The sequence below is a fragment of the Carya illinoinensis genome, chromosome 5, assembly GCF_018687715.1.
Source record: "Carya illinoinensis cultivar Pawnee chromosome 5, C.illinoinensisPawnee_v1, whole genome shotgun sequence".
NCBI classification, from domain to species: Eukaryota; Viridiplantae; Streptophyta; class Magnoliopsida; order Fagales; family Juglandaceae; genus Carya; species Carya illinoinensis.
Window position 1 is genome coordinate 22,441,590 of NC_056756.1, and position 72,089 is coordinate 22,513,678.

Below are 72,089 nucleotides of genomic sequence, written 5' to 3' on the forward strand. Positions count from 1 at the left end.
CAAGAGTCTGTGTATGTTTGTGCGTGTATGTATGTATGTATGTGTTCATCTGTGTATGTGTGTGTATGCATATATGTATGGATGTATGTATGCACAGATGTATGCATGTATGTTGTATGTATGTATGTACGTATGTATGTGTATGTGTGTGTGCGCGCGTGTTTGTATGTCTATATGTGTATGTATGTGTTTATGTATTTGTGTGTGTATCGTTTATGGAATACAAAAGTTTAAGAGAGTGATTAATTTACTAACCTTGGATGATTCATTCATTCCGCTGCAATCCTCTTTCTGTTGTAAACGACATTCGTTTCATTCATTTTAAAATATCGTTAGTATGAAACCTATGAATTGAATTAGATGAGTGTACCAAAATATGTGTAGCAAAACAGAAAAAAGTAAAAAAAACGTAGATAACAACTCACCTTACAATGCATAGTTGAGTTGATTAAAATACATATAGATACCGTCTTTCGTTCTGCTATCCAAAGCATTTGGGATTAAATTGCCTCGACGCCTTGAAAACATAACATCTATTAATATTAAATACTTGTTAATAAGATAATATCTACTAATTCTAAGAGAATATATAATATAAAAAAGTGCTTCTTTTGTATGTGAAACAATTAAATTTAATGTTTCAGATTAATTGATAATATAAATCTCAATAAAGTTTTAATCATTTGATTTATTATAAAAAATTTAAAGCATTAAAATTGTTAACTATGGTAAAAAAATTTGAAATGAACTATATTAAACTACTAAGGTAAATTTGTCTGGGACGGAAGATATACCTGAAATAGTAATAGTGCACAAGAGATGATAACATGAGACGGCAAAAGAACCGATTGAAGAAGACAAAGAAACCAAAAAAGCCTCGACTATTTGTCTGAAACTCAAAAAAAAAAAAAAAAAAAAACCCAAGTCATCTTTTCCATAAAGAGTGAACCAAAAAAATATAACAATAACTCAAATATTTTTAAGATCATTACCTTTACTCCAATTTCCTCTTCTTCAAACTCTATCACGCATCCATATGCGTATATGCACATGTATTTATGTATGTTTGTGTTTGTGTGTGTATGTGTATGCAAGAGTCTGTGTATGTTTGTGCGTGTATGTATGTATGTATGTGTTCATCTGTGTATGTGTGTGTATGCATATATGTATGGATGTATGTATGCACAGATGTATGCATGTATGTTGTATGTATGTATGTACGTATGTATGTGTATGTGTGTGTGCGCGCGTGTTTGTATGTCTATATGTGTATGTATGTGTTTATGTATTTGTGTGTGTATCGTTTATGGAATACAAAAGTTTAAGAGAGTGATTAATTTACTAACCTTGGATGATTCATTCATTCCGCTGCAATCCTCTTTCTGTTGTAAACGACATTCGTTTCATTCATTTTAAAATATCGTTAGTATGAAACCTATGAATTGAATTAGATGAGTGTACCAAAATATGTGTAGCAAAACAGAAAAAAGTAAAAAAAACGTAGATAACAACTCACCTTACAATGCATAGTTGAGTTGATTAAAATACATATAGATACCGTCTTTCGTTCTGCTATCCAAAGCATTTGGGATTAAATTGCCTCGACGCCTTGAAAACATAACATCTATTAATATTAAATACTTGTTAATAAGATAATATCTACTAATTCTAAGAGAATATATAATATAAAAAAGTGCTTCTTTTGTATGTGAAACAATTAAATTTAATGTTTCAGATTAATTGATAATATAAATCTCAATAAAGTTTTAATCATTTGATTTATTATAAAAAATTTAAAGCATTAAAATTGTTAACTATGGTAAAAAAATTTGAAATGAACTATATTAAACTACTAAGGTAAATTTGTCTGGGACGGAAGATATACCTGAAATAGTAATAGTGCACAAGAGATGATAACATGAGACGGCAAAAGAACCGATTGAAGAAGACAAAGAAACCAAAAAGGCCTCGACTATTTGTCTGAAACTCAAAAAAAAAAAAAAAAAAAAAACCCAAGTCATCTTTTCCATAAAGAGTGAACCAAAAAAATATAACAATAACTCAAATATTTTTAAGATCATTACCTTTACTCCAATTTCCTCTTCTTCAAACTCTATCACGCATCCATATGCGTATATGCACATGTATTTATGTATGTTTGTGTTTGTGTGTGTATGTGTATGCAAGAGTATGTGTATGTTTGTGCGTGTATGTATGTATGTATGTGTTCATCTGTGTATGTGTGTGTATGCATATATGTATGGATGTATGTATGCACAGATGTATGCATGTATGTTGTATGTATGTATGTACGTATGTATGTGTATGTGTGTGTGCGCTCGTGTTTGTATGTCTATATGTGTATGTATGTGTTTATGTATTTGTGTGTGTATCGTTTATGGAATACAAAAGTTTAAGAGAGTGATTAATTTACTAACCTTGGATGATTCATTCATTCCGCTGCAATCCTCTTTCTGTTGTAAACGACATTCGTTTCATTCATTTTAAAATATCGTTAGTATGAAACCTATGAATTGAATTAGATGAGTGTACCAAAATATGTGTAGCAAAACAGAAAAAAGTAAAAAAAACGTAGATAACAACTCACCTTACAATGCATAGTTGAGTTGATTAAAATACATATAGATACCGTCTTTCGTTCTGCTATCCAAAGCATTTGGGATTAAATTGCCTCGACGCCTTGAAAACATAACATCTATTAATATTAAATACTTGTTAATAAGATAATATCTACTAATTCTAAGAGAATATATAATATAAAAAAGTGCTTCTTTTGTATGTGAAACAATTAAATTTAATGTTTCAGATTAATTGATAATATAAATCTCAATAAAGTTTTAATCATTTGATTTATTATAAAAAATTTAAAGCATTAAAATTGTTAACTATGGTAAAAAAATTTGAAATGAACTATATTAAACTACTAAGGTAAATTTGTCTGGGACGGAAGATATACCTGAAATAGTAATAGTGCACAAGAGATGATAACATGAGACGGCAAAAGAACCGATTGAAGAAGACAAAGAAACCAAAAAAGCCTCGACTATTTGTCTGAAACTCAAAAAAAAAAAAAAAAAAAAACCCAAGTCATCTTTTCCATAAAGAGTGAACCAAAAAAATATAACAATAACTCAAATATTTTTAAGATCATTACCTTTACTCCAATTTCCTCTTCTTCAAACTCTATCACGCATCCATATGCGTATATGCACATGTATTTATGTATGTTTGTGTTTGTGTGTGTATGTGTATGCAAGAGTCTGTGTATGTTTGTGCGTGTATGTATGTATGTATGTGTTCATCTGTGTATGTGTGTGTATGCATATATGTATGGATGTATGTATGCACAGATGTATGCATGTATGTTGTATGTATGTATGTACGTATGTATGTGTATGTGTGTGTGCGCGCGTGTTTGTATGTCTATATGTGTATGTATGTGTTTATGTATTTGTGTGTGTATCGTTTATGGAATACAAAAGTTTAAGAGAGTGATTAATTTACTAACCTTGGATGATTCATTCATTCCGCTGCAATCTTCTTTCTGTTGTAAACGACATTCGTTTCATTCATTTTAAAATATCGTTAGTATGAAACCTATGAATTGAATTAGATGAGTGTACCAAAATATGTGTAGCAAAACAGAAAAAAGTAAAAAAAACGTAGATAACAACTCACCTTACAATGCATAGTTGAGTTGATTAAAATACATATAGATACCGTCTTTCGTTCTGCTATCCAAAGCATTTGGGATTAAATTGCCTCGACGCCTTGAAAACATAACATCTATTAATATTAAATACTTGTTAATAAGATAATATCTACTAATTCTAAGAGAATATATAATATAAAAAAGTGCTTCTTTTGTATGTGAAACAATTAAATTTAATGTTTCAGATTAATTGATAATATAAATCTCAATAAAGTTTTAATCATTTGATTTATTATAAAAAATTTAAAGCATTAAAATTGTTAACTATGGTAAAAAAATTTGAAATGAACTATATTAAACTACTAAGGTAAATTTGTCTGGGACGGAAGATATACCTGAAATAGTAATAGTGCACAAGAGATGATAACATGAGACGGCAAAAGAACCGATTGAAGAAGACAAAGAAACCAAAAAAGCCTCGACTATTTGTCTGAAACTCAAAAAAAAAAAAAAAAAAAAACCCAAGTCATCTTTTCCATAAAGAGTGAACCAAAAAAATATAACAATAACTCAAATATTTTTAAGATCATTACCTTTACTCCAATTTCCTCTTCTTCAAACTCTATCACGCATCCATATGCGTATAAGCACATGTATTTATGTATGTTTGTGTTTGTGTGTGTATGTGTATGCAAGAGTCTGTGTATGTTTGTGCGTGTATGTATGTATGTATGTGTTCATCTGTGTATGTGTGTGTATGCATATATGTATGGATGTATGTATGCACAGATGTATGCATGTATGTTGTATGTATGTATGTACGTATGTATGTGTATGTGTGTGTGCGCGCGTGTTTGTATGTCTATATGTGTATGTATGTGTTTATGTATTTGTGTGTGTATCGTTTATGGAATACAAAAGTTTAAGAGAGTGATTAATTTACTAACCTTGGATGATTCATTCATTCCGCTGCAATCCTCTTTCTGTTGTAAACGACATTCGTTTCATTCATTTTAAAATATCGTTAGTATGAAACCTATGAATTGAATTAGATGAGTGTACCAAAATATGTGTAGCAAAACAGAAAAAAGTAAAAAAAACGTAGATAACAACTCACCTTACAATGCATAGTTGAGTTGATTAAAATACATATAGATACCGTCTTTCGTTCTGCTATCCAAAGCATTTGGGATTAAATTGCCTCGACGCCTTGAAAACATAACATCTATTAATATTAAATACTTGTTAATAAGATAATATCTACTAATTCTAAGAGAATATATAATATAAAAAAGTGCTTCTTTTGTATGTGAAACAATTAAATTTAATGTTTCAGATTAATTGATAATATAAATCTCAATAAAGTTTTAATCATTTGATTTATTATAAAAAATTTAAAGCATTAAAATTGTTAACTATGGTAAAAAAATTTGAAATGAACTATATTAAACTACTAAGGTAAATTTGTCTGGGACGGAAGATATACCTGAAATAGTAATAGTGCACAAGAGATGATAACATGAGACGGCAAAAGAACCGATTGAAGAAGACAAAGAAACCAAAAAAGCCTCGACTATTTGTCTGAAACTCAAAAAAAAAAAAAAAAAAAAACCCAAGTCATCTTTTCCATAAAGAGTGAACCAAAAAAATATAACAATAACTCAAATATTTTTAAGATCATTACCTTTACTCCAATTTCCTCTTCTTCAAACTCTATCACGCATCCATATGCGTATATGCACATGTATTTATGTATGTTTGTGTTTGTGTGTGTATGTGTATGCAAGAGTCTGTGTATGTTTGTGCGTGTATGTATGTATGTATGTGTTCATCTGTGTATGTGTGTGTATGCATATATGTATGGATGTATGTATGCACAGATGTATGCATGTATGTTGTATGTATGTATGTACGTATGTATGTGTATGTGTGTGTGCGCGCGTGTTTGTATGTCTATATGTGTATGTATGTGTTTATGTATTTGTGTGTGTATCGTTTATGGAATACAAAAGTTTAAGAGAGTGATTAATTTACTAACCTTGGATGATTCATTCATTCCGCTGCAATCCTCTTTCTGTTGTAAACGACATTCGTTTCATTCATTTTAAAATATCGTTAGTATGAAACCTATGAATTGAATTAGATGAGTGTACCAAAATATGTGTAGCAAAACAGAAAAAAGTAAAAAAAACGTAGATAACAACTCACCTTACAATGCATAGTTGAGTTGATTAAAATACATATAGATACCGTCTTTCGTTCTGCTATCCAAAGCATTTGGGATTAAATTGCCTCGACGCCTTGAAAACATAACATCTATTAATATTAAATACTTGTTAATAAGATAATATCTACTAATTCTAAGAGAATATATAATATAAAAAAGTGCTTCTTTTGTATGTGAAACAATTAAATTTAATGTTTCAGATTAATTGATAATATAAATCTCAATAAAGTTTTAATCATTTGATTTATTATAAAAAATTTAAAGCATTAAAATTGTTAACTATGGTAAAAAAATTTGAAATGAACTATATTAAACTACTAAGGTAAATTTGTCTGGGACGGAAGATATACCTGAAATAGTAATAGTGCACAAGAGATGATAACATGAGACGGCAAACGAACCGATTGAAGAAGACAAAGAAACCAAAAAAGCCTCGACTATTTGTCTGAAACTCAAAAAAAAAAAAAAAAAAAAAAAACCCAAGTCATCTTTTCCATAAAGAGTGAACCAAAAAAATATAACAATAACTCAAATATTTTTAAGATCATTACCTTTACTCCAATTTCCTCTTCTTCAAACTCTATCACGCATCCATATGCGTATAAGCACATGTATTTATGTATGTTTGTGTTTGTGTGTGTATGTGTATGCAAGAGTCTGTGTATGTTTGTGCGTGTATGTATGTATGTATGTGTTCATCTGTGTATGTGTGTGTATGCATATATGTATGGATGTATGTATGCACAGATGTATGCATGTATGTTGTATGTATGTATGTACGTATGTATGTGTATGTGTGTGTGCGCGCGTGTTTGTATGTCTATATGTGTATGTATGTGTTTATGTATTTGTGTGTGTATCGTTTATGGAATACAAAAGTTTAAGAGAGTGATTAATTTACTAACCTTGGATGATTCATTCATTCCGCTGCAATCCTCTTTCTGTTGTAAACGACATTCGTTTCATTCATTTTAAAATATCGTTAGTATGAAACCTATGAATTGAATTAGATGAGTGTACCAAAATATGTGTAGCAAAACAGAAAAAAGTAAAAAAAACGTAGATAACAACTCACCTTACAATGCATAGTTGAGTTGATTAAAATATATATAGATACCGTCTTTCGTTCTGCTATCCAAAGCATTTGGGATTAAATTGCCTCGACGCCTTGAAAACATAACATCTATTAATATTAAATACTTGTTAATAAGATAATATCTACTAATTCTAAGAGAATATATAATATAAAAAAGTGCTTCTTTTGTATGTGAAACAATTAAATTTAATGTTTCAGATTAATTGATAATATAAATCTCAATAAAGTTTTAATCATTTGATTTATTATAAAAAATTTAAAGCATTAAAATTGTTAACTATGGTAAAAAAATTTGAAATGAACTATATTAAACTACTAAGGTAAATTTGTCTGGGACGGAAGATATACCTGAAATAGTAATAGTGCACAAGAGATGATAACATGAGACGGCAAAAGAACCGATTGAAGAAGACAAAGAAACCAAAAAGGCCTCGACTATTTGTCTGAAACTCAAAAAAAAAAAAAAAAAAAAACCCAAGTCATCTTTTCCATAAAGAGTGAACCAAAAAAATATAACAATAACTCAAATATTTTTAAGATCATTACCTTTACTCCAATTTCCTCTTCTTCAAACTCTATCACGCATCCATATGCGTATAAGCACATGTATTTATGTATGTTTGTGTTTGTGTGTGTATGTGTATGCAAGAGTCTGTGTATGTTTGTGCGTGTATGTATGTATGTATGTGTTCATCTGTGTATGTGTGTGTATGCATATATGTATGGATGTATGTATGCACAGATGTATGCATGTATGTTGTATGTATGTATGTACGTATGTATGTGTATGTGTGTGTGCGCGCGTGTTTGTATGTCTATATGTGTATGTATGTGTTTATGTATTTGTGTGTGTATCGTTTATGGAATACAAAAGTTTAAGAGAGTGATTAATTTACTAACCTTGGATAATTCATTCATTCCGCTGCAATCCTCTTTCTGTTGTAAACGACATTCGTTTCATTCATTTTAAAATATCGTTAGTATGAAACCTATGAATTGAATTAGATGAGTGTACCAAAATATGTGTAGCAAAACAGAAAAAAGTAAAAAAAACGTAGATAACAACTCACCTTACAATGCATAGTTGAGTTGATTAAAATACATATAGATACCATCTTTCGTTCTGCTATCCAAAGCATTTGCGATTAAATTCCCTCGACGCCTTGAAAAGATAACATGTATTAATATTAAATACTTGTTAATAAGATAATATCTACTAATTCTAAGAGAATATATAATATAAAAAAGTGCTTCTTTTGAATGTGAAACAATTAAATTTAATATTTCAGATTAATTGATAATATAAATCTCAATAAAGTTTTAATCATTTGATTTATTATAAAAAATTTAAAGCATTAAAATTGTTAACTATGGTAAAAAAATTTGAAATGAACTATATTAAACTACTAAGGTAAATTTGTCTGGGACAGAAGATATACCTGAAATAGTAATCGTGCACAAGAGATGATAACATGAGACGGCAAAAGAACCGATTGAAGAAGACAAAGAAACCAAAAAAGCCTCGACTATTTGTCTGAAACTCAAAAAAAAAAAAAAAAAAAAAAACCCAAGTCATCTTTTCCACAAAGAGTGAACCAAAAAAATATAACAATAACTCAAATATTTTTAAGATCATTACCTTTACTCCAATTTCCTCTTCTTCAAACTCTAGCACGCATCCATATGCGTATATGCACATGTATTTATGTATGTTTGTGTTTGTGTGTGTATGTGTATGCAAGAGTCTGTGTATGTTTGTGCGTGTATGTATGTGTGTATGTGTTCATCTGTGTATGTGTGTGTATGCATATATGTATGGATGTATGTATGCACAGATGTATGGATGTATGTTGTATGTATGTATGTATGTATTTATGTGTATGTGTGTGTGCGCACTTGTTTGTATGTCTATATGTGTATGTATGTGTTTATGTATTTGTGTGTGTATCGTTTATGGAATACAAAAGTTTAAGAGAGTGATTAATTTACTAACCTTGGATGAGTCATTCATTCCGCTGCAATCGTCTTTCTGTTGTAAACGACATTCGTTTCATTCATTTTAAAATACCGTTAGTATGAAACCTAAGAATTGAATTAGATGAGAGTACCAAAATATGTGTAGCAAAACAGAAAAAAGTAAAAAAATCGTAGATAACTACTCACCTTACAATGCATAGTTGAGTTGATTAAAATACATATAGATACCGTCTTTCGTTCTGCTATCGAAAGCATTTGCGATTAAATTGCCTCGACGCCTTGAAAAAATAACATCTATTAATATTAAATACTTGGTAATAAGATAATATCTACTAATTCTAATAGAATATACAATATAAAAAAGTGCCTCTTTTGTATGTTAAACAATTAAATTTAATGTTTCAGATTAATTGATAATATAAATCTCATTAAAGTTTCAATCATTTGAATTATTGTAAAAAATTTAAAGGATTAAAATAGTTAACTATGGTAAAAAAATTTGAAATGAACTAGATTAAATTACTAAGGTAAGTTTGTCTGGGACGGGGGATATACCTGAAATAGTAATAGTGCACAAAAGATGATAACATGAGATGGCAAAAGAACCAATTGAAGAAGACAGAGAAACCAAAAAAGCCTCGACTATTTGTCTGAAACTCAAAAAAAAAAAAAAAATCAAGTCATGTTTTTGATAAAAAGTGAACCAAAAAAATATAACAATAACTCAAATATTTTTAAGATCATTACCTTTACTCCAATTTCCTCTTCTTCAAACTCTATCACACGTCCATATGTATATGTTTGTGTATGTTTGTGCGTGTATGTATGTATGTATGTGTTCATCTGTGTATGTGTGTGTATGCATATATGTATGGATGTATGTATGCACAGATGTATGGATGTATGTTGTATGTATGTATGTATGTGTATGTGTGTGTGCGCGCGTGTTTGTATGTCTATATGTATGTATGTGTTTATGTATTTGTGTGTGTATCGTTTATGGAATACAAAAGTTTAAGAGAGTGATTAATTTACTAACCTTGAATGAGTCATTCATTCTGCAGCAATCGTCTTTCTGTTGTAAATATGAGAGCAATTGGTCCTTGAGCTGGAACCTATTCGTTAACCATGCTGCAGCCCCCGTATCACAAGCTGGAATCTCATCAATTGGGATACGCAGAACATGAATGTGAACTTCTGAAGGATCCACGCCAAACACATTGTCCATAAAGGAAGGGCATTGGTGCTTGTATGCGATGCTCACATCATAAACTGCAGGTAATTAATATATGAAGCTGTATCAAGTTTCAAAAAAGGTAGTAGAGAAACATGAGGAACAAGTGCAGCTTATGTCATCAGAATTATTTCATGAGCAAACAGCTATTTGAAGAAATAATTTGACTAAAGTGGCAGACCAACCGCAGCTTCAATTATCAAGATGTCGTACAAATGATTTTATGAGCAAACGGTCATTTTAACTATTCATTTGACGAGTTACAAATCACCAACAGAGTTCCAATGGTAATGTGAAAGGAACAGGAACCATGATTTTAGAATAAAACAGTCCATGATTACTACCAATAGCAGTCATTTTCCTTCCATTCCTCCGATAAGTTACAAATCACTAACCTACTACAATCCCAATGGTAATGCATAAGGAATCAGGAACCACGATTTTTATATAAAACAGAAAAGGCCGCAAAAGTGCCATCTACAGGCAAAGAATTGGCATTACCACTGGCAGAGCATAAGGACAGACAACTTTTGTGTTACAGAAATATACCATTAACCTAGAAAGAAGTGCCAATGGAAACCCTCCATTGAACACAGAAATTTTGCAGGATGGAATAGAGGAGGACAATTTTGTAATAGAACCTGCATTCAAGGAGCCCCGCAGTGCTTCCAAGCAAAAGCAGAAGCCCTTTGTTTTTGGGAGCAAGACATTGAACATCATAGGCAGTTTAGCTTCAGCTGCAAATTTTCGACTCTTCTTGCATTTCTCTTCACTGTAAAAAGAAAAGCTTAGATGTCTTAAAACGGCATAAACATAAATCTTACAGACAAGTAAAGTTTAACAAGTTCAATGTGTTCTAGAACAGAATGAAATGCGGGCAGCACAAAAGCAGAGATGCATGGATTAAAGGACCCACGGATTACTTATATTAGAGATCTATAATTACCTGACAAAATAAGATAACCTAAGATCCATACGATCACACTAGCCATATACTGAACCTAAAACCATATGTTCGTTTCTTATAAGATGATTGCACATGGAATTTAACAGAATATAAAAGGTAATAATGAGGTAATACGTAAAATTAGTTCCTTCAGGAAACAGAACGAGCCATAATGGATCCTGAGGATTCTTAAATGTGGAAAGCATATTGCACAAAACTGATTCATCAATTTCCCACTTCCTCTCCACAGCAATGAACTCCAAGATGTGAAATCCCCAACCTAAGACAGGCAGTTTCATCAAGCTGCTTTTAAGAATATATTTCATGTGGCCCAGACACCCTTTCCTCAATGCAAGATCCCACAAGTACATCCAGTCAACCTCAGTTCTGTGATTGGCAATAAGCAAAACACGCTCCCCTTCTGGAACCATATCTCCAGAAAAAACCACTTTGGTCCCGTTTATTTTTTCAAACAGAAAAGGCCACAGAGCCAGCCACAGGCCAAAGAGGAAGGATGATGCTTTCCTACTGTAATGCAGGCTGAAAAGCCGTAACATGACAGCACTCACAGGTGCAAAATACACCAAAAACATGAAGGCGGTGGAAAGAAACACCACTAGACATAGAAGACCCCTTAAAACCCAAATAGGAGTCAAAGGGCGGTGCTTTAATCTATTATTATCAGATTTGAGCGGCTTGCAAGCTTCCATATCCTTTGGTGACTGTTCAAAAACTTCCCTTCTTAAGACAGCTGCGATACCCCAACGTTATTTGAGATGTTCCTAAAATTTGAGCGAAAAGAAATAAAAGACAAGATCAGGGCAATAAAACAGACATGTCTATCTGAAAGCAAAAACAGTCCATACCCATGTTTAAAAGGAAGGAGGGAAGTATAAAGTTGAATTCATGATCGAACAACCAGATGGAATATGTAAACCAATTGCAAGAGAGCATCAAAAGTTATCTGCCCAAATAGCAAACAAACGTATTGTTAAAGGCTGAGAGCTGGTATAATGCTAAACGAACCTACATGCAGCTCATCCCTAATGAAGAAGCAGGCCACTAAACTTTGAATTGATCGAGACTTTCATGTGATAAGTTTGTCACTGACTACAACCGTGAAAACAACATCTAGTTGGCCTAGATGCTCAACCCAAATGATTAGATCCAGCCAAATACTAATTAGATTATGAAAGCTTAATGCAAAGTTACTCTCTTCTTATGCTATAGTTTAGACAGAGATGTAACCTAACACTATATGGTAACCTAACAATCTGGGCCATGCAACCATCTCTCCATACAATAAAATACATCAGATATCTTCAAACCATGCCACCATTATGATACCGAATCTTAACTTTAAAGAAAGGTCACAAGAAGAGTTATCAATAAGGAAAAAGAAAAAGATCACGACCCGAAGTGGAGAAGAAATTACACAGCGTCTTTAGAAGGTGCAATATCCTTTTTCTTCTCAACAACTGCGTGTGCCGGAGAGCTAAAATAAATCCATTCCAATAAGGGGAGACCGGGGAGGAAGCGGAATAATTGCAAATACGTTCAAGCACAAATATAAAATAAGACATGCTCCCTCCAAAAACAATTTAATAATAACACATGCGGTAGTTATGAACCTTGACGGTAGGGAAAACTTCTCAATCTGCACTACACTCCACCAAATCATTTACGGAAACCAACCCCATCATTAAACTCAAATATTTTTAAGATCATTACCTTTACTCCAATTTCCTCTTCTTCACGGATGTTTGGCAATCCTCCGAGGCTACAACCGGTCCCTGAAATGGATTGGATTTACTGAAATGGAAAAAGAATAAGAGAGAAAACGGAAGGATATTTCTCTCTGTTTCTCTCGCTCTCCAAGTAGCAACATGCAGCACTACAACACAGAATGTATTATTAAGAGTCGACATTTTACCTGAAGCTAGCCACGGAGAAACCCACACAACACAAATTTGGACGAGACACCGACAGAGATGAAAGAAACACCCACACGAAGCTACTTATTCAGAGACACCCACAGAGATGGACGACACCCACGGAGACAGCCACACTAGATACAGCGTCCCAAACCCAACAATGCCCAGACGGAGACAGCCACACGAGACGCATCGCAGACCCCAGTTCTGGTTTCGTCTGAGAAAATGACAAATCTGAAATTTTCCCTCCCTCCGTTTCATTTCATCTTTTTCTTTTTTTTTTTTTTTTCTTTTCTTTTTAATAAATATATTGACTTACGTGACAAGTCGGTTCCCCCACGTTTACCTCCAACGGTTGCCTGTAGCAGTTTTAAAAAATAAATCGCTAGTGATTCATACCTTGAAGAAGATAGGAGAAACAGAGGGAGACACGGGTTCAGAGTCTTCCGACGTTCTTTTCAAAACTTTGTAAACTCAAAAGGGCTTATACTTCCTGGAATTACAAAGGGCACCCATGAATCTCACTGAGCGTGTCGGTCGGGCTCGAACTTGGCAAAGAATTTGTCTATGTGATTTGTGTTTTTTCTAAGGATTAAATAAAATTCTTTTAAATATATAAAATTCATTCATTTCCAGTTAAATTAAATTATTTATATGGTTAGATAATTCAAGTGAAATAAAATAAAATATTTTATTAAAAAATTAAATAAAAAATTTTTATTATAATATAATTTTTATTTTTAAATTTAAAAAAATTAAATTATTTATTATATTTTATATAAGAATTTAAAAAAATTATAATAATTATATGAAATGAAATGTGGTGAGATAATTTAATTTTATATAATCAAACCAGCTCATATTCTTTCAGTTTTTATTGGTTTTTTAGTCTATTAAAGGTGAGAATCATTAAATTAACTATTCCTTCAAAATTTCACTAATAATCAATAAGAAATAATAATAATTTCTCAAAAATAATAATAATAATAATTTACATGCGTTATTTGACCGATTATGGAGAAAGAAAAAATAAATAGTATAAAAATTTTTTAAAAAGTCATAAGCAGATTAAAAATTCAGACAAAAAATAAAAGAAAATTTCAAATCACAAAAGGGGGAGACAAAATGTATAAAAACTTTGGAATCTAAAAATGGTAATATAAAAACAAATAAACATTTAGGGGAGGATTGAATAGTGAAGTGAGATAAAATGAATTGAGTTTAGATAAAAATTAAAAGTTAAATAAAATATTATTATTAATTTTTAATTTAAAAAAATTAAATTATTTATTATATTTTGTATAAAAATTAATAATAATTATAATAATTATATAAAATAAGTTGAAAATGATTTGAAAATGATTTTAAAGAACCTTTTGTATTCAAACTGGACATAATGCTGCAAAAATTCTCGGGGACAAGGATGAATATTGTGGGATCCACTTGAAATCAATATTGTGGACACACTTAAGGAACTAGCTTTGTGGCTAACCTTACCTTCTAGAAAGTGGATAGTCGTGGCCGAGCCACCTATTTTAAAGATCCACTTCATCGATAAATGGGTTCCGAATCATGGTCTTGATTTTATTTATTTAATTATTTAATAATTAAAAAATAATTTTTAGTGAAGTTATGAAATTTTTTAAAAATATTTAAAAAAAATAAAAAAATTGTACTTACGAGTCTCGTCCACCATGGCTCTTAGCCTCTTACATCAAAGGGTAAGGGGTGTCGTACACCCACCCTGAAATCTGCCAGGGTGGTTGGAGAATTTTAGGTTCGGTTTGGTAGTAAGGTGAAAATTTTGAGTTTTAAAATAAAATATTATAATTTAATATTATTATTGTTTTGGGATTTGAAAAAGTTAAGAAAAAGTTGAATTATTTATTATATTTTATATGAAGATTTGAGAAAATTGTAATGATGAGACGAGAATTTTGAGTTTGAGATGAAAAATGAACAGCCAAACCGAACCTTAATGTCCTTGTAGATTTTATGAAATGGCAGGAATCAATTTAACCTTCCATGGCAAACTCTTTTTAAAAAGAGAAATACTTTAGGAAAAATGATGGATTCAACCGGCATGTGTAACCCCGCGGCATTGCGTCTAATGTGGCATTAATAAAAAACGACGTTGTTTCGATTTTTGGTCAAACACAAGTGCAGAGCCTCCATCCCACCCCATCTCCACGAGTATTCTTCTATGTATCTTCTGAAATCTCCAAAGTCTTCTCCATCGACGCCATTGACAATAAGAACTCCCCCACGGTTGACGCAGACGACATTTGCGGCTTCTCTAGTTCCTATCGTTTTGGGCCTTTTTCCATCTGTGCATCATCTGCATAGAAATTTCAAGAATTTCATCTCTTTTTTACTCCGTTTCAACTGCAAAATCACCTAACAGCACCCTTCTAGATCCTTCATGAATCAAATAGAAAATCAGATGATAAGTGCCACACAAAAACATGCCAAATGGAGGCGCTGGAAACCTCCCTTTATCTCCTTTATTTTACTCCTCTTTGACATTCTCCCTTGAAACTAAAATCAAACAAAACTTTATTATGCAGATCTACCAGTTCTTCTAGCACTATTCGTCGGTTTCGTGTCTCCATGGCTAGCTTCAAAACTTGAAGCGAACCCAAAATACAAATCTGGTAAGTCGATTGGCGTTTTGCTTTGTGAGTTTGGTGAATTTACGTCATGTGGGCCTGAGTAGTTCTGGGAATGACAGAGAGATGGGTTATGCCATCCATTAGTGTTTTGCCGTCCATAGGATTGAAGATTTTTTTTTTTTTTTTTTTTGTGTGTGTTTTCTCTTATTGTATTTTTCTCTGAAAGAGGCTGATGTGGCATTGCAAAAAGTTGTCGGTTGCCCCTCGATTTTGCACACCGGTTGTCCCTAGCAAAGTTGATACTTTAAAGCATGAATACAACTAATGTCTCTTTTGGTTACATAACATAGATGAGATAAGATGAAATATTTTTGTTAAAAGTTAAATAAAATATTATTATAATATTATTTTTATTTTAAAATTTGAAAAAATTGAATTGTTTATTATATTTTATATAAAAATTTAAAAAAATTATAATGATTATATGAGATGAGATGAGATAGTTTAACTTTTTGTTAACCAAACCAGCCCTAAGTTGATGGTTGTACAAGTCTATGCATAAATTTTCTATTATGCATTCAGTTTTAGTTCAAATCAACCCATTTTCATCTCTATCTTCAATTTCATCTTTCACTCAACTAAAGTTATTTATTTATGTATGAACTACTAAAAGACAAGGGCAAAACCATCCATCAAGTAAGTCTTAGTTCTTCAGTTTCTTGGTTCCAACAAGGTTACCAAAAGCCGTCAAATATCTATTTTGGTGAAATTTCTACATTTTGATGCTTTCTTGTTCCCTTCAATTCCTTACAAATTCCTATCATCTATATAGTCTCAATACATGATTTTCACCTATCTTTCATGTAGAAAAATCAATAGCCCTTATTGGACAACAAGCATGTTATTAAACATGTCTATGAATTTATTTATAATGCATGAAATGAGGAGTTTGAAATGGCTTGACTTAGTGCTAAGTATGGAAGTATAACATGAAATTGTTATATATTAAAGAAATGGATGGTGAGAAGGAAATAATAAAATTGGATTGACTTGGTTTCTTGTTGAGCTTGTTTGATATGGAAGTAAGTTGAAAGGACGGAGATTGTGCCTTATAGTTGACTTTCCCTAAGTGAAGAGGAAGTTAAGGAAAATGCTTTACTTCCGTCTTGGATTAAAGTAAAAAATTAGCTAAGAGTATGTTTAGGGAAGTTTAGTATGAAGTGGATATTGATATGTTCATTCCATTTCATTGAATAGGATTTATTGAAGTGCAAAAGCAAACAAAGGTTGAGTTTGGAGGTAAGTAGGTATGACTATGCTTCTTACACAATATTCTCTTCTACTAAATGTTCTATTTTTCTTCAAGTGCTTCTTTGTAATGCAAAAGTAAATGTATATAATGTATAAGTCTTTCTTGGTAGCCCATGTTAAAGTATCCTATTAGTTATCAACATGTGTATAAGCATGAGGCAAAGCATTCACATTCAAGCTTGAGATCATGAAATTTATCATGCATATTTCCTTAAAATTAGTGATTTTCTTAATATAAAGTATAGCATGAAATGCACACTTTTATGAAAGAAAATGCATACTGCATTGGACTAAGAAATATAACAAAAATGTTTTAAAAGAAATAAGAAATGAAGATTTTATGTATAAAAATACGTAATGACCAATAACAGAATAATGATGGGACCAAAGAGGGGCAGATTGCAACGCCAGATCGGTTCCATTGGTAGTGCACCCAGTGGCACTATCCTCACTGAGGGATTCCCAACCTGTGGCCAGAGGTAGAATTGAGTGTAAAAGACTGCTACCCTAACACACACAGCGTAATAGTGTGTAGTGGCCAAAGGAAAGTAAAATTTGATTCAGAATGCTTAATTGTAATATTTTAAACTTGTATGACTTTTCAAAAGAAATGAATAGCTGATGTATGATATTTTAACTGTATGGTGTAACTACTTACTAAGTATTAAACTCTCTTCTATAATGTTTTAAACGTCCAAGAAATAACAAAGATGAAACTACAAAGTAAGACACTATTCAGGAAGGAGAGACGGATGCTTAGTAGCCTTGGGTTAGGTCTTGTTCATGAAGATTTAGTTTTGGTTGGTTTTGTAAAATTGTTTGGATTATGTATTTTGCGAAAGCATGCATTTTGTAAACATGGTAGATGTGCATACTATGAAATTAGTTATGGTTTTTAGTATATAACTAATGGAACAATCTTATATTTTGACAAACATATTATTTTGAGTTTTGAAGTTACGAGAAAGGAAAGAAAAACAGAGAGAGTCCCTTTTATAAATTGTTAATATATTATTTACATATAAAAAGAAAGTACGGCAAAATGTAGTAGCTCTTTCCATCTCTATGGAGGGGTTGTTACATAGAAGCATCACGTTCTGCTGTTACTAAGATCTCTAAACATATATTAATCTCCAAATTATCCACGCTTTTTTTTAAACGAATATATATTGTTGCTCGCTCATATTTTTCTATAATTTAAGAAAAATTTATAGATAAAAAATAAACCTGAAAAATACCTAATGATATAAAAGTTGTTAGTTTGTTTTTGTGTAGTTTGTACTACTATTAATAAGTAAGTGAACAAAAAAAGAACATGTGAATAACAAAATATTTCTTCACAAAATAATCATTTCATGTTAATAGATTCTTTTTACTTTTGAGTCTTTTGTTCCAGTTCAATTAAATACTACAAATTTGATATGGTTCTCATGAACTCATACAATTCCTAAGCAAACAAGCTAGCCTAGTTCTTTCAACGTAGTTACATAATGCTCTGCATTTTTATCACCTCATTTTTTTCGCCATATGAGTACATTTAACATTATATCTTATTATGACAATTGGAAGTCTAAGCTTCTCAACAAGGTGTAGGACCAGACAACAATAATCAGTAAGCCAATGATTCTACAATTTTCCTACTCTAGTCTCCATGTCCTGAAAAACAGAAAAAAGTAAAAGCCTGCAGTGATAAGAGAAGAAGAAAAAAAGTGGAAGACAGTGATAAGAGAGAGTTATTTTATTATTCAGTCAGTCAAGGGGGAAATAAACTCAATTTATATTACTTTCTATCACTAGGTGAGAGTGGAGATGGCGTGTTTCAATGTGTGAACAATAATATTCTACAGTGTGTGAGTGTTACACGGTGTGTTCATAGAGTTAGACTTTTAGTATATCAAATCAAGGCTACTATGTCAAATGAGTCTACGGGTATTTGAGTGTTGCTGGTGTTTGAGTGTTGGACTATAATTATACAATATATAATATTAATTGTTAAAACTAATTTGCAAAATGGTACAAATACTCTTAAAGTGGAGTATATATTGTTGGTTAAAATAATATGGATATTAAGAGATACATGTGCATACGACTTTATAAACTAGAGAATAAATGAAATAATAGAAACAATTTAGAAAGAGAGAGCCCAATGTTGAGGCATGTTGTGATGGATATTTTCCTTAAGAGTAGATTCCACCGCTTCCAAATCTTAACATGCACTAGGCTTCTTACAATTTACTCCCAAGATTCAACAATGCCAGTTCCTGTTGGGTATTTAAATTCGTGGGTTGGGTTCTTTATTTAAAGACAAATAAATGACATTTTTGAAAAGTCACAACTTTTCAATTCGTAGGGAATACATTTAAAATGTTTCTAATTCACCTAAGGGCACAACCCCTCATTCGGTGGTCTACTGGTTAAGGTTCCTACTCCCAAGAGGTATACATTGGTTCAAGTTACCATGAAATTTTTTTATTTAAAGTCCTAACTACCAAACCAACACATTGAACCATGACGATGGTTTACATTATTTCTTGACTTAATGGTAGAACATTTTAATCATCATAACTCTAAAAACTAACAATATCCCACCTAATTAAAATATTTTAAAGCACAAAATAGAAGAAATTTCGCACTAAGTACTATGCATCAATAGAAGTAGCTTGTGGCTTTAAATGTCTAGCTAGTGTTAGCGTGTTTCCATTTAAAAGATCATAGTGAACCAAGTCTTGAAATATAAGCTTTCACCAACACACATATAGTATGGCATATATTAGGTTCTTATCAAGGTGGTGTATAAAGGTCATGTATCATATCTTGGATTCATGAGCGCTCTAAGGAGTAGACCAATTACCATAGGCTAGGGCCCCACAGTCACACTCACATAAATGAGTCATCCAAGAATACATGCAATTCAATACTTCCTCTTAGTCTTGAGCTCATTCAAAGCATTTAACATTTCCTTTCCCATTGCATTTTGCTGAACCAATAGTAATATTTTAATAATGCTCTCCAATCACTCAAGTAAATTGTTCTTCCCAATGAATCTTCTTCTTGGGATATCCAGTTCGGAAGGTTGGGTTGCCATTATAGATGACCTAATTTATGGGCTTCTGTCCCATCCCCTTAATGTACATATAACCTTTGACTTTGTTAATCCTTTTGTGATATCCTCAAATTCCGCTTGGGATCGAATAGACTCTAAAGTGTCATATCATGCAACACAAAGTTACCTGCCCCGTTCATGATAATAAAAAAATATAATGCACCTAGTATGCATCTAAACATAATGCAATATTTGCAGCAGATTTTTTTTATTCTTTTAAGCAATACTATACACCAAATACGATATATCCCAAACATAAAAAATATTTCATTAACTGAAGATCATAGATGTTTAAGTTGCAACGTAAGTCCAAAAGATTTGCAGCCATAAGAGTAATGGAGACAAAGCTCTCTAAGTATATGCAAAAACTAAGGTAACTACTATACTAATCCATCCAGTAGCTTGTGTAACTCGATCAAGAACGCCATAATATTATCGATAAAATGGAACATTGAAGTGATAAGCTCTGCGTCATGTCATCACTATCCATTCGACTGCCTCTAGTCGATCATTTGCCGTATCTCCTGATCCTGACACATAATCTATCATTATGGAAGAAATTGTAGTTATGACTACCAAGTGAGATTTGATTACAAATCTCAGCAAGTTAACAAATAACTTAAACCGATAGTATAAATATGCATGCATGACAGTAAAACCATGAATGCAAAACGTGAACATGAATAACTTGACATGACTTGACAAATAGCATGACAACATGACTTGAATTGACATAAAATAAACTGAATTGACGTGAACCTAAAACTGAACATGACATAACATGACTTGCCTTGAACATAAAATAACATGAATTGAACATGAACCAAACATGACTTGCCTTGAACATAAAATAACATGAATTGAACATGAACCAAACATGAATTGAGCTGAAATTGAGCATGAACTAAACTGAACCTGAACATGAACTTGGAATCTTGTTCAACAATTAAACTGGTTAATTAAAAGTGAAATGTGGATGCTACACAGGTCTCCTTGAGTCATGTGCTCATGCCGATACCGCATCACATCACAGGTATCTACACCAGCTTTGAGTATATTAACATACGTATCAATTCATAGATATCTGCACCTGCTATAAAAAATATAATGTAAATATCCCATGATAGGTATCTATACCTCACGAGTATGTAAAACCCATGAAATTGAAATGTGAGTAGCACTATCGACGTTGGTGCCTAAATTTGCTTTGGTGACTAGTTATTTAGGCCATATTCGAAGCCTGTTGATTTTTTATGTTGTCAACTTAGAGAATTTCATAGTAGTTTAAACACTCAACCGTGAACAAATGAGTTCTACTAAAATATTATCTCATCCTAGCACTTGGAGTTGTGACAAACGTAAAATGAATTGACTGACGTGAAAATATTGTTTTTGAGACATACTCTGTACTCGAGACATGATCTAACAACTTGATAGAAATTCAATAGTGGAGTTTCTATTTTAGGAATCTCGTGAAAACCCGTAAGTTTTCATGAATCGACGAATCGAGTAGGTTTTAGTTTGTCAGCATAGTCAGTATTACCACTCACTCACAAACGCAATTTTTTTTAGTTGAGATAGTTAGAAATGTTAGAATGCTATGTGGTCTACGTTATTAGACTTAGTTGATTATTTAGAATTTTGTGACAATAACCTATTTTCAATTTTTGGTCGAAACACTTGTTCGAAAACGTGTTTTTATTTATTTCAAGACACTTCGGAATTGAATTTTGATAAATGAATTGCATAGTTAGGTTAGTGTGAATATTTAGAATTTTATCGCGCAAAGTTTATTTTCACTTTTCCCAAAGTGAGTAGCAATCTCAATAGTAGCACCAAGTCCAGTGTTTTCAAAAATCATAGTGTAGAATATCCAAATTAGGTTAGAAAAGTTTTATTTGAATACTTGGCAAGATCTTAGCCATACTTGGTGAATATTATTAGACATTTGGCACCAATAGGAATCATGAGATGTAAATGTGAAGAAAATCAAGTTGTAAGATCATGCCACCTAAGTAAAATCCTATTCCATCCAACCATCCAAATTGTGCCAAACTAAAGAGGGTTTCATAAAATTCTAAATAGTTGAGATCCAATTGAAACTCCAAAAACTTGATTAAAACATAAGGGTAGTGATAGGGTTACTAACCTATTATTAGCATTTACTACCCAAGTTCATTTCAATTTTTTTTTTTATAATTTTTTTATAATTTTCTTTTAAGTATTTTTTTAACATCCTTAATCACTAAGAAAAAATTAAAAAAAAATATAACTTTATTAATACTCACTTCCTTAATCATTAAGTAAAATTAAAAATTAAAAAAAATCAAATATAGAAAGAGTAGTAGATGGGTGATGGTAGGGTAGCAACCTTATCATTATTCAAAACAGAAACCCTAAATGGTTTCTTTAAACACAAAAGTTGGCCTCTAAACCCTATTTGATCCTATTTTTAGTATTGTGTTTAATCGCTTGATTAATTCACTTCCACATGCTATTAATTCCTCAATTTCATGTTACAACATCAATATCCAACCCTTTAAACCTTGAAAATTTGATTGGGCAAAAATAAATTAGATTTAGACTTGATAGCATCTCCCCCTAACCAAACCCTCTTTAAACTCCAAATGAAGCTCACTTGTTTAAGGCCCATGAATTTTAGCCACCTTCACAAAGCTTCTTGAGGAAATTTGGCCCCACCCATGACTGATCATTCATTGCTCATGACTACCCCAATGTTGTGCATGATGTGAGAGGAAAAGGCCACCTCACCACCACCCATCTCTTGGAAGTTTCCTTGGCTCAAAACCACTCACTATTTGAACCTTTTTGTGACCTAATCACCATCCATCAATGTGTCATTTAAGCCCATACTTCAGTTTTCAAAAGTGTATTAGGAGTACAAGTCACCCTTTCACCCACTTCACCCATTTTCATTTCCGTTCTTAGAGTGAACACTTTGAAGCTCTCTTGGGCCGTTTTCTAAGCCTTTTTGTGTGCCCTTTTTGAAACCTTTGTAAGCATTTTCTCACAATGATTCCTTTATGAAAGTTGTTCATATTTGAGTCATTTGACTTTATGGTGATTCGTCAAAAGTTGTTTTAACTATGAAAATGTCAATCTGGGTGATAATTTGGATAGAGTGTTGCATTTTGGAGTTTTTGACTAACTAATGAAAAAATTTTGGTCCAAAATTTTTATGGAGTGTTGTCAACATGTTTATATGAATGTTTTTGGGAGATTATTTGTATGATTAAAGATTTTGATAAAAGATCTTCTTAGATCTAAAACGTTAGAAATTGGAAGAGGAAAAACAATTTATATTTTAAGAAAGTTTGGATCTTTTTCTTATCCCAATGGTTTTGATATTTTTATTTGATGATACTAAGCCTTTTATCTACATGTTAGGATGTTGTTTTAAAGATTTTAGATGCTACTTTGTGAAGATGTGAATTTTTATGCAAGAGAATACTCGATTAGGTAAAAAGTTTGAAGTTTTCGGCTAAATTCATGTTTTGGTTTATTTTTTAGTCATGTGATGACATGAACCTGTAAACTGGGTCCTTGCAAACTAGGTCTGCCTTGGTGCCCATCATGTGATTTTAAGTCTAATACTTGGATTTACGTTATGACACATTTTTTAAACCATATGACGTTTTGTTTTAAGATCTCATCATGGCATGCCTCGAATTAAGTGTATGATCAAAGCAAAGTTTAGAAAAAAAATCTATTTTTGACTAAAAAGAGTTGGTGCTGAGTACTTCAAGTCAGATTTTATGATTTTTGGTGACTTTGATGTATTGATTCAAAGCATGTTAGTTCTTAGGAATGTGTTATGAACATGCTAGAAGAAAGTTTTAGATTTTTAGAAGTTCTTGGATATGTTTTGAAAAAAGGTCAAAACCTTGAGATTTAAGGGTTTGTGTTGTGGTTAAAAGTTTGGATCTTTTGCTTAAAACATTTAGTATTTTTGAGAAGTAGATCTTATTGAATGTTTTCAGCATGTTTTTAAACTTAAGTCATAAGGATCTTTGTTGCAATATTTCGGTTCAATATTGAGTTTTGAAGTTGGATGAAGCTGGAACAAAATCAAGAGATATGGCCTTTGGAAGTTTTGGCTTTATGGTGTTTTTCATAATTGTAATTGGTTTTAAATTTTTCTAAATTGATATTTAAGTTTAGAATAAAATTTATATTAAGAATGTAGAGGGTAAAATGGTAATTTTACTCTAAATTAGCATTTTTCACATTTCTAAGTTATTAGTGATAAATTTTCTAACATTTAGACCTCTTACTTATAGTTTCTTATGTTTCGTACTTTACCTCGTAAAACACAATGATCACTTTAAATTAACTTCTAACTTAAGGTTAGATTATTGTGCACGTGTGTTGATAAGGGAACTATCGGTTATGTACTTATGTTATCATCTATGACATGTTATTCCATGACATTGCAAGTTTATTTGTTACATATTATATTCTATCACAAAATAGTTATATGTTACATATTATGCCATGTCACGTAATACTATTTGTTACACATTATGTCATTTCACATAATATTATCTATTATACATTATGCCATGTCATATAATATTATATGTTACATGTTATGCCAAGATTTGTATTGTTTCTCTATTTCATGTTACGTCAAATCATGCATCTCACGTATATATCACGTTATGTATGTCATGTCAACAGTCATTTCGTTTCACGTCACATCATGTTTCGAGTACAAAGTATGTATCTAAAATAGTATTTTCTCAGTCGGTCATGCTTATGATACTCATGATGTAATCTTTATGATTATCCGAATATCTCCATTTATAATTCATGCGAGGTACTTTTGGCATAATCATTTTGATTGTTAGAATACCTAGACTCAAATACTCATTGCGTAATCATTTTGATTATCAGAGTAATATTAATTACTCCTAGCGTAATTATTTTAATTGTCAGAGTATTACTAGGTATTCCTAGCGTAAACATTCTGATTGTTAATATATCTTATTTAAAATACTCATAGTGTAACCATTCTAATCGTTTGAGTATCTTTAACGGAATATGTTAGGTGGAATCATTCTAATTGTTCACTATTCGTGATGAAACAACTGGAAAAATCATTTTGACTGTTAGAATTCAGGTTCACGTTCAATTCATGTTTTACATTCAGTCATGTTACAAGTTTAGGTTCAATCATGTTTCAAGTTCACATTCAGTTCATGTTTCATATTCACGTTCATGTTTAAGTTCATGTTCAAGTTTAGTTTATTGAATATGATTCCAAGTTTATGTATTTCACGTATAAGCTTGTTTTATTCAAGTTCAAGTTCATGTTACGTTAAGTTCAACTTCATGTTATTCAAGCTCAAGTACATGTTCAGTTTATGTTTCAATTCTTGTTAAGTTCATATTTAGTTTCAGCTCAAGTTCAGTTTATGTTTATGTTCATGTTCATGTTTAAGTTTATGTCAAGTCAGTTCACGTTCAAGTTCATATCATGTCAAGTTTAGTTTCAATTCAGTCTATGATAAAGTTCAAGTCATGTCAGTTCATGCCATGTTAAATGTCAAAGTTTATTAGTGATGATGTATGTATTCATTTTTTATTGCCATGCATGCATCTTTGACAAGCATTTTAAGTTATATGTTAACTTGCTGAGAGTTGTAATCAAATCTTACCATAGTAGTCTCAACTACCATTTCTCCTGAAATGGTAGACCATGTGCCAGGTTTAGGAGGGGCACTAGAGGTTGACCAACTAGAGACAGTTGATTAGATGGCGATGGCACAGCATAGAGCTCATAGCCTCAATGCTCCAATTTATTGTTAGTATTATAGCATCTTTGATTGAGTTGTACGAGCTACTCAATAAATTAGTTTAGTTGTTGTTTTAGTTTCTGCTTGTACTTAAGGAGCTCGATCTCCAGTATTCTTATGATTACAGACCTTTTAGACTCGTGCTGTAATCATAGATGTTTAGTATTTCAATATATATGGATTATGTTTCAAGTGTTTGGTATATCTTTAGTTTGGTGCAGAGTGTTGCTCAAGAAAAAAAAAACTATCTATTGCGAATATTGCATATTGCTCAATACATGCTAGGTGTACTGCATTTTTAATTGTCATGAACCGAGCCAGGTAACCTTGTGTTGCATGTTCCAACATTTTAGATGTCCATCTGATCTGAAGAGAAAATATAGGGGTGTCATACATGACATGAAGTGAAACGGAAAGATAGATGACATGACATAATGTAATGTGACATGTATGTGATATAAATGACATGGCATAATATGAAACAGATAACATTTTATGATCTATCATAATGTATGACACAACTTTAAGAACTTCAAACGTTTGATAACAAACTCTCGATATGTTCACAAAACATTCCTAAGGACTATCATGTTTTGAATAATTAAGCTAAAATCACAAAAAGTCACAAAATTAAACTCAACACAATCGGTTTGTACCTATTCTCCAAAACCGAGCATTATGAGATTTGGTTGTGATCAAACCATGAGATCCGAAACATCCATGAATTAAATCATCAATAAATAACATCATATGCTTTATATTCAAGTCTTAAAATAGATCTAAGCATCAAACCTAAGATCACATGGTAAAAATTTCATAAAAGCATAGATCCATCTATGAGCCTCACATGCAAGACCTAATTGGACCTAATTGGATCTAATTTGGAAAAAGTTTATTTAGGCCTTTGCATCATCTTCTCTCCCCCCCTCCCGAATAGATGTTTTCTCTGCAATCCTTGTCACAACAAGGGTGCAAGGTGCACTAAAAAAACAATGGCGAAGAGCTCCTGAGGCTTGAACGAAGTGCTCAATAGAATTCTTCCACAATTGGAGATGATGCGGAAAATGAAATCTGAGAGAAGAAATCAATTCCTAGAAGTCCAAGATAAGATAAAAAAAGATCTCAAACGAGATCTATGGATCCCCAGAGTATACTTATTTCATCCATGTTGGTAGTGGATGAACGTGATTTGTCTTTGAGAAAGCTTAAGGAGTTGCACAGAGAGCTGCATGAACTTCAAAAGGTGAAGGTTGAATTATATTTCAATATTTTCTCATTCCCGTTTCATTTATGGTTTTGCCTATCATTGCGCTAGTGGATGGTTCTGCCTAGCATGTTCAATATTATTTTGACATACAAAATTCCCTCTGCCGCGTGCTATTTGTTTCGTGCATTCCACTTGAAGCACAATTTAATTTCTTCTCAAAAGCAAAAGCACGATTTCATCTTCTTTAGAAGCAAATTCACAATTTCAGAAACCAACAACGCCACACCAAAAAGCTAACTAGAAGCATGATTTTCATTTTCTTAGAAGCATTACCAGCAGCCTAAATCCCAAATTTCTACGCCGTCGTCTCAGATCTCATCCTCTGGTGAGCATTCTCAGATCTCATCTTCTTACTAGTTTGGCGAACCAGTTTGACGAAACATTTTCTGGTAAGCATTCTCATATCTCATCTTCAGGTTTGCATTATTAAATGGGGAAGAATCTGGTAATTTTTTAGATGTCATATATATGAATGTTTGGGCGTTGTTGGTTTGTGAGGTTTGCATTATCTGAATATAGTAATTCTAGTTTGAATTATGAGAACACAATGCAAAAAATTGCCTCATAGAACTTGGGAATTTATATGACATCTTGCTTTGAAGCCAAAAATAGTTTGAAAAGGAACGTTTTTCTCTTCGCCAGTTTGGAGGAATTTACCCCAAATTGCTAAGTTGTGTTATCTAAAAAATCCACTTAATTTTCTGTCGTCACTTTCAGATGACACTTCTCATCAAATGTGATGAAGAGAAAAATTAATGGTGCAGCTTCGATTACAGTCAGATTTTCATACATGCTGCTGTGAAGAAACTTCCTTCAAACTACTAGATGGCAATGTTTTAAACGTGCTACTTTTTTTTAACACAATAATCAGGCATCATGCTAGAAACTTGTGACTTTTTTGCTAGAAACTTGCTACTTTTTTAACAGAATCTTTTCAACATGCTACTTTGTTGAACATGCTAGAAACTTCCTTCAGAAACCAACAATGCCACACCAAAAAGCTAACTAGAAGCATGATTTTCATTTTCTCAGAAGCAATACCAGCAGCCTAAATCTCAAATTTCTACTCTGTTGTCTCAGATATCATCCTCTGGTGAGCATTCTTAGATCTTATCTTCTTACCAGTTTGGCGAACCAGTTTGACGAACCATCTTCTGATAAGCATTCTCATATCTCGTCTTCAGGTTTGCATTATTAAATGGGGAAGAATCTGGTAATTTTTCAGATGTCATATATATGAATGTTTGGGCATTGTTGGTTTGTGAGGTTTGCATTATCTGAATATAGTAATTCTAGTTTGAATTATGAGAACACAATGAAAAAAATTGCCTCACAGAACTTGGGAATTTATATGACATCTTGCTTTGAAGCCAAAAATAGTTTGAAAAGGAACGTTTTTCTCTTCGCCAGTTTGGAGGAATTTACCCCAAATTGCCAAGTTGTGTTATCTAAAAAATCCACTTAATTTTCTGTCGTCACTTTCAGATGACACTTCTCATCAAATGTGATGAAAAGAAAAATTAATGGTGCAGCTTCGATTACAGTCAGATTTTCATACATGCTGCTGTGAAGAAACTTCCTTCAAACTACTAGATGGCAATTTTTTGAACATGCTACTTTTTTTTAACACAATAATCAGGCATCATGTTAGAAACTTGCAACTTTTTTGCTAGAAACTTGCTACTTTTTTAACAGAATCTTTTAAACATGCTACTTTTTTCAACATGCTAGAAACTTCCTTCAGAAACCAACAACACCACACCAAAAAGCTAACTAGAAGCATGATTTTCATTTTCTCAGAAGCATTATCAACAGCCTAAATCCCGAATTTCTATGCCGTCGTCTCAGATCTCATCCTCTAGTAAGCATTCTCAGATCTCATCTTCTTACCAGTTTGGCGAACCAGTTTGATGAACAATCTCCTGGTAAGTATTCTCATATCTCGTCTTCAGGTTTGATTATTAAATGGGGAAGAATCTGGTAATTTTTCATATGTCATATATATGAATGTTTGGGCGTTGTTGGTTTGTGAGGTTTGCATTATCTGAATATAGTAATTCTAGTTGGAATTATGAGAACACAATGAAAAAAATTGCCTCACAGAACTTGGAAATTTATATGACATCTTGCTTTGAAGCCAAAAATAGTTTGGAAAGGAACGTTTTTCTCTTCGCCAGTTTGGAGGAATTTATCCCAAATTGCTAAGTTGTGTTATCTAAAAAATCCACTTAATATTATGTCATCACTTTAAGATGACACTTCTCATCAAATGTGATGAAGAGAAAAATTAATGGTGCTTGCTTCGATTGCAGTCAGATTTTCATACATGCTGTTGTGAAGAAACTTCCTTCAAACTACTAGATGGTAATTTTTTGAACATGCTACTTTTTTTTTAACACAATAATCAGGCATCATGCTAGAAACTTGCGACCTTTTTTCTAGAAACTTGCTACTTTTTTAACAGAATCTTTTAAACATGCTACTTTTTTGAACATGCTAGAAACTTCCTTCAAACTGCTGATGGCAAAATCGGGCATCATGATTCTGTGATTTGTGCCTCCTATATTGTTAACACAATAATCACACACACACAGAGGATTTCCTACACACACAGAGGATTTCCTTCTAATGATTAGTAAAACACTTGCCTAATAACTGAACATAGGAGGTGGATATTACATGTTAACTTGCAAACTAGAATGTCTATGGCATGATTTATTTATTTATGTATTTTTGATAATTGTCTAAGGAATAATTTATAGAAGCAAAAGTCTTAGGAGTTCCACTAGGTTGTTGGGTCTTCTAGGTTTCAGACCTCAGAAAAATGATTGAGGGAAAGTAACAGTCGAAATAATGGAACTTAAGTTTGATTGAGCTTGAAAGATCTGCACATAATTTTTATGATCACTTGCCTAATTATTATGATGAGGTTGATAGCCTTTCATAGAACAGAAATGCTGCTGTGCCGCCCCATGTGTACCGCTGCCTTTTTTTTTTTTTTTTTTTTCCCTTTCACTTAGTGATTTTAAGTGTATTGGTGTATTTTTTTTATTTAGTGATTAAGAAAGTGATTAAAAAAATGTAAAAAGAAAATTGAGAAAAAAAAAACTACTGAGCGGTACACCCAACTGTATAGTGGAGACGGCATAGTGGCCGCTCCCTTGAGAGAATAGGAGTAACATGAATGTTAGAAAATTAATGTGTAATTTTTTAATAATGGAAAAAAAAAAACTCCAAGGCCACAACACTTAGAAAAGCATGATGGTACAAAACGAGTTTTCTATGATAAAGAGGTCCTTCTAGATTGATTAGCCATTGAAATAATTTATTAAAGAACTATGCGCGCATGACATAAATCATGCTGGAAGTACGATCTATAACTCAACTAGAAATATATATACACGAAATATTTTCTTTCTTCAATTATATTCGAAAACGACTTGTAAACCATCTTATGATAGTCCGGCCTCCTTGGTTGTCTGTGGGAAATTCAAAATGTCAGAAATCACGACTTTTCGTTTGATCCGCTTGATTTATTTTCATCATTGCATCATTTTCTCTTTCAATCTACCTATTTGACAATATGTACATATTGATCGAAGTGAGATGGATGACATATTCATATAGAACATGTTTATATGAGAACAAAAATAATATATATATATATATATATAAAAGGAAAATGACAAATTAGAAAGTAATTATAAAATAATTATGTCTACCATTTTTATAAGGTAGTGTATAAAATAATTATAAGAATTATTTGTCTACCATTTTCCTTTCCTTAATCAAATTTTTACTAAGTTGAGTTGAGATAAAAGTTTAAAATATTATTTTTTAATATTATTATTATTTTAAAATTTAAAAATATTGAATTGAGATTTGAAAAAAATTAAATTTTTTGTTATATTTATTAAAAATTAAAAAAATTTTAATGATTAAAACGAAATGAGTTGAATTGAATTGAATTAGATTAATTAAGGAAACGGCACCTAATGTTATGTTTATCCAATCTTCTTTGCATAAAAAAGTCGGACTGTAGTACAGCTTTTTCCTTGTACTGCATTTCTCGTCCTTGACTACCTTTGAAGTACCAAATCTTACTTCCCCCAAATGCATCAGAGTTTTTCGATATTTACCCAATTGCCATTACCTCAATTTAGGGTTTCATGATTTCAGCCTGGTACAAGGATCATATGCCCTATTATTTATTTGGATAATAAATAAGTTAAAACTAATTTTTTAGTCCTTTCAACTTTAACTTTAAAAATAATTACGTAAAATAGAAACTTTAACAAAAATTAACAATTTTTATGGATGAAACTATCACTTTAATTGGTTATAAAAGAGTCTGAAAAAATTATAGATTTATATATATTTTTTATTAAAAAATTTTACTCATCATTTTCACACATATATTTCACATAATTTTTTATTTTTTATAATTTTTTCTTTTACTAAATATGTGATATATAAATGATGAGTACGTAGAAGAACTCAATTAATTTATGAAAATAAAAAAAATAAAAATAAAAATAAGTATAGTATATGATGTGTGAAGAACATCAATAACAAAACTATTTTTATTTCATTGTAGTCTCGGTGAGGGACAAATATTACTAACTTTGAACCAAATTTTGCGGTAAGTTAGTAAAATGCTAAAATCCATAATCTTATATATATACTTAAGTCTAACATTATTTTTTTATTTTTAGTACAAGTAATTTATACTAAAGTTGATGATTTATCTTATTTTTATGAATGGGAGGGGCTTAAATAGGTCCGATATTTAATCACATAAAAGACAGGTTGTGGTCTATGAAATTATTTTCAATAAAAAAAATTAAAAAAAGAGAAATACTACTTATCATCTATTTTCTCATTATTATTTTATCATCTCATGATGTGATATTATGTGATTGAAAAACTATTTATTATATTTCACTTGTAACCTATCATCTGATACCACGTCATAAGATGATGAGAGGTTATTAAAAAAAGAGATGATGAACAGATTTTTTTTGTGTTTGTGTATTTGTTTAAACTTTAAACTTAATATGAATGAGGAAGTAGAGCTTCTGTCTAATATATGACATGAAAAAGGCTAAAATAAATGAGACCCAGACCCAGATTTTGATTATTCTAGTTTTGCGAATGACGAATCCTGATTCAGACTCAGATCTGAGTTTACTCATATTTTGGGTTTGATTATCAAGTTTTTTTATGCACTTTTTTTTTTTTGGGTGTTAGATTCAAGTTTTGAAATATGCTTACCCCAAATTAATTGATGCACTTTTCCAGAAGAGCAATGCTACTCTGCCACTCAGAGTGCATAGCTCAAACAAACCGTTAGGCCTTTTTTTTAAAAAAAAAAAAAATTATTTTCATATTTTTTTAATAGATTTAAATATTTTCAAAAAATAAAAAAATACACTAATATATTTAAAATCACTTCTTTAATCACTAAATAAAAAAATAAAAAAAAATCCTCAGAGCGGTACCGCTCGAACTACACACAAGCATTTCTCTTTCCAGAAATGGAGAGTCAGAGAAGAGATATGAGAAAGAGATACTATTGTGCGATAAGCACATAATGAAACAAATATTACATGTATAATTAAATAAGGATATAAAGCAACAATACAGTCTATGAACATGATACAGTCTACGATTTTACAAGTGTTACTTGATGTATTCCATGACTAGTTTTTAATTTGGATGGAACTGAACCTGTCAATGTGATTTCTTAGAGTTTTTCCCTATTGTTCTTGATTATTTGCACCGTAACCTCAGTTAATGGTACATTACAAAGTAATATTATTTGGAAAATATTTTAGCTACAAAGGAATTATACTAAAGTAAATTTACAAATTGATGCGGCTTAATGTGGTACGTCATATTGTAAAATTACTTTTATTATAAAGCAGATCTAACAGATTTTATAAAACTACGTCAGTTTGTGAATTTATTTTTTGTAATCTTTTTATGTCTGTAACAATTCTCATATTATTTTGCTACGAGGGTGTCAAAAAGATGCTTAGAATTTGAGCTCTAGGTACTTGAGGTAGGTTTTCTGATTCACACAGAAGCCATCCTACAAGGAAGAACATCTTTTTTTGGGTTGTTCACGTAAGATGGATATCTTTATTGCCAAATGAATGAAATACATTCAGTTCATTTTCAGTAATTGGAATATGAAATATTTATGGTATGATGCACTATTTGATATTGCAGTTGCACAAAAAAATAGTGACATGTTTCCAAATCATGTCACTATTTGATATTGCAGTCTCATTTTAAGGGACATATTAGGAGTTGATTACACATCTTGTCTGGTGTTAATCTTGAATGAAATACCTAAATTGAAGTAGTTTTATTGTTTGAGGCCATCTTTTCTGGTTTTTTTCTTCTTGTTAACCCACTTGTAAATTGCAAAGTTTTTAAAACAAGAAATTCAAGGTGTTAGAGATCACGATTCTTTGTTTGATCCGCTTGATCTATATTCATCATTGCATTATTTTCTTTTTCAATCTACCTATTTGGCACTATGTACAAAGAGGATAAGAGATTCTGAGAGACTGTAAATCAAGCTTATTATAGTGGATTCTCCCCTCCCCAAACCCCCGTGGATATAAGCCAAATGTCGAACTATGTAAATAAGTGTGTTTATCTCTCTCTATTTTCTTTGCATTTATCTACTGTTCACCACCATAGACATACGCACAGACTCCGTACAGCTGCATCGGATCAACCGGGAGTCCACTCAGTTCTAGGCCCAACACCACCTCAGTGTGCCGGGGAGGGATCCTTCTCCTCTTCCGAACTATTGACGAAAACACCCGTCAACACCACTTGTAAATTGCAAAGTTTTTAAAATTGGTAAATACGTTTGGGTGGGCTTGCAGTTTTTGAAATGCTAATTTCATATCTGGCAACCTGGTTCATGTTAGCTACTGGTTATGCTTTTGGTAACCAGTCTTCTATATACTTGCCATATCTGCAATTATATTGACATTCTTTATGGAATACTATATATTCCTTCACCTCCCTTCTGAGTAATTTGGGTTTTAATAAATCTTTCATGCATTTTCCTTCTATATTCACAATTGGAATACTTTGGAGCATTGCCCGAACATGGTGGCAACAAAATTATTGGGTAGTGGGTGTTGGAGTTTTGGCTACCCTGTCATTGAACTATTAATCCTGGGGCATGGTTGATTTGGAGATCTAGACAAGGGGATGTATCATATGAACTTGTTGGTGTTGTTGTTGTAACTCATATTGTAATTTTGTGAGATGAATATTTTACTTTTTTTTTTATTTTTTTTATTTTACATGCATTTAATTAAGAAGTTAATTAGTTTGTTTCTAGTTTTAGTTAGTTTTTACATAAATTTAGTTTTCCAAATTTATATATTTTTGTTATATGTGCAATGTTCAATGCATTAGTATTATACTTCTTGAGAAAATTAATGATATATAGGCTTTTGTAGAAAAAATGCTCTATTTTGGAAAACTCTTGATGATTCATTTGTGAATTACAAACAAAGTATTTAAATATAGTTTAGATCAACTTGTTCTGTTACAGAATAACAACTCTTAACTCAGTAGCCTATACATAATCTGATTTGAATTCAAAAATAGATTACATGCCTAACTAATAGATTTTGAAGATAAGAGGTTTGTTACAGAAGTTTTAAACTTTTGAATTTTCAGTTGAAACTGGTCATGTTAACTTTTGTTCTTCCACACGCCCCCTGTGACATCCGTTTTTACATGTATTTTTACTGAATGAATATTTTAATTTAATTAATATATTGGTTCTTTTATTTTAATTTATTGTATTGTAATTGGTTTTATTTTAGTTTGATGTGGTGTTTAATTTATTTTAATCGTTTTATAGTTTTTATATTTGTTTTCGTCGGATCAGTTTTTGGACTCCGGAGATGAGGACTGGACCTCATTTTCTTTCTCCATCTTTTCTTTTCTCTTTTTCTTTTTCCCTTTTTCCTTTTTTCTTTCTTTTTTCTTTCTTTCTTTTCTTCTTCTTTTTCCTTTCTTCTCCCGCGCACGCAACAGCTCTCTTCCCTCTCTCCCGTCGCCGTCCGGCTTGTGCACCCAGACCCACCGCCGCCGGCCGACGTGGCTGACACAGCCCCCACAGATCAACTCCCCTCCGGCCGGCGCACCACCCCACCAAAAACCAGCCCCATCCGAGCCGCCGTTAACCCCCTAAAACCCATCTAAGCCGCACGGCTTTGGGCCATTTCTGGCGCCGTCGCTCCACCTCCGGCCACCACCTCTTCACCACTTCATCCCCTACCTCTTGTAGTCTTAACCCACCCATTTCTGGCCCCGATCCGTTGCCGGAGCAGCTCCCACGAGCTCAACTCCGATTTGGCCTTTTTTTCCGCTTCCACCGCCACCCACAGCCAAAACTCACTTCCATTAGCTTCATAAATATCTCTAGACCATTCCTTATCAATTTCGTGTCTTGGTTTGTCCCCGTTTAAAAGTGGGTAATTTACTACCCCACGGCCACAGTGTAAAATACACTGTTACGTTGCTTTTTTTCACCGCCGTTTGCAACGTCGTGATCCTTCAAAAAATACCTTATAGCGCTGTAAGTATTTTTCAAACTCTATTTTAGATTTAAATATATTTTTGCTCTTACAATAAATTATTTGACTGGTTGGTTGATTCTAGACTGAGTTCGAGGAGTTCGGGTGGTCGGATGGGATTGAGGACGGAGTTGCTTGATTTTGTTATTTTTGTGTTTGGTTGGATGTTTTGTATCTTGAGGTGTGCATTGCATGTATGTACATGTGTTGGAACTTGAAAACTGGGCTTTCAAGCGAGAAATGTTTTTGGTATATGTGAACGATTGGATTGACTGGTTTGAGTCAGAGGCACGCGGCGTAGGGATGGTGGTAAGCATGAATAGTAGTAGAATCCCGCCTGTGATTCCCACCTACGGTGCATGCGGCATAGGGATGGTGGTAAGCAGGGACGGTGGTAGAATTTCGCCTGCGATTCCCACCTACGATACTCTGATGGTTTGGTTTTTGGACCATTATCGGGGATAATAGCGAGGTTATGTTTAAAAGGAATGTTTTGGGCCAAAATGAAATTTTGGCGTGTGTGGGAAAAATGTGGTTTTATGGGACATGCGCATTGGCATTCTTTCATTCATATTGTTTGAGTTTAATATGTTTTTATCTTGTGGCGTTTGGATCTTTACTTACCTGCGGCACCATTTTGGGTACCGTAGATTTTGATGCAGAGGTCGAGGAGGAGGAGAAGGCTGAGCCTGAAGAGGCGGCTCCACCGGAGTATTGATTTGGAGTTTATGCTTTATAGTTTGGTTTGTGAAACGATATTTGTGGCTTGTAATATATTATTATGTATGTTTTGAATGGGTTTGTATTAAACATAGAAAAATTCTGGGTACTTAGTTATATGGCTTTGTTTATCCGCTGCGTGTTTTCTTTTGCACACTTATTGCATGTACACACACTTGGCACTTGGCGATAGGGTGGTGACCCGTGTTGTCATCATCCCGACGTCTCGATTTTCCCGTGTCCGTACGTGGGATTTGGGGGCGTCACACCCCCGCAATTGAAAGGGTAAAGAGTGGACCTTGAGATTGTCACCCAGAAGCTGAAAATACTGAGAAGGCAAGGGCTTTGTAAGAGCATCTGCATATTGATCCTTGGTGGAGATGAGCCGAATATTTAGTTGACCATTGAGAACTTGATCACGGACATAATGAAAATCTATTTCAATATGTTTCGTACGTGCAAGGAATAGAGGATTACTTGTGAGATAAGTGACTCAAATGTTGTCACACCAAAGAATTGGAGGGTGTATAGCCGAAACATAAAGATCTAAAAGCAAAGTTTTGATCCATTGAATTTCGACAGCTGCATTTGTTAAGGCCTTATATTCCGCTTCAGTGCTGCTACGGGCAACAGTTGGTTGCTGCTTACAACTCCATGAAATTAAGTTTTTGCCAAGATATACACAATCAGCACCAATTGATCTTCTATCATCCTTATCCGATGCCCAATCTGCATCACTAAAAGTCTGAAGTTGAAGAAGGTGGTCAGGTTGAATTAAAAAAGCATGGGAGATAGTTTCTTTTAAATATTGCAAGAAAGAAACTAAGTTCACCAAGATTTTTGATTGGAAAATCAGTCTGCAATAGGCTTATCACATGATTAATGAAATTTAGATCAGCACCTGCTAATATAATGTGACCATGGAAATATGGTAGGGCCTGAGCTTTCCAAACAGGATAATTAGAGTGGTTGAGTTTGACACTGAGGGCAAGAGGGAAATTTGAGAGAGAGGGAATAGGGGGAGAGGAGGCCATCAGATGTCAAGAGAGAGAAAAAAAAAAGAAGAAGAAGGAGTATCATACGTTGGTCTTTTTTAGGCTCACTGATACCATGTAGAAAAAATGCTCTGTTTTGGAAAACTCTTGATGATTCATTTGTGAATTACAAAGTATTTAAATAGAGTTCAGATCAACTCGTTCTGTTACAGAATAACAACTCTTAACTCAGTAGCCTATACATAATCTGATTTGAATTCAAAAATAGATTACATGCCTAACTAATAGATTTTGCAGATAAGATGTTTGTTGTAGAAGTTTTAAACTTTTGAATTTGTAGTTAAAGTGGTCATATTGACTTGTTCTTCCACAACTTTTATATATATAAAAAATTATGGTTTTTAGCATCATTTTTTTCTTGAAAAAACTTTAAAAAGTATAGGGTTTTATATATATAAAAAAATAAAATTAAGCTTTTCAACATCATTTTTTTTTCTTGAAAAAAATTAAATAAAATATAAAATTTTAGGTATAAAAGTTTTGCTTTCAAGCATTCTGTTTTTTCTTTTTCTTGAGAAAAAAAAAATTCATAACATATGGGTTGTTTTCTTAAAAAAATCATAACATATAGGCTATTTTATAATATATAAAAAAATACAACCTGGAACCTAGGTTCCAGACCGGGGTCATATTGGCTAACGCAGGCTAGATTCCAGACTAGGTATACCTAAGTTCCGAGTCAAAAACCTAGTTGAACATAGCTACTATTAGACCAATGGAGAAGTGACATGTGTCAAAGCATGTGCCAATTTATCACCACCTTCTCAAAACTTCAACCAAAGCCCAAGGAATGTCTAGAAGCCTCCAAACACATAACCGGTCACACCTCCGGCTCCTAGTTACAGCTTCCACCACCTGCTTGAGTTGCCACCACCACCTTAAAAAGCTCCTAAAACAACTAATTTGCAAAGTCTTCAGCCATGTCTCCTCATTTTGGCCAACCTCTCACTCTCACCTAGCTATAGGTAGGTGCTTAAGTATTCAAGCTTCTATCACAAGTTCTTTACAAATCCTCATAGATTAACCTACCCAAGTGGATTAGTTCATAGTTAATCCAAGAGAATACCTCGACACCAAAAGCTCTATACAAAGTAATTAGTATAACTCTTTATTTTAGTTCAGATTTATGTTTATGATATAATGTTTAAATAGTTGGAAGTATGATTTCATAGATGAGCTTAGAGCAATAATGATAAACACATGATATACATGGTCTCGGGTTCAAGCTCTTAGTTGTTGTGACGCCCCCAAATCCCCACGCACGGACATGGGAAAATCGAGACATCCGGATGATGACAACACGGGTCACCACACTATCGACGAGTGCCAAGTGTGTGTAAAAGCAACAAATGTGCAGAGAGAAACATGCAGCGGATAACGAAAGTCATTAAACTAGGTACCAGAATTTTTCTTAACATAATACAAGCTGTTAAAAAGAAATACATAAATAAATATTACAAGATACAACGTAGATTTCAAAGCCACTACAAAGCACAACTCCCACATCAGAAACCCGGCGGAGCCTCATCCTCAGGCTCAGCCTCCTCCTCGTACTCGAAACCTGCACCAAAATCTACAGTACCAAAAATGGTACCGCAGGTAAGTAAAATCCAAACACCACCAGATAAAAGCATATAAAACTCACACAGCATGCACGACATGAAGCAATACACATGACCCATAAAACCATAAATCCACGCACGCAAAAGAAAACATGGGCCCATGTCCAACTCACACCAAACATTCCAATTAAGCATGCACCATGATCTCCCCTAGGGACCATCCACACACATGGCTCTGTACCACACCGCAGGTAACGTCTACGCATGTGGCACCTACACGAGTGATGCCCAGACTCACGTCATGCGTGAACCATCTGGGCCATCCTCTAGTCCCCGCCACTCGAAGGACCACGGAGTCGACACGACAGCGTTACCGTATCGTGCGATCCGGTCATCGCTCCGCGACAACCCAGGGGATGTCACTCAGTATTATCCACTCCCGAGTTACCAGAGGAGCTCCACCGAGATAATAACCCATCCCGGCTTGGGCTCGTGAGACATGCATCCGATAACCACATACGCCAATAAAACATAACACAAATAAAATAGAAATGCATGTATACACAAAAAAATATGCAACTCACGCCACGTGGCTCAAATAAATCAAGCAATCACAAACAACCAATCCAAGCAACTCCGTCCTCAATCCATCCGACCCCCGAACTCCTCGGACTCAGTCCGGAATCAACCAACCAACAACAAATAAATACTGAATGAGCAATATATATTTAAATCTGAAAATAGGGTTTGGAAAATACTTACAGCGCTATACGGTAATTTTAGAAAACACCCGGCGTTGCAAACGGCGGAAAAACAGCAACGTCACAGTGAAAATTCATTGTGGCCGTGGGTTGTGAAAAACCCACTTTTGAACGGGGACAAACCAGGGCTTGAGATTGATAGGGAATAGTCTAGGGATGATCGTGAAGCTATTGGAAGTGGTGGTTGGCCGTGGGTGGCGGCAGAAACGGCGGTGGGAGGCCGAATTACCCAAAACGGAAAGCAAGCTCGTAGGAGCTGTTCCGGTGGTCGTTGGAGGCCGGAAATGGGTGGGTTAGGACGGCAAGGGACCGGTGATGAAGTGGTGAAGAAATGGTGGCCGGAGGTGGAGCGACGGCGGCGGATCGGAGGAAAAACCGTGGAGGCTTTAAGGGGGTTTTCCGGCCAAACGGCCGGCCGGATGGGGGTGGGCTTCGGTGGGGTGGTGCGCCGGAGGTGGACAAACCGAACGCCGGTGGCTGTGTCGGCCATGCCGGTCGGCGGCGGCGGTCTGGGCTGAAGACAGCTCCGGCCGTGGGTGAGAAGAGAGAGAGAGATCGGGGGGTCGACGCGGGGGAGAGGGAAAAAAAGAAAAGGAAGAAAAAAAAGAAAAAGAAGAAAAAAGAGAAAGAAAGGAAAAAGAAAGAAGGAAAAAGAGAAAAAAGAAAAAGAAAAGGGAAAAAAGGAAAAAGAGATGTAGGGAAAAAGATGAGGTCTAATCCTCATTCCGGAAAACAAAGCTAAACCGCCGCAAAGATATTAAAAACCACAAAACAACTAAAAGAAATAAAACACAACGTCAAATAAATTAAAAACTAATTTTAAAATGCAAATAAATTAAAATAATAAACTAATATATTAATTAAAATAAAAACAACCATTTCAGCGAAAATACACTCAAAAGCGGGTCATCACAGTTGTAATTAGTATATGACATGTGCAAACTAATTTGTAAGTGGTGAGCCAATCGATAAATGATGCGATAATTAGGTTTTGTTTGAAGCTTATCGTGTGATATAATCGATAAATGATGTGATTAGATGATACAAGTTGGACTTAGGGTTAGTGATTGTTATGTAATTGTTTTAATAATGGAAGTTAGGGTTCGATTCATGCCTCAAGAACTCGATCAATTAAGGTGTGCTAAGTGTTTAATTTAATAGTGTGATGACCCGTTTTTGAATGTATTTTCGCTGAAATAGTTGTTTTTATTTTAATTAATATATTAGTTATTTATTTTAATTTATTTGCGTTTTAAAGTTAGTTTTTAAAATTATTTGATGTTGTGTTTTATTTCTTTTAGTTGTTTTGTGATTTTAATCTTTTTCGGCGTTTAGTTTTGTTTTCCCGGAGTGAGGATTGGACCTCATTTCTTTTCACATCTTTTTCCTTTTCTCTTTTTTCTTTTTCTTTTTCCCTTCTTTTCTTTTTCCTTTCTTTTTTTCTTTTTTTTCTTTTTTTTCTTTTTTCTTTTCTGCTTCCCCGCGTCGTGACCCCCCCTCGAGCTCTCTCTCTCTCTTCTCTCTCCCTCACGCCGGAACACTCCTCAGCCCAACCCATCGCCGTCCGGCCACCATTCGGCTCGCCACCGGTCCCATTCTCTCCCCCTCCCTCCGGCGCACCACCCCTCCGAAGGCCACCCCCAACCGGCCGACCGTTTGGCCGGAAAAGCTCCAAAAAGGGCGCACGGATTTTGCTCCGATCCGCCGCCGTCGCTCCACCTCCGGCCACCATTTCTTCACCACTTCATCACCAGTCCCTTATCGTCCTAACCCACCCATTTCCGGCCTCCAACGACCACCGGAACAGCTCCTACGAGCTTAGTTTCCGAATTTCATTTTCCAGCCATTTCCGGCGATTCCGCCGCCACCCACGGCCGTTCATCACTTTCAATAGCTTCACAACCATCCCTAGACCATTCCCTATCAATTTCGTGTCCTAGTTTGTCCCCGTTCAAAAGTGGGTTTTTCACAACCCACGACCACAGTGAATTTTCACTGTGACGTTGCTGTTTTTTCCGCCGTTTGCAATGCCGCTTGTTTTCTAAAATTGTCATATAGTGCTGTAAGTATTTTCCAAACCCTACTTTCAGATTTAAATATATATTGCTCATTCAGTTTATTTTTGCTGTTGGTTGGTTGATTCCGGACTGAATCCGAGGAGTTTCGGGGGTCGGATGGATTGAGGACGGAGTGCTTTGTTTGGTTGATTGTGTTTGGTTGATTTGGTTGTGCATTTTATTTGCGTGCGTTGCATATCGCATACATGTGCATTTTATTTTATTTGAGTAAATCATGTATATCGGCGTTTTTGGCTATTGGGTGCGTGTGTCTCACGAGCCCAAGCCGGGATGGGTTATTATCACGGTGGAGCTTTTCTGGTCACTCGGGAGCGGATAATACTGAGTGACATCCCCTGGGTTGTCGCAGGGCGACGACCGGATCGCACGATATGGTAACGATGTCGTGTCGACTCCGTGGTCCTTCTAGTGGCGGGGACTAGAGGATGGCCCGGCCCGGTACGCGCTGGGCGCGAGTCTGGGCATCTCTCGTGTAGGTGCCACATGCGCAGTCGTTACCTGCGGTGTGGTACAGAGCCATGTATACGGATGATCCCTAGGGGAGATCATGGTGTATGCGTAATCGGAACTCCTCTGGTCACTCGGGAGTGGTTAATACTGAGTGACGTCCCCTGAGTTGTCGCTGGGTGATGACGGGAGCGGAACTAGAGGATGGGTCTAGCCCGGTACGCGCTGAGCGCGAGTCTAGGCATCGCTCTATTCATCGACTCCATGGCCCTTCGCTGGCGAGGGCTAGAGGATGCCTGGCCCGGTACGCGCTGGGCGCGAGTCTGGGCATCGCTCGTTTAGGTGTCACACGCGTAGCCGTTCTCTGCGGTGTGGCACTGAGCCAGGGTGTGCGGATGATCCCTAGGGGAGATCATGGTGCATACGGAGCGGGTTGTTGTTATGGTTTGCGGATTTGGGCCATTATCTGGGATAATGGCGAGGTTTGGTTTTTGGTAATGTTTTATGGGCCATTTGGGTTTTTGGCGTGCGTGGTAAAGATGTGTTTTGCGGGGCATGTGTTTTGGTTGTTCTTGCATTCATGTTGTTTGGGTTATATGTGTTTTTATCTGGTAGTGTTTGGGTTATACTTACCTGCGGAACCATTTTTGGTTCCGTAGCTTTTGGTGCAGAGTTCGAGGACGAGGAGGAGGAGGCTGAGCCCGAGGATGCGGCTCCATCGGGTTGCTGATGCTATGTTTTATTTTGGTTTTAAAACTGTATTTGTGTTTGTAATATTTTATTTATGTATGTTTTAAACAGCTTGTATTATGTTAAGAAAAATTCTGGTACTTAGTTATATGACTTTCGTTATCCGCTGCGTATTTCTTGTGCACATTGGTTGCCTTTGCACACACTTGGCACCCGTCGATGGGATGGTGACCCGGGTTGTCACCATCCGGACGTCTCGATTTCCCCGTGTCTGTGCGTGGGGATTTGGGGGCGTCACAAATAGTTTGAAGCAAGTGTTAAGAGTTATGAACTAAGAGTAATGAAAATTAGCAGCACTTCAACGTACTATAGGCATGGACATCTTCATCATATTCATATTCCAAGGCCACAACACTTAAAAAAGCATGATGGTATAACTGAGTTTTCTATGATAAAGAGGTCCTTCTAGATTTATTAGCCATTGAAATAATTTATTAAAGAACTATGCGCGCATGACATAAATCATGCTAGAAGCGTGATCTATAACTCAACTAGAAATATATATACACGAAATATTTTATCTATCTTCAATTATATCTGAAAACGACTTATAAACCATCTCATGATTGTCCAGCCTTCTCAGTTGTCCGCGGGAAATTCAAGATGTCAGAAATCATTATTCTTCGTTTGATCCGCTTGATTTATTTTCATTATTGTATCATTTTCTTTTTAAATCTACCTATTTTGCAATATGTACATATTGATCGAAGTGAGATAGATGACATATTCATATAGAACATGTTTATATGAGAATATATATATATATATAAAAGGAAAATGACAAATTCGAAAATTATAAAATATTTATGTCTACCATTTTTATCAGGTAATGTATAAAATAATTATAAGAATTATTTGTCTACCATTTTCCTTTCCTTAGTCAAACTTTAAATGTTATGTTTATCCGATCTCCTTTGCATAAAAAATGGGACTGTAGTACAGCTTTTTCCCTGTACTGCATTTTTCGTCCTTGACAACCTTTGAAGTACCAAATCTTACTTCCCCCAAATGCATCACAGTTTTCCGATATTTACCCAATTGCCATTACCTCAATTGTAGGGTTTCATGATTACAGCCTAGTACAAGGATCATATGCCCTATTATTTATTTGGATAAAAAATAAGTTAAAAAACTTTTTTGCAGTCTTTTTTTAACTTCAACTTTATAAAAAAAAAATATAATACTATGTACAGTTATAAAATATATTAAAAATAAAAAAATTATTATAGACATAAATAAGTTACATAAAATAAACTCATAAATTAATATGACTTCATGAAATCAATTAAATCTACTTCATAATAAAAATAACTTTATAATTTGACGTATCATATTATGTTATATCAATTTATGGATTTATTTTTATGTAATCCCTTTATGACTATAGTATTTTTTTTAAAGTTGTGTAATTATTTTAAAAAAGAGTAAGATCAAATATTAAAAAATTAATTTTATTTTTATGTAGGTTCCGTATTTATTTACTTTTTTTAAAATAATTATGCAGCACTTGTACACTTACGACTGCAAGTATCATTTTTCTTAAAAAAAACTATATAAAATAGAAACTTTTAAAAAAAAATTAACAATTTTTATGGGTGAAATTATCACTTTAATTAGTTATAAAAGAGTGGTGAAAAAATTATAGATATATATATTTTTTACTAAAAACTTCTACTCATCAATCTCACAACATACAACACATATAATTTTTTTTTTTTTTAATTTTTCTTCTTACCAACTATATGATATATAAATGATGAGTAGAAAAACTTAATTAGTTTATGAAAAATAAACTAATTAGAAGAACTTAGATGATTAATAGATTTTTTTCTTGATATAAATTATAAGAGATAAAGTGAATATGATAATATTTAATGGTGAGGTCTATTTAATTTATGAGGAACATTAAAAGATTTTGAGATCCATATATTAAATCTATCAAAAAATTATTTGAGACAGAATTTTAAGGAATCATAAATTTAAAATTTAAAAATTGTTTTCAACATATTTATGGAAAAAAAAAATTTGGCTTACATATTGTTGTACAATTCATAATTATATCTAATATTACTCTTTTATTTACAGTAAATCTAACTTAAAAAATAAAAAATAAATCCGTTCGTAAACATAATAAAAAAAAATTCTCATTTGCTTTCGCGACTAAAAATCAAAATTTTGAAAAATTTTCAAAATTTTTCATATTGTAAGAGGTTTTACAAAAACAAATACACATTTTGATCTACCAGTTTTCATTTCAAAAGATCTCAAATTTTTTCTCAAGTTTTCATCTCTCTGGATCTAACCTTATTTCAATATTGTTCCCTCCAATAATATATTTTAAATAAGCAGTATATTGACATGAATACACACTGCAAAAAAAGTAAAAGCTATACCAAATGTGCAGCAAAATATTTGATTAAAAATAAAAATATTTACACATAAGGTAAAAAATAAATAAAAGAAGCAGCAAAAAAAAAATTACACCATTGGTAAATAAATAAACAAAAGAAACAGCCAAATAAAACAAAAATGACCAAATGGTTTAAAAAAAAAAAAGAAGCAGTAAAAAAAAATTACACCTTTGATAAATAAATAAACAAAAGAAGCAGTCCAAAACAAAAAAATTGACCAAATGGTTTAAAAAAAAGAAAGCAGAAAAAAAATCGTATCATTAATAAATAAATAAATAAAAGAAGCAGCCGACAAAAAAACAAAAAGAAAAGACCAAGTGGTTTAAAAAAAAGCTGAAAAAAATGTACAATTAATAAATAAATAAATAGCACTGATGTTTTTGAAATTATCTTCTCACTGTTTGAAAAAATTCAGGAAACTTGGTCGGTTTGAGTGGTTTTTGCCCTTCTGAAACCACGTTAGCAAACGTTGTACAGTTGTACGACTTCTACTACCAACCAATCAAGCCGACCCGAACCAAATGTGTCCCATATTTTCAGGTTGAAAATGATATTATTACTACTCAACTACAATTTATTTATAACTTTTTTTGTATTTGATTTTTTTTTAATTTTTTATTTTACTTAATGATTAAGGAAGTGAGTATTAATAAAATTATATATTTTTTTAAATTTTTTCTTAATAATTAAGGATGTTAAAAAAATACTTAAAAGAAAATAAAATAAAAATAAAAAAATTTAAAATGCACGTAAGTGATAAATGAGTTGTAATGTAATTGGTGGTGTATCATTGTCCTTTTCAGTTCCCCAACCAACTGTTCCAGTGAAACCAAACAAAGACAGACCCAATCAAAACTAACTTAAATATAGCGTAAATATGATGCTTTTCGAGGGCATTTATGGAACCCATGTCCCTGTCGTACAAATCACCCCAAAACAAATTTACTGCATCCGGCAATGCTGCGAACCATACGCAACCCGGTTTTTATAAGACCTGATCCACCTTTCGTTCTAAATTTGTATATGAAAATTTAATATTGCAGCAGGTAGATTATTTGTAATTGGGTCATTCCTTACAAATAAATCCATGAGAATGTTGCATATGAACTTCACTTGACAAATATTAATACCACCTGGAGTTGATAAGATGCTTTGAGAATAATAGGTTTGTTGGATTCGGTTGTATTAAAAGAGGGTTGAATGGCTAATGCAATGCATAATGGTCGAGAAGGCTTGCAAAAATACAAATTTGGGTGAATGTAAATTTTGGTTATATATGCTACATAGTAGCAGGTTATGAAATTAAATTGACTTCTTTATTACGTGGAGCAAATGAGTTTCAATGCTGAGGAGTTGGCAAAAGCATTCCTTGGGTGGGCAAACCAACAAATTAAAATTTTTACACTTTTGGCTAGCGTAGAACAAAACTGGTTTATGATAACAGTGTAGTATCCTTGCCCTCAAGGAATAAATAGACAGCTTTTTTTTTTTTTTTGATATTGGGGGATCTGGAGAGGGGAATTGAACCCAAGACCTCTCTTATGGAGGCTGGGTCTCATGCCATCTGAGCTACATGCTCTTGGCAATAAACAGACAGCTTTAAACTAGGCACATATGAGTTCAAATTATAATATGCTTGTATCTGACAAGTTCATAAATAGGCTTTTCTACTAACAACACTACATTTTAGTCCTTACAAAACCAAATGATATTCACAACCAAAATCTTGGACAGTTGATTTTATCTGTCCAAAAATCTTGCCCCACCTTACTTACAAAGATGCAAAAATAATATCCACAATTAGCTGTCATAATTATACACCGAGAGGATAAGATAAAGTTATTTACATCTAAAACATTTCGTGACACATCTACACTTAGAACCAAACTATTACAAGAGATACAATCCAAAATAGACACAAGAAAATACGACCAATCCTATTCTCTACTATCCTTCTCCCAAGTTCGCCCTCTTGCTTGTTAAGCATTTGCTCTCTCTCTACTAGTTTGTCCTTTTCAATTTGAGCTTCATATTCACGCAACAATAAAGCATCCTTCCTCTTCCGAAGTTCATTCTCTCTTGTCTTGTTTACATTCTCACGTACCACTGATTGAAATATATCTTCCCAGATGAAGAATTGACATCTTGGTTCTAGCTGTGGACAATTCAAGAATTTCAAGCTCAATTACTAAATATTTTTGTACATGCATTCAAAAGCAATCCAATCCAAAAAGGGGAGAGGTTAATTACCGTGTAATATTTTGGACAAGCATAAAATTTCCTTCCAGGATTTTTGTAGGTGTGGGAGATCTTTAATGGCGATTTCAAACCACACCAACAACTCGGTGATTCAATTTCATCACAATTAATTACAGAGGATGATGATTGACTCGATGCCATAGCAATATCGAACGCAATGACTACTTTCAGCCAAAAAAATCAGGTTATATATAATAGCAAAAATATCATGAAGAAATCAGGTAAAATATAGACGTTGTTTTGGACAATCTCTAACATCTTCCTTCATGATCTCAAAATCAGCATTGTATGCAGTCAATGCTCAATTCAAAGCTAACAGTGTTAAAATATTAATTGTGTCTATCAATTAAACTTAGCATTTTGAAAATTGATTTAATAAGCCAACAAAAGGAAAAGAGACATCCAGGCAAAGTTTTGAAATCCGTTCCGGAGACCATTCCGGTTGAGGCACTGGAACGGAATATTTCGGTACCGGTACGTTTCGGTGTACCGTTTCGGGATTAATTATATATTATATATAAATATTTATATGTATATATAAACTAACAATTAATAAAATAAATACATATATATGTAAGTGTGTGATATGTATATGTGTATATATATAGAAGAATTAAAGATTTATAAAATAAATATATATTGAAAAAAATCACAAACTTGAGTTAAGACACAAAAATAAAAGAAAAAAAATTAAAGAATAGACAAATTATTAAAAATAACAATACTTCTAGTGCACGAAAAGGGGTATTTGAATTCTAAAAGTATAATTTTATTCATTATTTTTTAACTTATTTACAAGAGTTTTTTTTTTTTTTTTTTTTTTTTTTTTTTTTTTTTTTTTTTTCGGACCGGAATTACTATTCCGGCCGGAATACCGGAATTCCGGCCGGAATTGACCGGAACGGCCGGAATTTGACCGGAACGGCCGGAATTTGACCCGGAACGGACACTGTTCCGGCACGAAAAATTCCGGCCATTCCGGCCGGAACGGAACGGTTTTTAAAACCTTGCATCCAGGCCACCTTTAAATTAAATATTTTTCATTGACAATATATATGTTGCGACTAAACTTTGACTTAAATTAATGAACCAAAAATCTAGTGCAGTTTTACCTGCAAGTATACAGGCGTTGTAGTATCTTACAGGATCGAATCCACAGGGAAAAGTTACTTAAAATTAAACTTGTTGAAAAATGTGAAAAACTTCACAAAGAGAAAACAAGAGGATGATATGTACAATGGATGGAAGAGGTTACTAGTCATAGACTAGATTCATATTTTTAGATGTTTGATTGTCGGATTGAAATGTAAATGACTAACAAATTAATTAAAATGCAATGCAAAAAGATAATCGAAATTGAAATTAGAGTTTCTAAAAGAAAACAAATTAACGAACACTTGAGTTGGGTTTGAGACTCTCTTTATTTTGGATTCTAGATCATTTTCTCGATTAACAATCCAATCAAGGCATTGATAATCGGAAGATAAAAGGATTAAGCTCAAGTTTTGCAATATTTTCTTAAGGAATTTTCTATTTTACTAGCCGAACACACATTAACAAACAAACGAGAGAAGCCTTGATAATTTTCAAGCTTTTGATGTGCCTTACGTCAACAACAAAACAAGAGCAAGAGCTTCAATCTATTTTTTATTTAAATCCAACTAATAATTTAGTGAAATCAACATTATCAATAAAATATTGCACCATACTAGAACTTAAAATAAATTAAGTCTCATTCTACAATTCAAGTTTAAGAAATTAGCTACACATGATATTTCTAACAATAAAAATAAATCTAAGTTGAGTTATGATGAAATATTAGAACAAGAGAAATCTAAAATAAAAGATGCCGAATCGGTTCTGCTCTGGAAATGAAAAATAAAAAGACTAAGGAAATAGCAGAAAAATAAATGAAGAAGAAAGGAAGAAGGCTGTCGATCTAACCAGCCGACCTGCTTCTAAAATAACAAACGAAAGAAAAAAAAAATAATAATAATAAACAAGCTGTCCATTGTTCTGTTCGGAAAGAGAAGAAAATAAATTCAAGCTACTCCACTGCAAGGTCTAAACGAAAGGAGAAGAAAAGAAAAACAGCTTGCGCCCAGCTGAACGAAAATCAAGAATGAATTAAAAACAACACCACTCTACTGCTGCTCGAACCAAAATGAAAAGGAGAAAAATCCAGTGCCCAAAACCATGCCGGCTATCTACTAAACGAAAAAGAAAGAAAAATGAAAATCTCCCCCCTTCCAGCTACACGAAAACCAGAATTTAAAACTCAACCCTTACTGCTATTCCGAAGGACTGAAAACAAAAAGCAATCTCCCTAGCTGCCGACCGTCTCGACGAAAAAGAAATCTCCACTACTCTAGTGCAGCACTAAACGAAAAAGCAAGCATCAAAAAATTCCCCCAGCAGCCGCCCTCTCCACTAAACGAAAAAGTATCCCCAAAATGCTCCCGGGAAGCTCTCTCCATTCCTTCAATCTCTCGGCTGTACCCCACGTTCAGCTATCTTTCACTTTCAGCTCTTCTACTTTTCCCTTTTCTTTAATGACAGCTAACAACTCCCCAACCGGTATTACTCTCCCTCAAAAAACTCTTCCCTCCTTCCGTATCAAAGCAAAGCCAACAGCCCCTCTCTTGACTAAACGAAAAAATAAGGAAAGCATCTCACGGGACCACTCTCTCCACTCAAGCCCAAGCTGGTCTCACTCCAGCTAGCCGGCTATCTACTAAACGAAAAAGAAAGAAAAAAATGAAAATCTCCTCGCCTCTCCTGCTATCCGAAGGACTGAAAACGAAAAGCAATATCACTAGCTGCCGACCGTCTGGACGAGAAAGAAATCTCCACTACTCTAGTGCAGCACTAAACGAAAAAGCACCCCAGCAGCCGCCTCCTGTCTGCACCTCTACCCAGCTAATGAAAGAAGAAAAATAATCATCAAAAAATGAATCTGCTGTCGCTGCACGTTCACTGCTGCGTCCCCATCACCTTTCACCCTTCAATCGGCTACATCATTTCTTTAATGAGGGCCCCACGTTCACTCATTACTCTCCCACGTTCATTTCTCCTTTCCGTTTTTACTTTGTCGTCCAGCATCATCAGATTAATACTTGTAAATGTTGACATTTGCTTTTATTTCTTTTCTTTCTTCCAGCATGTGCTGTGCTTTCATGCGTCCATTGTCTTTATTTATTCCATGAGCCACCTTGATTCCGTAAAAATGCTTCGACTGAAAATTCAATTTTATTCCAGCTGAAAATAAGTAGATAAAAATAACACTCAAATATAAATTAAAATAAAAAAAATAAATTATCACAAATATATTATATATGTGAGGAAATATTGTCCAATTACATCATAAATGTAAAATTAAGCATAAACATGATATCAATCTATTAAAAATCACAACTCGTATTTATGTTTATTAACTATTTTTCCATCTAAAACCAATAATAATGTCATGATGAATTTAAAATACATTGGTTTTAAATAGCTAAAATATGCAATATTTCAACTCAATCAATACAAATGATAATGTTATGGCATAATGATGGTGATAATCTAGTCCACTCAATCTTTCGATCGTTAATAAGGCTTAACGAGTTAAAAAATTCATATATGGTAAGCCATTGCAGTAACTAGCATACAATGAGATCAATATAGCCATTGTTTTATACATCCAAGCAGAGGCATATAATTTACTAAAATACCAAATAAAACACACATAACCATTAGCTACAACTAAACAAACATATCTGATATCAACACAGTTTTGGCAAATTTGCTAACTTTCTAATTGGCAATTATTTTACATTCAACACTTAACACAGTTCATAACAGAGAGCTTTTACAAAAACAAAATGTAATTTACAATGGATGTAAAAAGCTAGTTTGACGAAGTTTGTTATTTGGAGTAAAAGTGAAAAAAATGCTGATTTATTTAGAGGATCGTAGAAACGATACAAAATGTAATAAATCAGCATCGTCTAAGTAAAAAAAATGCTCATTTTTCTCTTCTGCATTGTACCATAGAAACGATACAGACTTGCCAAAACTGTAATTCAGAACTTCCCAAAATTTGAAGAAAGGAAAGGGACAATGATACAGACTTGCAGTTCCCAAAATTTGGGTCTTTAACCTAATTTCTAAAGGAAAGGCCCTTAACATGTGCGACTGAGAAGTAAGTCCCATTAAAGTGTGGCTCCACAAAAACATACAGCAACTCTGAGAGACAGACACTCAGCATTCAAACGTAAAACTTTAAAACCAATTGGATAAAAAAAACATACCTTTGACGACGATTTCTTCAGCTCAAGGGGGTGAGGGAGATGTGTCCAGCGGCTCCGGGATGAAACAGAGAAGGGCTGAGAGAGAGAGCGCATGGGTAAGAGAGCAAAAAAAAAAATTCAGAATCGGAGATACACAGAATCTCTCATAGACCAGAACTGGAAAAAAAAAATTTATACCTTCACTCCGAAGTGGTCCAGCGGCTCGGGGATGAAACGGAGAAGGGCTGAGAGAGAGAGCGCATGGGTAAGAGAGCAAAAAAAAAAAAATGCAGAAGAGGAAATACACAGAATCTCTCATAGAACAGAACTGGAAAGAAAAAATATACCTTCACTCCGAAGTGGTCCAGCGGCTCGGGGATGAAACGGAGAAGGGCTGAGAGAGAGAGCGCATGGGTGAGAGAGCAAAAACAAAAATGCAAAATCGGAGAGATACAAAGAACTGGGAAAAAAAAGTACCTTTTGCACGGCTCGAAGCTGAAGGAGAGACGGGCTGACTGTTCTGGTTCGACAGGGAGAAGAGCCTCGAGACAGGGAGAAGCCGTAATGGGTTTTCTAGGGTTCTGGTGAGAGAGAAGAGTGAGGGGAACAGGGGTCTGAGGCGAAGCGGGAGGAGAATGAAGGGCTTGTGAGGTTTCATTTAATTCACTAAACCGAATTGGGTATCCCGGACCGGGTCGCCACGTCAGGAGTGTGGCGTGCGCTTACGAACCGGGGGTTGGCTAGATTTATTCGCGAACCATACGCAACCCGGTTTTTATAAGACCTGATCCACCTTTCGTTCTAAATTCACTCTCTCCTTAATTCTTCTCTTTCACTCGCTAGAGGCGAGAAAGGAAAGATCGGAAAAGATGATGCACATGACCTTCTACTGGGGTAAAGAGGTGACCCTCCTGGTGGACTCGTGGAAAACCAAGTCGTGGACGAGTTACGCTCTCACCCTCTTCGCTTGCCTCATCGTCTCCGCCTTCTACCAGTACTTGGAGGACCGGCGCGTGCACCTCAAATTCGTCTCCTCCGGGAAGCCTCCGGCACAGATCGAGGAGTCTTTGCTGCAAGGGATGCCCTTCCGTAGAGGGCCGAGATGGTCGGCGGCGAGGATCGGTGGGGCGGCGCTCTTTGCACTCAACTGGGCGATCGGGTACCTGCTGATGTTGGCGGTGATGTCTTACAACGGGGGTGTTTTCCTGGCCATCGTGCTGGGCCTCGCGATCGGATACTTACTGTTCAGAAGTGAGGATAGGAATGTTGCCACTCTTGTCGAAGATAATTCTTGTGCTTGTGCTTAGATTTCATTTAATTGATGGCAAGTCTCAAACGTTTTTTGACTTTTTTTGGATCAGATTAATGATGCAAGAAGTGTGCCATCTGCATCTCTGTGTATGTATGAATGTAATTCTGCTTAAAAAAAAAAAGGAAAAAAAAAAGAAAAAAAAAGTTTTGTTTAGGTTGTCTTTGGGTTTACACTTACTAGCCTACAGAACCGTACATTTTATATTTTCTTGATCTAAGTTACCATAAAACATTTATATTGTTTTGGTGATTTGTACTCTTCTAGTTGTATTTATTGATCATTATAGAACTTAAAGTTGGGAGAGTTATTTTGGTCCTTGATCAAGAGAGGTGGAGTTATTTCCATATCGTTCTGTTTTTGCCTGGTATGTCAACATCTTATAGATCTTAAGAAATTTCCTTTTGTCTGAATCAAGCTACTTCCATTATGTTGCGAGTGCTTTCATCTGTTCTTTCCCATATTCCTTCTATTTTTGGTTCCTTGTCAGTTATTTTGTCAGTTTAGCTTGGCCATAGTTTTGCTTTCTATAAATGATTTGCTTGGATTCAAAACCTGCATACTCACATTACAAATCTTCATTATCTTTTCAGATTGTTGACACTGTTTTCAGATTGCTACAAATGCCCAACTTGCCACTTTATGAGCATCATGATTTGCCCTTCTTGGGATCCGAATGAGTTTCCATTCTGGGTGCTTGTTAGAAATTTCCTTGATATGCTCTACCCATCCTTTTTAAGTCTCTAGTTTACCCAGTTCCCTTCTCCTTTTACTGCTGGTGTCATCTGCCTGTTATCCCCTTCAATCAGAGCTTGATTGATGCCCACTTTCACCCGCCATTTTGCATGCCAACGGGGCTGCACTAGCTTCTGCTTTCCAGAGCTGGTTGGTTTGTGTGATGACCCGCTTTTACGTGTATTTTCACTGAAGGGTTGTTTTTAATTTAATTAATATATTAGTTTATTTATTTTGAATTAATGTGTTTTAAATTGGTTTTTAATTTATTTGATGTGTTTATTTTATTTAGTCGTTTTACGGTTTTTAAAATCGTTTTCGGCGGATCAGTTTTGGTTTCCGGAGTGAGGACTGGACCTCATTTCTTTTCCCTCATCTTTTCTTTTTCTTTTCTCTTTTTCCTTTTTCTTTTTCCTTTTCCTTCTTTTTCTTTCTTTTTTTTTTTTTCTTCTTCTTTCTTCTTCCTCCTCTCCCGCGTACGCAGCAGCCCCTTTTTCTCTCCACCCCGTCGCTGCCCCTTTGACCGGCCGGTTCTCCGCCGTCCGGCCACCGTTTGATGCACCGTCACCACCATTCTCTTCCCCTTCCACCATAGATCATCCCCACCAATTTTCAGAGCCATCGGACCAGCCGTTTGCTTTCGAGAGCCGCCGGAAGTGGCTGCACTTGCTCTGTTTTTGCCCCTGTCGCCGGAACTGTTTTCTGCCCAGACCGCCGCCGTCCGGCCACCGTTTGGCTCGCCGCCGGTCTCGTTCGAACCCCCTCCCTCCGGCGCACCTTCCCACCAAATATCTCCCCCATCCGGCCGGCCGTTTGGCCGGAAGAGCCATTTCTTTCCCCACGGATTTTACTCCGATCCGCCGCCGTCTCTCCACCTCCGGCCACCATTTCTTCACCACTTCATCACCGACTCCTTGCCGTCCTAACCCACCTATTTCCGGCCTCCAACGACCACCGGAACAGCTCCTACGAGCTTGCTTTCCGATTTGAGTTTTCCGGCCTATTTCCGGCGTTTTCGCCGCCACCCACGACCAACCACCACTTCCAATAGCTTCACAATCATCCCTAAACCATTCCCTATCAATCCTAAGCCCTGGTTTGTCCCCGTTCAAAAATGGGTAATTTATTACCCACGGACACAGTGTAAATTACACTGTTACGTTGCTTTTCCTCCGCCGTTTGCAACGCCGCGAGCTTTCTAAAAATACCGTATAGCGCTGTAAGTATTTTCCAAACCCTATTTACAGATTTAAATATATATTGCTCATTCAATAAATATTTGTTGTTGGTTGTTGATTCCGGACTGAGTCCGAGGAGTTTCGGGGGTCGGATGGATGGAGGACGGAGTTGTCTGTTTTATTGATTTATGTTGTTGGATTATTTTATTATGCATTGATATGGCATTTCATGGTGCATGCACATGTGTTTGTGGGATTTGTGTGAAAAGCCTGTGTATTGGCGTGAGTGGTTTTACGGGTGCGTGTGTATCACGAGCCCAAGCCGGGATGGGTTATTATCTCGGTGGAGCTCCTCTGGTCACTCGGGAGCGGAATAAACTGAGTGATGTCCCCTGAGTTGTCGAGAGAGATGACGGGAGCGGGGCTAGGGGATGCTTGGCTACGAACGCGCTGGGCGCGGAACCGGGCATCGCCCTACTCACCGACTCCGTGGCCCTTTGCTGGCGAGGGCTAGAGGATGCTTGGCTACGCACGCGCGGGGCACGGAACTGGGCATCGCTTGTTAGGTGTCACATGCGTGGTGGTACTCTGCGGTGTGACACTGGAGCCAGGGTGTGCGGATGACTCCTAGGGGAGGTCATGGTGCATACGGTTAAAAATTGGATAATGGTTTGTGAGGCCAAATGGGACTTTTGGCGTGGGCCAGATGGACTTCTGGTGAGATATTGGGCCGGATGGACTTCCGGCGAGATATTGGGCCAAATGTGACCTTTGGCGTGTTTTTCGGAAAGAATGTGTTTTTGGGCCAAATGGGTTTTTTTTGGAGTGTGTGGAAAACTGTGTTTTATGGGCTTTGTGCATTGGGCATGATTCATGCATCTTGTTTGAGTTATATGTGTTTTTATCAGGTAGTGTTTGGATTTTACTTACCTGCGGTACCATTCGTGGTTCCGTAGCTTTTGTTGCAGAGTTAGAGGATGAAGAGGAGGAGGCTGAGCCCGAGGATGCGGCTCCGCCGGGTTGCAGATGTTATCTTTTTATTTGTTTAAAACTGTATTTGTGTTTTGTAATATTTTATCTATGTACGTTTTAAATAGCTTGTATTATGTTAAGAAAAATTCTGGTACTTAGTTATATGACTTTCGTTATCCGCTGCGTTTTTCTTGTGCACATTTGTTGCCTTTGCACACACTTGGCACCCGTCGATAGGATGGTGATCCGGGTTGTCACCATCCGGACGTCTCGAATTCCCCGTGTTCGGGCGTGGGGATTTTGGGGGCGTCACAGGTGGTATCAGAGCGGTTTGGCTCTGGGTAAAACCACATGTCCCGTAGGTAGTACCAGAATGTTTTTAAAGGTTGTGTTTCAAAAATTATGTTAAGTAAAGTTGTTATTTGATTTGTTTTATTTGTTTGAACTTGTTTGCTTGTTTTTATTTATTTGGTTATGTTTTTGCATGCTGGTTTCTTTTGTTTCTTGCTGTGTGATGTTGGTTTTGGTTTTTGATTTTACGATGGTTTTATTTGTTTTTCTTTAACTTGATTTGATTTTATTTGAATTGCAAGTATGTTGTTTATTTGTTTTGTTTATTTTGTTTTAAGTTGTTTTGTTTTGTTTTGTCCGGTGTTAAAGTGGGATTGAGGATTGTGCTATGACAGGAGGACGGTACTATTGAGAATGTTGTTGAAAAAAAAAAAAAAACTTAGTGAAGTAGGGTTGAATTTTTATAAAGGTGGGTTACTTTCATAATATTGTGGCTAGAAAGGAACGACATGGATTAGGCAATTTCTTGGGAGTAGGAATGTAAGTTGCAACTAAGGAGGGGAGTTAGCTTTAAGTCGCTTAAGACGGTTGAGGTCTTAGGTTTTGTAGAAATTATGTAATGAAGCTATAGAATAGGAGAGTGTAGGTTCAACGAACTTTAAGGATTGGTTTAAGAAAATTTTATCTAAGGTTTGAGGCCTTATAGATTTTAGGAAATAAGATTTTGGTAATTAAGGTTTTAGGTTCGACAAGCTTTGGGGGAAATAATTAAATTTCAAGTTTTAAATTTCGCTTATTCGGATGAACAATTTGGTGGAAATTGGGGTTTTAAAAATTTACAAGTTTTAAGGTGAATGTTTTGGATTAAAGCTATCAATCTCGAGGATTTCAGAAAATGACTTATTATCCGTTAATGTATTAGATTTTAAAGGTTTTGGGAGCCGATTGTTCTATTATGGGGTGTAAGCTCATTGATCTTAGAAATTTTAGAAATTATTCTTATTTGATTTAAGGTTTTAGAATTGCAGAGTTGAAGGACCAATTTATAATAAGAGTTGAGTTCTTAATTTTACAGACTTGGGGTGCTAGCTTGATCCACTCTGGAGAGTGATTAGTTTGCAACCATTAAAATGGGGTTGATCAGAGTTTAGTTAATAATATGAAATTTTTCTGGGGTACATTTCTTTGAGAATGGAAGGTAATGATTTAGCTCATATACTTCTTTGAGGATTGTAGATATTGACTTAGTTCAGAAAATGACTATTGTTAACTCGAGGTTGTAGTAATCGATTTTAGGAAATGATTTTTGTCGGTTCGGAAGAAATAGATCCATTGAGGTTTTGGAAGCAATAGTTTAATTGTTGGTATTGAATTCGATTGAAGTTGAGACCTTATGTTCTATAAACTTTTGGGAACGGATTATTAGCAGGTTTAAGGTCATTTTCAGTACAAAGCTTTAAGCGATAACTATTTACTGATATTAAGGGTATAAGTTAAGCAGATATAGGAATGAGTCATGTTGATTTGCGGATATAAGTCGAGATGGTGGAAATAGTGGTAGTAGACTATTTGTGTGTTGGAATGACTATTGGTTTCGGCTAAGGACGTATAAGATTGACACGTGATAGTGGTAAATCGATTGGGGCGTTCAGTCGAAGCGTGTTACTCAATGGAATGTGGGTTGGCAATAATTGTTATAGCTCGAGGTTATAGTGACAAGTTTTAGGATTGATTCATACCGAGTTGAGGATAATAGATGATGCAGTTTTGGGAAATGAAATTTTGTTTATTTTGAGGATAAGGTACGGATGTTGGAAATGGAAGTGATGGATCACTTATACGTTAGAATGATTATTGATCTTAGCTAAGGATACATGAGATCCATTTATAGTGGTGGTGAGGGTGTATGGATTTCGGAGAGTACAAATCCTAGTCTCTTTTTGGGCTTGAGAGAAATGGCTTTGGTGAGTACTGAAAATGGATTAGATGTGATAGTATTAAATTCAATAGATTTTAACTTCGAGTTCTTAGTGAGTTGATCGGAGTGTACAGTTGAAGTGGGTTACCAATTGGAGTGATAGTTGGCATTTATTGTGGAGACTATCTTAGAGAATTAATTGTGACTTGAGGTCACATAGGAATTTAAATTTTGAGACTATACTTTCTTTTGGAGTTTTGAGTGTCCAATTGGGAGAATTATATACATTTTATTTAACTAGAAGAGAGATTGTTGAGTCGCCAGGTGTAGTGGATAATAAAATCTTGAAAGTGGAAGTTTGGGAATCAGCGGTGATTAACCTAAACAGGTACGTAAGGTAATAAGCAGTAGAAGTCAGGAGAGTAGTGCCATAGTTTTGATGGATTGGAGGTTTGAATAGCATGGCCTATCTTGAGATTTAATTTTGTATGCAATTGAAGGAAATAGTCGTGCTAATATTAGGGTTATGAGAATAGAAGTAGGTAAGTGAGTTTATAAGAAGGGTTTATTAAGGTTATGGTGAATTCAATCGTGGTTCGTAGTGTGTTTAGTCATCTCTAAATTTAGACGATATTCAGAATTTAGGGGATGATTTTGATTTGATTAAGGTAGCTAGAGATAATTGAGGGATAGGAGTGATGATTCACGATTTTGGGAGATTTTATTTTCTATCAAAGTGTGGTAAAGGATTTTCTTGCTTCCAGGTGTTAGAGTTAGCTTGTACTCAAGGGTGTTATTTTATGAGGATATAGTCTTTTTACATTTTGGCGAGTTATCAGAGTGTGCACGGAAGCGTGATATTTTGGAGATAATTAGGTATTTAAATTTTGTGCTGAATTTGGGTAATTAGTGACGACTCGAAATTTCAAGCAGGTACTTGTAATTGGAGAGTAATATTTTAGTTGTGCATATGATGATTATTGATGGTTTATTTTGGAAGTGACTATTAGATTACCAAGATATGGTATACAATGAAAGTTTCGATAATATAACATAAGAGTTGATTGAGATTAATACAGTTCATTCTAATAAGAAGTACTAATTGTTGAAATTTGCTTGGGTGCGGTTTTGAAGTTCTTGTGGATATGGTGATTTCGGTTTACGTGGCCGCTTTAAGAGTTCTAGACGTGATGCATTTCTGGGAGATTAGTGCGAATATGATGGAGTTGCTTATAGGAGTATTTTTGGGAAGCGCGTTCTTCATTCTTGTGTGGAAATGGATGATGGTATGATTTTCTCAAGTATAATCGGAGTTGTTTATGGTATCCTGCTTGGTGCTGAGGTTTGATCTCGCAAATTTCGAGGACGAAATTTGTTTTAAGGGGGGGAGGATGTGATGACCCGCTTTTACGTGTATTTTCACTGAAGGGTTGTTTTTAATTTAATTAATATATTAGTTTATTTATTTTGAATTAATGTGTTTTAAATTGGTTTTTAATTTATTTGATGTGTTTATTTTATTTAGTCGTTTTACGGTTTTTAAAATCGTTTTCGGCGGATCAGTTTTGGTTTCCGGAGTGAGGACTGGACCTCATTTCTTTTCCCTCATCTTTTCTTTTTCTTTTCTCTTTTTCCTTTTTCTTTTTCCTTTTCCTTCTTTTTCTTTCTTTTTCTTTTTTTTTCTTCTTCTTTCTTCTTCCTCCTCTCCCGCGTACGCAGCAGCCCCTTTTTCTCTCCACCCCGTCGCTGCCCCTTTGACCGGCCGGTTCTCCGCCGTCCGGCCACCGTTTGATGCACCGTCACCACCATTCTCTTCCCCTTCCACCATAGATCATCCCCACCAATTTTCAGAGCCATCGGACCAGCCGTTTGCTTTCGAGAGCCGCCGGAAGTGGCTGCACCTGCTCTGTTTTTGCCCCTGTCGCCGGAACTGTTTTCTGCCCAGACCGCCGCCGTCCGGCCACCGTTTGGCTCGCCGCCGGTCTCGTTCGAACCCCCTCCCTCCGGCGCACCTTCCCACCAAATATCTCCCCCATCCGGCCGGCCGTTTGGCCGGAAGAGCCATTTCTTTCCCCACGGATTTTACTCCGATCCGCCGCCGTCTCTCCACCTCCGGCCACCATTTCTTCACCACTTCATCACCGACTCCTTGCCGTCCTAACCCACCTATTTCCGGCCTCCAACGACCACCGGAACAGCTCCTACGAGCTTGCTTTCCGATTTGAGTTTTCCGGCCTATTTCCGGCGTTTTCGCCGCCACCCACGGCCAACCACCACTTCCAATAGCTTCACAATCATCCCTAAACCATTCCCTATCAATCCTAAGCCCTGGTTTGTCCCCGTTCAAAAATGGGTAATTTATTACCCACGGACACAGTGTAAATTACACTGTTACGTTGCTTTTCCTCCGCCGTTTGCAACGCCGCGAGCTTTCTAAAAATACCGTATAGCGCTGTAAGTATTTTCCAAACCCTATTTACAGATTTAAATATATATTGCTCATTCAATAAATATTTGTTGTTGGTTGTTGATTCCGGACTGAGTCCGAGGAGTTTCGGGGGTCGGATGGATGGAGGACGGAGTTGTCTGTTTTATTGATTTATGTTGTTGGATTATTTTATTATGCATTGATATGGCATTTCATGGTGCATGCACATGTGTTTGTGGGATTTGTGTGAAAAGCCTGTGTATTGGCGTGAGTGGTTTTACGGGTGCGTGTGTATCACGAGCCCAAGCCGGGATGGGTTATTATCTCGGTGGAGCTCCTCTGGTCACTCGGGAGCGGAATAAACTGAGTGATGTCCCCTGAGTTGTCGAGAGAGATGACGGGAGCGGGGCTAGGGGATGCTTGGCTACGAACGCGCTGGGCGCGGAACCGGGCATCGCCCTACTCACCGACTCCGTGGCCCTTTGCTGGCGAGGGCTAGAGGATGCTTGGCTACGCACGCGCGGGGCGCGGAACTGGGCATCGCTTGTTAGGTGTCACATGCGTGGTGGTACTCTGCGGTGTGACACTGGAGCCAGGGTGTGCGGATGACTCCTAGGGGAGGTCATGGTGCATACGGTTAAAAATTGGATAATGGTTTGTGAGGCCAAATGGGACTTTTGGCGTGGGCCAGATGGACTTCTGGTGAGATATTGGGCCGGATGGACTTCCGGCGAGATATTGGGCCAAATGTGACCTTTGGCGTGTTTTTCGGAAAGAATGTGTTTTTGGGCCAAATGGGTTTTTTTTGGAGTGTGTGGAAAACTGTGTTTTATGGGCTTTGTGCATTGGGCATGATTCATGCATCTTGTTTGAGTTATATGTGTTTTTATCAGGTAGTGTTTGGATTTTACTTACCTGCGGTACCATTCGTGGTTCGTAGCTTTTGGTGCAGAGTTAGAGGATGAAGAGGAGGAGGCTGAGCCCGAGGATGCGGCTCCGCCGGGTTGCAGATGTTATCTTTTTATTTGTTTAAAACTGTATTTGTGTTTTGTAATATTTTATCTATGTACGTTTTAAATAGCTTGTATTATGTTAAGAAAAATTCTGGTACTTAGTTATATGACTTTCGTTATCCGCTGCGTTTTTCTTGTGCACATTTGTTGCCTTTGCACACACTTGGCACCCGTCGATAGGATGGTGATCCGGGTTGTCACCATCCGGACGTCTCGAATTCCCCGTGTTCGGGCGTGGGGATTTTGGGGGCGTCACAGTTTGAGTTTCTTCTACCCATATTTCTAGGCTAAGACCTTTCTGTTAAGGCCGGCCGGCAACGCTACTCTCTCTCTAGAAAGTCCACCATTTCCTAAAAAACCCGTTACCACCGATGCAAGAAAATTCCATATTTAAAGAAGCTTGGAAAAATCTCTTTAAGAGCCGACTTAAACATGCGGCTAGTTAGATCGAAATCTTTTATTGAGGTTTTTAATCAAAATCATTTTCTTCAAGGGAGAAGTGCAGATCATCTATGTAATTAGTTCTAATTAGTTTTATATTTTTGTGATATCTGAAAAACATTACATATGAAGTTTGTCAAGCCAGATAGCTTGATCAACATACAAAGGAACATCTCCCCGCCACATTGCAATAGTGTCAACCTTCCCAAGCATGGCGTGCTAGCCGGTGTACTGCCTTATTCCCCCATAAAGTTGTAAGCTTCTGAAAATTGCAAGGAGTTCAATAGATTTGGAATCAGTCATTTCATTTTCACTTTTACTGGCAGTCATTATCACATTTCCATGCTCATCTCTTAAAATTGCTTCCACACAGCCTTATGGAGACCAAAAAACATTGCTCCATCCACATAAGTTTGAGATAACCTCTGGGTGGAGGCTTCCAGCAAGACAAATTCTGTGGTTGAGCAGCCTTCACCATCACCAAATCCTTATGAATTTGTTGCAGAGAAAAAGCATCAATCACCTGTGTAGGTTATAGATACACCTTCTCAGCAATCATCTTTATTCCTCCTCTACCATAAAGCCCACGCAACTGAAAAGAAAGTAGTTAGAAAACCTGCAGGATAGGCATACCATCCTCAATTCGTCTAAGAGCATTCACATCCTATTCCCCATCTCTATCCCTATAATTTAACTTAAAATCACTTTTCCTCAAATTTTTTCCTAAATTTTATTCATCTTCTAAAAGCCTCCCACATCTCATTCCCCATCCGTATCTCTATTCTATTAAATAATATTTCTCTATTTTTTTATTACTTTTTTCTCTCTCTTCCATTTACAATCTTAACTACTAACTCTTTTGTCTTATTATTCTTTTTTTTTTTTTATTACAAATGAGAAGAGATGCAAGAAATAAAAACCCCAGCATTACAGTAAATGTCATCAATAAAAACAAGCCGTGCTTCAATTACCCAGATTATTTCATCATCAACTCATGGCAAACAAAAATTGTCCCACATACCTTCCCGAATTTGGAGGTCTCACAGAGAGATCATGGCATCGGGAGGAAGAAAACTGGGAAGAGAGAAACAGAGAAGGAGAGAGAGGGGAGAAGAGGAAAATAGAAACTCAAATCGGGGAAGTCAAACAACTAGAGAAGATAAAAAATTATCCATCATCACTTACCGAAATCGTATTGGCAATCGATCTGAAAATGTGGGAGGGAGGAAGCAAACGGGTTACCTAGCGAGAGAGAAGAACACGCGGGATGGAGGGCATCAAAACAGGAGCCAAATACACGATGCGGATGTACAGTGAATCAACAAAGATGGGGATTTACTGTACAGGCCGGATACTCAAGCCGCAAAATGGGGATCGGGATGGGGGGTTTTTTTTGCAAAACCCTAATTTCATCCCTAAATTATAGGGAAAATGACAATATGCAGACCCGGTTGGGGATGCTCTAATGTGAGAAACTAAGAACACGTTGAGCTGATCCTCTTGTGTATTCGTCATTGTATCTTTTTTTGTAAAGGACACAATATGTAGGCTCAAGACCAGGGGTCCAGGCTAGCCCTAAAAGCCACCACTGGGAGACAAAAAAAGAAAGTGGGAGAGGGACAAAGAGGGCACAAGGGAGTTAAGGTGTTAGAAGGAAAGGACATGAAGGGAAGGAGAAATGCAGAAAGAGAATGAAGATGTCAAACACGCAAAGCGGACGTTCCTCACAACTTGGGGACTTCGACTTCTTCTTCAGTTTCTTCAACTTCTTGAAGGGGAGCTCTAGAGAAGGGGTTTTCTCTAGCAAATATATTCAATATTTCTATTGTATAGTAAGCAATGAAAGGCTATGAGAAATTGTAAATAAGCATATTATAATATATTTTTCCTTCTTAAATGCTTGTGAACATAGGCAATGCACCGAATTATGTAAATCCGTGTGTACCTTTCTCTTTATTTTTTCTCCACTTGTTTTCCATTAACCGCTATGGATGTATGCATCAACACTGTACGACTGCATCTGAACATTGTCGTGGGCTCCAAGCAACACCAATCGAGGTCTGAATCATCATAGTAGGTTGAGAATGAGAATCATCATAGTAGGTTGAAAATGACTCTTTCTCCCATTCCAAACTGTTATGCAATTTTATATATTTACACTTTTTTCTTTGTCAAACTACTTGTCCCATAGGTGCATGTTGACCAAATTGAGATACATGCACATATGCATATAAAACATGATTATATCAACTGAAAATAATTATATAAAATACACAAATATATTCCTTATAAACTTATTTATTTCGGTAAGTAATTGAATAAAAATAAAAATAATATAAGGAAGATGACAGGTTATAAAGTAATTATTCAATAATTTTTTCTACCATTTTTATTAGGTAATGTATAAAATAATTATAGAAATTATTTGTCTACCATTTTCAATTTCTCTAATCGAACTTTTAATTCTTTGTTTAACCAATCTTCTGCGCAGACATGGCTTCGGTTTGAATTGTGTCTTGAAAAGTGTGACTGTAGTACATCTTTTTCCTTGTACTGCAGTTCTTGACCTTCTCAACGCGTCACAGTTTTCTGATATTTACCCAATTGCCACGACCTCAATTGTTGGGTTTCATCCTAGTCCAAGGATCATATGTCATAAGGGAAATGCTGCCGTGCCGCCCGACGGTACTGCTCAAATATGGATTCGGCTTGCGTCCTGTACAAAAATAACAGCACATCTCTTGTTACAAAAATCAACGGCCCCTATTACATGTTGATCAATAAGTCGAATTCTTAGAATTTTTCTCTATTACTTTACAATTTTTTTTTTTCCAATGGCACACCATGCCACTCATTTTAGTCAAATCAAATCCTCCACGCTGCCACTTACACATTAAACACACCAGTAATTAAGAAAATTGTCTATTTACCTACTAAACATAAAAACTTATATTAAAGATATTTATATTTCTTTATTTTTTTAATATTTATAATAAATAATACCATGACTTAGATAACATAATAAATGTAAGGATATTCTTGTTGGTCTCTTTAAATTTATTTTTAATAAAATTTTGACAAAAAACTTATATAGATAATGCTAAATAATATCCATATAATATTTCTCGTATGCTCATTTTTTAAAAAAAAATAAAAGTATATTTTACTATTATAAAAATAATTTTTTATGTGAGTCATAAATTTACATATTTTTTTTTAAATTACTTAAGATTTGCACGCTTACAACTAGAATTGCTAATATATTTTTGAAGTTATATAGAATTGCTAATATAATGTCGTTACATTTGTTATGTTATCTAATTCATGGTATGTAATATATTATTTATTATAAATATTAAAAAAAAAACAAATATAAATATCTTTAAAATTAGTTTTTATGTTTAATAGGTAAATAGAGGACATTTTTTAATTACTGGTGTGTTAAATGTGTAAGTGGCAGCGTGGAGAATTTGATTTGACTAAAATGAGTGGCATGGTATGCCATTGGGGAAAAAAATTGTAATGAAATAAAGAAAAATTCTAGGAATTCGACTTGTTGATCAACATGTAATATTGGCTGTTTTTTTTTTTTTTTTTGAAAGGAAGATCTAGCTTTCATTCATTGAAACAAGTTTTGAATACAAGGGGGACAATCCCCTAGCAAAATACATTCATCTGGATGTGACAAAGCGTGCTTGGCCAAACCATGAGCAACGCCATTGCCTCTCATTGGTACATGTCTAATGGATCAGCTACTGAACTTGGAAAGAAGAAGTTTTATGTCTCTGACCATAAGGCCAACTGAAGACCAACACTCTTATGTCTGCTGCACTGCCTTGACTATTCCCAACGAATCACCTTCCAACACAATGTGAGTGAAACCCAGATCAGCATAGAGTGATGTAGCTCGAAGAGCAGCAAGTATGGGATCCGGGAGCATGGCCTTGCATGCCCACAAAGTAGCTACCAGAAGGCCCTTGGAGTCTCTGATGACAACCCCAAGTCCCACCCTTGAGTTAGTCTTATCTACAGCAGCATCCCAGTTTGCTTTGAGCACTCCTAGAGGGGGAGGTGTCCACGTTTGAGGGCTCAGATCTTGTTTTGGCTGCTTAATAGCTCTTTGCTCAGCTTCTGATCTAATTAGTGCCACTTCTGCTTGGATCCTTTTGGAGAGCTTAGCAGGTGAAGAGAATGAATCCTCAAACACTAGGCAATTTCTTCGATGCCACAACAGTTTGGCTGTTACTGCCATCTCACACAATACTTCAGAGGGAAACTTATCAAGCATAGATTCAAGAAGCTCTCTGAAAGACTCAGCAAAACTACTCATCTTCTGTAATTGTTTCGAGCCTAAATACCATACGTCTTGGGCTGACTTGCATGACCAAAGAGCATGGGAGACTGTCTCCTCTTTAGTGAGGCAGATGGGGCATAAGGGAGATGTCACTACCTTCTTCTTTAGCAGGTTGAGATTAGTAGGAAGTGACTCCTTTGCTGCTCTCCACAGAAAGGATTTGGTTCCATTAGGAACCTTGATACTCCACAGCCTTTCCCATACCTTAGAACCCGTGTTGTTTTTTGAAGGTTGTCCCACACCATCCTCACTCATAGTGCCCTGCAGGTGGTAGGCACTTTTTACATAAAACTTACCATTATTTGAACACCTCCAGGATAGGACATCTCAGCTTCTGCAGGGGCTAATAGGCATGTTACAGATTAGATTTGCCTCCTCTTCTGAAAAAATTGAATGGACTAAGTCGAGGTTCCACTGCATGGTCCCAGGGTTGATTAGTTGGTCAACTGAAGCCTCCTTGTCTAATACACTCACAGGGGATTGTATCATATAGGAGGACAGCCTTGGCACCCACTTATCAACCCAAATCTTAATATTTTTACCATTTTCTACTCTCCATAGCAAGCCCTCTTCAAGAACATGTCTGGCTGCAAGGAAGCTTTTCCATACATAGGAGTCCGAGACTCTCTTTCTAACTGAGAGAAAACTCGAGGTAGGATAATATTTTGCTTTAAGGACCTGTGCAGCAAGGGAGTTTTGGTCTTGTATGAGCCTCCATCCTTGCTTTGCTAGTAAGGCTAAATTGAACTGTTCAAAGTCCCTAAACCCCAGTCCTCCTTTGCTCTTCTGTTTTCCTATGGTCTTCCAACTGATCCAGTGAATCTTGGATCTGTTATCCTTTCGGCCCCACCAGAAAGACTGTAGAAGTTGGTTAAGCCTTCTTAAAATAACTTTTGGCAGGAGAAAAATACCCATGCTATACGTTGGGATGGCCTGTAAAACTGATTTCAACAGAATTTCTTTACCTCCTTGAGACAGCATATTAACTTTCCAGTTTGACATCTTTCCTTTAACTTTATCAAGTAATGAGCTGAAGGCTTTTTGTTTGTTCCTACCAACATAAGATGGTAGACCCAAGTATTTGTCGAATGCTTTTGTTGCTTTGATGCCTGCTAGCTCTAAAATAGAGAGTTGAGTGTCTGGCTTAGTGTTGCTGTTGAAAAAGATGGAGGTTTTTTCAAGGTTGAGGCGCTGTCCAGATGCCAACTCAAATGATGATAGAGTACGATGCATTCTATTCCATTCCTCTGGGTTGGATTTACAAAACACAAGGCTGTCATCTGCAAAAAACAAATGAGTAACTCTCATGGCTCCCCTTGCCATTGGAATTCCTGTTATTGCCCCTTGTGATTCTGCCTGGTTCAGACAGTGGGTTAGCATTTCTGAGCAAATAATGAAGAGATAGGGAGAGAGGGGGTCCCCCTGCCGAATTCCTCTTGCTGGTTGGAAGGTTGGCTGTGGGATGCCATTCACAAGGATTGAGTAGCTAACTGTTGTTACACATTCCATCACCAAGTCCACCCAGCTGCTATCAAAACCCATCTTCAACAATGCTATTTGTAAGAAGCTCCATTTTACTCTATCGTATGCCTTGCTCATGTCAAGCTTGAGTGCCATGTATCCATTATGTCTACCTTTGAGTCTGTTCTTCATAGAGTGCAAGAGTTCATAAGCCACAACCACATTATTCGAGATTAATCTTCCTGCCACAAATGCACTTTGGTTTGGAGATATGACACTTGGCAGGATGACTTTTAATCTGTTAGCTATCACTTTGGCAATGATCTTATAGAAGACATTGCAGAGACTTATAGGCCTAAAGTCTGTAACAGATTTAGGGACTTTCTTCTTTGGTATAAGGGATATAAAGGTACGGTTTATGTCTTTGAAACCCTTCCTTGTGTTCAGTAGTTCCAAAACTGCCTCAGTGACTTCTTTACCAACTGCTGGCCAGTGCTGGTGATAGAATAGGGCTGGAAAACCATCTGGCCCTAGTGAGCCCAAAGGGTTCATATCAAGAATGGCTCTTTGGATTTCCTCTTTGGAATATGGTCTAGTTAAAGTTCTATTCATTTCACTTGAGATTCGGGCCTGGAAAGATTGAAGCAAAGTTGCACTTCCTCTAGGAGCAGAAGTAGAAAAAAGGTTCCTATAGAAATCTTGAAAAGCCAGACTTACTTCCTCCTGATTATTGGCTGTGACTCCTTTCTCATTGGCTACTTTCTTAATTGTGTTGATCAATCTCCTGTGGGAAGCACATTGATGAAAGTATTTAGTATTCCTATCTCCTTCTTGAAGCCATCTTTGTTTTGCCCTTTGTCTCCATTTTATCTCTTCAATCTCTAACAGTTTGTCAATCTCTGCTTGAGCTTGCTGAATCTGTTCATAGTTATGACCTGTGTTATCTTCTTGCAACCTTCTAAGGCACTCTCTTTAATCTGAGAGTACCTTCTTATGTTCTTGAGATACTTTCCTGCCCCAAGTTTTCAGTTTCTCTCTACAGTTATTAAGTCCTTCTCGAGAAGCTCTTGTCTTAGGATTGAGGTGACAACTTAGGAGCCAGGCTTGTTTAACTATGAGACTGCATTCCTCCCTCTTACCCCATGCTGCTTCATACCTGAAGATATGAGGTCTAAGAGTTTTAGCTGCATAAGAGCTTGAGCAAGTAACAAGAATGAGATTATGGTCTGAGCATTGAGCTGGTAAGACTAACACTGAATTGATGAACTTGAGGTCCCTCCAATCCTTATCGACAAAGGCTCTATCCAGTCTGGCTTTAGTGAAATCTGACCCCTCTCTTCTATTACTCCAAGTAAAATTGTCCCCACTGGATCCTAAGTCTTGCAGACCGCAGTCCTCAACCACTGTTCTGAATGCCTCCATTTGATTAAATGATCTAGCATGGGAGCCAAATTGTTCCTCTTGAAGGAGAATTTCATTGAAATCTCCCAAACATAACCACAGGCACTGGATATTGGAATGTATGAGTCTAATTAAATTCCAGCTCTCTTTCCTTCTAGCAGCTATTGGTTGTCCATAAAAGCCAGTTAATAGGATGCTTCTATCCAATTCCTCAGGGTACAAAGTTAAAGAGATATGATGGTTTGAGTATGAATTCAATACTGCCTCCACCTCTTTCTTCCAATAGAAAGCAATGCCACCACTTCTACCAACGCAGTCCACAATGAAGCTTTGATCATAATTCAGTTTGTTCCTAATCCCTTCCATCCTTGCTCTTTTACACTTGGTCTCACTTAGGAAAATGACATTCGGGCTCTTCTCCTTCACCATGAGGTGAAGCTCTCGAACTGTCCGAGGGTTCCCAAGCCCTCGGCAGTTCCATGCTAGGTGTTTCATGGGGAGTGGCAGGTCTGCTTTGCAGCCTCTGCCATACAAGCTTGTTTAACTCTTTTCCTGGTCAAGATGGGACTCGGCTGGATATTAACACATTTTCTTTTCTATTTTGCCTTACTAATGTCCCTCATAGGTGTGTCACACTCTTTTTGTTGGGCTGAAGGACCTAAGCCTCTGGCCCTTCTCTTCCAGGTGGGCCCTGATTTTGATGGGTCAGTTCTCGGGGCCTTGAGAGGGGAGTTCTGAGAGGGTAAGCTGAGTGCAGTTTCCTGTCTAACTGGGCTGTCAGACCCTACCGAGTTCAATACTATAAAAGGGGATACAACTGGGGTGGTTGCCCGAGACTCCGTTGGGTCTACAGTATGCATGGCAGGAAAAGCATGGGGGGTAAGGGAGTTTGGAGTTACCTGATCAGACTGCCCATGCCTATCTGCACCATCATACGAGTTGCCCTTCCTCAAGCATGGGCTCTGGGAGATTTTGGTGTCTGATCCATCTCTGTCACTGTGATTAGACCTCATATGACTTTGGTTCATGCATGAGTAAGAGGGATAATGCATATGCTCGATGAGATGATGATAGCTGATTATATGTGATGTGATTAGTGAGAGGATATGGAGTGGAAGAGTTGGATGATGTATAAGTAGGGACCTGAGAAGCAAGATTACAATGATAATCTTGTAAATAGGATGGAGTGTTCCTTGGTCGATTAGATCTTCTTGGAACAATGGGTGAATCGTGTTCTAAAGTTGGAGTAAATGAGGAAGAATCAGATTCTGGAGCTGTGAGGTTTGAATCAATTAAAGGAGGACTAGAAGGAAGATTAGAGGGAGCTGGAGATTGAACATGTTGTTCTGAAGAATCAATAGATGAATCAGCTGTGATGAGGGCAGAATGAAAATCTGACAATTCTGGTGGGACAACCAGGTCTAAGTGAGAGGAAGGTTGAATAGAATGTGGGAAATGAAAGGGAAAGGTAGACTCAATGAAGTTAACATCACGTGAAATAAAGGTTGTATGGGTATCTAAACTATACACTTTATAGCCTTTAACACCAGCAGGATAACCTATAAAAATGCATCTCATAGCTCTTGGGTCAAATTTGGTTCTGTTGTGCTTTAGGTTGGATACAAAACAAAGACATCCAAAGACTCTCAAATGGTTATAAGAAGGTGGTGAGGAGAAAAAATCTCATAGGGAGATTTGTTGCCCAAGAGAGGAGTGGGGGTTCTATTTATGAGGTAAGTTGCTGTCAAAATGGCATCTCCCCAAAACTTGATTGGAAGAGAGGCTTGGAAAAGAAGTGCTCGGGCAACGTTAAGAAGATGCTGATGTTTTCTCTCCACAACTCCATTTTGTTGTGGAGTGTAAACACATGATTTTTGATGTTGAATGCCATGAGAATCATAAAAGCTAGGCATGTGAAATTCCATTCTATTATCTGTCATGATTTTCTTTATTTTGGAATTGAATTGAGTTTGTGCCATGAGAATGAAATTCTGCAGAAGCTGTTTGGTTTTAGATTTGAATTTCATTAAAAACACCCAAGTTATTCTACTATGATCATCGACAATGGTGAGAAAATAATGATGGCCTTGTAGAGATGATTGAGAGTAAGGTCCCCAAATGTCGCAATGGATTAAATCAAAATTGGAGAAAGTGCAAGAAGTACTTAATTGAAAGGAATTTCGTTTCTATTTTGCCAAATGACAAACATTACAATCTGAAGAAGCATTACATTTAGCATCAAAAGGAATAGACTGAATTGATCTAAGTCTCTAATCAGACAAATGTCCTAGCTTAAGATGCCAAAGGTTGAAATCTTGTTGTGTCACAACACTGCAGAAGCGAGGATTGGAGGAAAGAGGAAAAACATTCAAGTTTTTGGAAGTTGCTTGATTGACAGCCTTGGTTTGAAGAGTGCTGGGAAGAAGAAAATAAAGACCATGATGGATTTTA

General features: G+C 35.5%; 3 protein-coding genes and 1 long non-coding RNA gene across 4 annotated transcripts; 1 reads left to right on the forward strand and 3 right to left on the reverse strand.

Annotated features, from left to right (window-relative positions):
• Nucleotides 1–9,968: 9,968 nt before the first annotated feature.
• On the reverse strand, nucleotides 9,969–12,854 carry LOC122311192 (probable 1-acyl-sn-glycerol-3-phosphate acyltransferase 4). Its single transcript, XM_043125630.1, has 4 exons — nucleotides 12,785–12,854; nucleotides 11,289–11,935; nucleotides 10,849–10,979; nucleotides 9,969–10,245 (listed from the first exon to the last, which is right to left on the reverse strand). The coding sequence occupies exons 2-4, from the start codon at nucleotides 11,861–11,863 to the stop codon at nucleotides 9,971–9,973; spliced, it is 981 nt and encodes a 326-aa protein (XP_042981564.1). The 5' UTR covers nucleotides 11,864–11,935; nucleotides 12,785–12,854; the 3' UTR covers nucleotides 9,969–9,970.
• Nucleotides 12,855–47,223: 34,369 nt separating this feature from the next.
• Nucleotides 47,224–48,348, reverse strand: LOC122309150. The gene is made up of 2 exons (XR_006242365.1): nucleotides 47,855–48,348; nucleotides 47,224–47,759 (listed from the first exon to the last, which is right to left on the reverse strand). It is a non-coding gene; the product is annotated as an uncharacterized LOC122309150 (long non-coding RNA).
• A 4,604-nt stretch (nucleotides 48,349–52,952) lies between these two features.
• LOC122311141 (copper transporter 5-like) lies at nucleotides 52,953–53,876 on the forward strand. Its single transcript, XM_043125560.1, has one exon. The coding sequence runs from the start codon at nucleotides 53,007–53,009 to the stop codon at nucleotides 53,442–53,444; it is 438 nt and encodes a 145-aa protein (XP_042981494.1). The 5' UTR covers nucleotides 52,953–53,006; the 3' UTR covers nucleotides 53,445–53,876.
• A 12,363-nt stretch (nucleotides 53,877–66,239) lies between these two features.
• On the reverse strand, nucleotides 66,240–70,133 carry LOC122310200. The gene is made up of 3 exons (XM_043124078.1): nucleotides 69,225–70,133; nucleotides 67,149–69,155; nucleotides 66,240–67,037 (listed from the first exon to the last, which is right to left on the reverse strand). Exons 1-3 carry the CDS (start codon nucleotides 70,131–70,133, stop codon nucleotides 66,240–66,242), a joined length of 3,714 nt encoding a protein of 1,237 aa, XP_042980012.1.
• Between the last annotated feature and the right edge of the window lie 1,956 nt (nucleotides 70,134–72,089).

Coding starts and splice junctions, on each gene's coding strand:
- LOC122310200 (XM_043124078.1), bottom strand. CDS start 70,133: ATGAAACACCTAGCATGGAACTGCCGAGGGCTTGGGAACCCTCGGACA. Junction 69,156..69,224: donor TATCTCAAGAACATAAGAAG/GTACTCTCAGAT, acceptor AACTATGAACAG/ATTCAGCAAGCTCAAGCAGA. Junction 67,038..67,148: donor CAATTTTTTCAGAAGAGGAG/GCAAATCTAATC, acceptor TACCACCTGCAG/GGCACTATGAGTGAGGATGG.
- LOC122311192 (XM_043125630.1), bottom strand. CDS start 11,863: ATGGAAGCTTGCAAGCCGCTCAAATCTGATAATAATAGATTAAAGCAC. Junction 10,980..11,288: donor CCTGAAGGAACTAATTTTAC/GTATTACCTCAT, acceptor TTCTTTTTACAG/TGAAGAGAAATGCAAGAAGA. Junction 10,246..10,848: donor GCGGGGCTCCTTGAATGCAG/GTTCTATTACAA, acceptor AATTACCTGCAG/TTTATGATGTGAGCATCGCA.
- LOC122311141 (XM_043125560.1), top strand. CDS start 53,007: ATGATGCACATGACCTTCTACTGGGGTAAAGAGGTGACCCTCCTGGTG.